At 34.6% G+C, this 72,089-nt stretch overlaps 2 protein-coding genes across 2 annotated transcripts; both read right to left on the bottom strand.

Moving 5' to 3' along the window:
* Nucleotides 1–16,882: 16,882 nt before the first annotated feature.
* On the bottom strand, nucleotides 16,883–18,630 carry LOC139870658 (uncharacterized). Its single transcript, XM_071858439.1, has 2 exons — nucleotides 18,585–18,630; nucleotides 16,883–18,162 (listed from the first exon to the last, which is right to left on the bottom strand). The coding sequence occupies exons 1-2, from the start codon at nucleotides 18,628–18,630 to the stop codon at nucleotides 16,883–16,885; spliced, it is 1,326 nt and encodes a 441-aa protein (XP_071714540.1).
* A 4,148-nt stretch (nucleotides 18,631–22,778) lies between these two features.
* LOC139870657 (replication protein A 70 kDa DNA-binding subunit B-like) lies at nucleotides 22,779–45,872 on the bottom strand. The gene is made up of 10 exons (XM_071858438.1): nucleotides 45,771–45,872; nucleotides 45,316–45,601; nucleotides 45,155–45,242; nucleotides 44,881–45,020; nucleotides 44,691–44,778; nucleotides 44,445–44,562; nucleotides 44,188–44,351; nucleotides 43,959–44,079; nucleotides 22,942–23,126; nucleotides 22,779–22,836 (listed from the first exon to the last, which is right to left on the bottom strand). The coding sequence occupies exons 1-10, from the start codon at nucleotides 45,870–45,872 to the stop codon at nucleotides 22,779–22,781; spliced, it is 1,350 nt and encodes a 449-aa protein (XP_071714539.1).
* Nucleotides 45,873–72,089: the final 26,217 nt, after the last annotated feature.

Genomic DNA, 72,089 nt, shown 5'->3' with positions numbered 1-72,089 from the left:
CCGTAAACAGTCGTGTTACCAACCTTTATGACAACTTCGAGTATCTCTATGAGAAACAAAAGACGAAAAATGAGAAAGTTGAGGAGTTTATGAAGAAGGTTGGAGACGAAATATGAAGACTACTTCAATCTTAATATTTCCTAGTTATTTTTCCTATTTTCCATCTATGTAAAGGCTGTGCCTTAAACAATTTCTATTTCCGAATCGTGTAATAAAGGCTTATTTAATGCCTCGTTCTAATAATATAAAGTGTTTTATTAATATCATGCGATATCAATACTTTAGTTTATTCATACTTGTGATTACTCAAACTTATAACTTGTTAAACTTATCAAACATATGTTCACTTTTATGTAGTGACATCATGGTTCGTCCAGCTGCACCTACCGTTAACAACGTTGTGTTAACTACTGAGCAATTCCAACAGTTACTCGCTGCTGCCCAAGGCAACGCCCAAGCTAATCATGCTAATACTCAACCAAAACCTTGTTCCTACAAGGACTTTACAAACTGTCACCCTCCCGCTTTTAAGGGAAACGAAGAAGCTGTCGAACTAGTTCGTTGGTTCGAAAAGATGGAATCTATTTTCCGTATTTGCAACTGTGGTGATGATGATCGAGTAAAGTATGCCACTAGCTCGTTGGGTGGTAATGCTTTAACTTGGTGGACTGCTTATGCCAAGTCCGTAGGAATTGATAATGCTAATGCAATTCCATGGGACGAACTCAAAAGTATGATGGTCAACAAATTCTGCCCAAGGAGTCAAGTTCAGAAGCTTGAAGCTGAGTTCTGGGAACTCAGGGTCAAGGGTACTGACATTGAGAATTATACCAATCGTTATCTGGAGCTTTCTACTCTATGTCCTGAAATGTTTCCTACTGAAGCTAGAAGAATTGAGCGGTATATTGAAGGTCTTCCCGAGGATGTTCAAGGGAATGTTATTGCTGCTGAGAAGGTTACTTTGGATGCTGTGATTCTCATGGCACAAAATCTCATGTTGGCCAAGAGAAGAAGGGCGTCGGCCAATAAGCAAGTTGAAACCAAGGGTAATGATGGTAAGAGGAAGTTTGAGCCGTCTCAAGGTTCAACTCAGAATGTTAGTAAAAAGCTTATGGATAGTACAAGGACGAATTATAGGGGCACTTATCCTTTTTGTGTTCGTTGTGAAAGGCATCACCCGGGGCAGTGCACTGCCACTTGTTCGTTGTGTAAGAAAGTGGGACACGTAGCTAAGACGTGTAGGACTCCTCCAAAGAATAAATCTATTGTTCCTGCCAAAGCTCCTCCTACTTGTTATACTTGTGGGGAAAAGGGACACATTAGTCCAAATTGCCCTAAGAAGAGAGATAATCCTGCTACTGGAGCCAATACTACTGCTGCAAAGGGTCGTGCATTTGTTATTACTGCTGCTGAAGCCCGAGATGAAGATGAGGTCATCACGGGTACGTATCTCGTCAATAATTGCTACGCAACTATTTTATTCGATACTGGTGCCGACCGAAGTTACGTATCTAATGAATTTTGTACCCTATTTACTGAAAAGCCTCAACCCTTAGAAACTAAACGATTAGTAGAAGTAGCCAATGGAAAGATCATGAAAGTTGATAAAATTTATAAAAACTGCAACCTAATCTTAGCCAGCAAAGAATTTAAGATAGACCTTTTGCCGGTCGAGCTAGGAAGTTTCGATGTCGTAGTTGGAATGGATTGGTTACGTCCATTAAGAGCTGCGATCATGTGTTACGATAAAACCGTTCATGTTCCATTAGGAAATGGAGAGACTCTTATTATCCAAGGTGAAAAGAGTGGTTCCAATCTCAATATTATCTCCTGTATTAAAACCCGCAAATACCTTATGAAAGGTTATCCAGCTATTCTAGCCCACGTTAATCTGATTGAATCGAAAGAGAAGCGAATTGAAGATGTACCAGTAGTTAAAGACTTTCCCGATGTGTTTCCCGAAGATCTTCCGGGTATTCCACCTCCTCGACAAGTTGAATTCCAAATTGATTTAACTCCTGGTGCTGCTCCTGTTGCTAAAGCACCATACCGTTTAGCACCTTCCGAAATGAAGGAATTATCCAACCAACTCCAAGAACTATTGGATAAAGGTTTCATTCGTCCAAGCTCGTCCCCTTGGGGAGCTCCTATTCTGTTTGTTAAAAAGAAGGATGGTACATTAAGGATGTGCATTGATTACCGCGAACTTAACAAGCTTACTATCAAGAACCGTTATCCGTTGCCACGTATTGATGATCTATTTGACCAACTTCAAGGGTCAAGTGTTTATTCAAAGATTGATTTAAGATCCGGTTATCACCAACTCAAGGTCAAGGAATCCGATATTCCTAAGACTGCTTTTCGCACTCGTTATGGGCACTATGAATTCTGTGTCATGCCTTTTAGTTTAACTAATGCTCCTGCCGTGTTCATGGACCTCATGAATCGTGTTTGTAAACCGTATCTTGACAAATTTGTCATCGTATTCATTGACGACATCTTGATCTATTCGAAGAATGAGAAAGAGCATGAGCAACATTTGCGCATGATTCTTGAACTCTTACGAAAGGAACAACTTTATGCTAAATTTTCTAAGTGCGAGTTTTGGCTCAAAACCGTACAATTTCTCGGACATGTTGTTGATAGAAACGGAATACATGTCGATCCAGCTAAGATTACTGCTATTCAGAACTGGGAGATACCAAAGACTGCAAAACATATTCGTCAATTTTTGGGACTTGCCGGTTACTATCGAAGGTTTATAAAAGATTTTTCTCTCATTGCCAAACCTCTTACAAAGCTGACTCAAAAAGGGAAGAAATTTGAGTGGTCCGAAGAACAGGAATCTGCTTTCAAGATTCTGAAGGAGAAGTTGACCACAGCCCCGATTCTTTCTTTACCTGAAGGTACCGACGACTTTGTTGTTTACTGCGATGCCTCAAAGCATGGCTTTGGTTGTGTTTTAATGTAACGAGAGAAGGTTATCGCCTATGCATCTAGACAGTTGAAGAAACATGAAGTAAACTATACCACACATGACCTAGAGTTAGGTGCCGTGGTATTTGCATTAAAGATATGGAGACATTATCTCTATGGTAATCACTTTACGGTGTACACTGACCATAAAAGTCTTCGACACATCTTTGATCAAAAACAGCTGAATATGAGGCAAAGTCGATGGCTCGAGACATTGAACGATTATTATTGTGAGCTGAAATATCATCCTGGCAAGGCGAATGTAGTTGCCGATGCCCTTAGTCGAAAAGATGATATTAAACGTGTTCGTGCTTTAAACCTAAAAATCAAATCGAATCTTATTTCACGAATCTGTGAAGCTCAATTGGAAGCTATTAGACCGACACTTATCGAAGGTGAAGGACCTATTGGTTTTGAGAACCAACTTCAAGTGAAAGCTAATGGTACACGGTACTTTGGCAATAGAATCTGGGTTCCTCGTTTTGGTAATCTTCGCGAACTAGTCTTGGATGAAGCACATAAGACTAGATATTCTATCCATCCCGGTTCCAGTAAGATGTATCACGATGTGAAGGAATTCTACTGGTGGCCTAACATGAAAGCCGATATTGCTACTTATGTTAGTAAGTGTCTCACTTGTTTGAAAGTCAAGGCCGAACATCAAAAGCCTTCTGGTCTGTTGACACAACCCGACATTCCGCAGTGGAAGTGGGAAGGTATCACTATGGACTTCGTTACTAAGTTACCTAAGACTTCGAACGGTAACGATACTATTTGGGTCGTAGTTGATCGTCTTACTAAATCTGCACATTTCATACCGATCAAGGAAACTGACAAGATGGAGAGATTAGCACAGCTTTATATTAAAGAAATCGTCTCACGTCATGGTGTTCCTATCTCGATCATTTCTGATCGCGATAGTCGATTTGTTTTTAGATTTTGGAAAACTTTACAATCTGCTCTTGGAACTCAACTCGACATGAGTACAGCTTATCATTCGCAAACCGATGGTCAAAGTGAACGAACCATTCAAACTATGGAGGATATGCTACGTGCTTGTGCAATCGATTTCGGCAAAGGATGGGATAGACATCTACCTTTGGTTGAATTTTCTTATAATAACAGTTATCACTCCAGCATTAAGGCTGCACCTTTTGAAGCTTTATATGGACGGAAGTGTAGATCCCCTTTGTGTTGGGATGAACTTGAGGACAGACATTTAACTGGTCCTGAAATTATTCACGAAACTACCGAAAAGATCGTTCAAATCAAGCAACGTTTAGAAACTGCCCGTAGCCGACAGAAAAGCTATGCCAATAAGAAACGAAAAGACATCGAATACCAAGTTGGAGATAAAGTCATGTTGAAAGTATCCCCTTGGAAAGGTGTTGTCCGCTTCGGTAAGCGAAGTAAACTCAGTCCACGATATGTTGGACCATTCACAATCACTGAAAGAGTCGGTCCCGTGGCATACCGATTAGAACTGCCAACCGAACTTAGTCAAGTACATGATGTGTTTCATGTCTCAAATCTTAAACGGTGTCTTGCCGATGACACACTCGTTATTCCTCTGGATGATGTCCGCATTGATGAGCAAATGCACTTCGTTGAAGAACCTATAGAAATCATGGAAGGAGAGGTCAAACAAACGCGTAAAAGCAATATACCTATCGTTAAAGTCCGGTGGAATTCGCGTAGAGGCCCCGAATATACCTGGGAACGCAAAGACCATATGAAACGGAAATATCCCCATCTCTTCTCAACTGCTGATGCAAACGAGAAAACTACCTAAAAACTTCGGGACGAAGTTTTCAATAACGGGGAGGTACTATAACGACCCTCATTTTTCCATTCTATATTTTTTCAATATTAAATGCCCAAACAATATAATTAAAACTTAATGATCAAACTTTAATCAACAATTGTTAAGTGTTAAGAGTTAGAAAACATATTAATTAACTTTGTGCAATAATTGACAAGTTAATAAAAGATGAAAATAATAAACTGTTAGTCGACACTCACTGCTAATTAAAATTTATGCATTTATGTAATATTATAACTAATAACCTATAAGTAATAAATAAAAATTGACATTTATATAAATAATAAAACAATTGGGAACTAAATATATACAAGTCATGAATTAGTAAAAAGAAATAATACTTATCATGTAGTAAATGTAAAAATAATAATAGTAATAATAGTAATAATAATGAGACTAAAGAATCTTAAACAATTACATCCTTATGTTGACTAAAAATTAAAATAAAATATATATATAAACTAGTACCACCTATTGTTGACTAAAAATTATAAAACAAAATAAAATCATTAATTAGAACATCCTTATGTTGACTAACACTCTAATACTTGCACTATATAAACTCCTAGTTTCTCATTCACAAATCACACCAAAATCCTCTCAAAAACAATCTCTCCCTCTCCCTCTCTTGTGGTATTCGGATCTTCAAGCTTGTTCTTCGTGTTCTTCAAGAATCTTCAAGGAGTTCTTCAAGATTTTTAAGGCTTTGATCTTCCATCTACATCGTGTTCATCTTTTCTTTGTTAATTATCTTGAATCTTCAAAGGTATAACATAAACCCTAAACTATTTACATAAACTTTAATCTTTGTTAATTCATATTTATATTATAAACTTGTTATTCATAAGTATATACATAAACACTCCTAGATTTATATATACATATATACATGTAAAAAAAAAAATATATTTTTATGTATATATACGAATTATATATACATATACATATTAAAACCTTAAACCCTAATACTACTTATACTAGTACTTAACATGTATACACTATTACTATTACTATTACTAGCACCTATAACCTACTACTTATATTGTAGCACAAAAACATTTTGGGATATGTATTAGAGATGTATAGATCTTCGAACTTTCTTGACGAATGGTTTCTACGAGATTCTAGGCAGAGGGTTTGGATTTCCGATTTAAAGGGTCCTATGGCTCAAGCCCCTAGATCTAAATTAGCCATTCGAAGGGAAAGGGGTGATTGGAAGCTTATCTAATACGACAAGTATCCTAAAATGGAAACACTCATAAAAGTAGAAACTCTCTAGTCATAGAAACTTAGTAAAATAAGAAACTTTCTAAAAATAGAAACTTTATAAAAATAGTAACTTACTAGGAATAGAAACTTAGTAAAACAAACTATACTTAAACACATACTTAAACTTAAACATGGGCAAAACACTTAACTACTCTTAAATGTCAATAGGTTGACTTTCCTGCTCACTCGTTCAACTCTCTATTCCGAGGAATAACTCTCTTTACTTACTAAGGTGAATTCATAGCCCCACTCTTTATTGCTAGCAAACTTATTTAATTTATTTGGGGTGAGACACATGCTGCTTTTACTATTTACAATTTAGACACAAGTACCAACTGCTAAAACTATGCTATACCCGGCTATGTCCGACTAAGTCCCTACAGTGATATTTTTAAGTGCTGCGGCATGCTTATTTATTGGGGGTAGGCCTATCGGGAGTAACGTCCCCGATACATTTGACTCAGTCTTTGTATTACTTGATAATGAAATTTAAACCGACAAGGACAGACACAACTTGTCATGGGGCAAACTTGAACGTTTAGTCTAAATATCACGCACTGGCATAACTTTTGGATCTGCGAGATCTACTTTTTGATCCTGCGGGAGATCAACCTTACAAATTAAATCTTGTGGTCTAAAACAAACGGTCAAACTTATTTGTTAAACCTATGAACTTCACTCAACCTTTTGGTTGACACTTTAGCATGTTTTGTCTCAGGTGCTGTTTGATTCAAGCTCTTATACTTACTGCTTATGTGATGCTACTTGGACATAGGATCAAGAGATATCGCATTTATTACTTCTGCATGTGAACATTTCCATTATTGTTATTCTTATCATTGTAACTACGTTTCATTTTCCGCTGCGTGCTCAATAAAGTTTGTTTTATCATTTAGTATTGTTCTCGTATATTATAATATGTTGGTTGATTTGATATTAAGTCACATTTCACCCAGGCCCTAACTGGGGGTGTGACAGATTGGTATCAGAGCAAACCAGGCTGTTATAGAGAACCAGGATTGCATTTTTATGTGTGCCTTACTTGTTAGCTAGGGTGCCTTAGCAATCTAGGAAACTATAACCTTTCCTGCCTTAGACTTAAAGCACTTAGGATTGTTGTATAATCTTAACAATTATGCTTTAATAAACTTGACTCAAAGATTCTAATCAAGGTCTCTTTCCTAATGATAGGATGTCAAGCTCAAACGTTAACAAGCCCAACAAAGCAACTCACAACCCTACCACCGAAGTAGGTGTTGGACACTCTTCAACTTCGAGACCAGTTCGAAGTCCTCTTTATAGTCCTGCTTCACCACCGCTGAATTATAGCCCGAATACTATTTTAGATTCACATGGGTCTCCTCAATACTACCCAACTCCGAGAACCCAAGATAAGGGAAAACGGCATGAAGAAATTGGTCCATCAAGGAAGAGAGCCCGATCTCCTTTTTATGATGGTCCTAAGTATGAAATCATGAGATTACGAAATGATACCGAGAGAAACATTGGAGGTCTACTTCGCCACATGGAAAGAGTGGATCGTCGAATGAAGAAACTTATGAAAGAAAACGTCGAGCTAAGAAAGGAGTTGCTGATGCTAAAGTGCGAGGAAGAACGCAACACTCGCTGGGGAAAGCAATCACTTGCTTACCTCAAGGAGGATGTTGATGTCCGAATGAAAATGGAGAAAGGTCGAGTCGACGAACAACTTGCCATAAGAGAGTACAACACTAATGCCGTAAACAGTCGTGTTACCAACCTTTATGACAACTTCGAGTATCTCTATGAGAAACAAAAGACGAAAAATGAGAAAGTTGAGGAGTTTATGAAGAAGGTTGGAGACGAAATATGAAGACTACTTCAATCTTAATATTTCCTAGTTATTTTTCCTATTTTCCATCTATGTAAAGGCTGTGCCTTAAACAATTTCTATTTCCGAATCGTGTAATAAAGGCTTATTTAATGCCTCGTTCTAATAATATAAAGTGTTTTATTAATATCATGCGATATCAATACTTTAGTTTATTCATACTTGTGATTACTCAAACTTATAACTTGTTAAACTTATCAAACATATGTTCACTTTTATGTAGTGACATCATGGTTCGTCCAGCTGCACCTACCGTTAACAACGTTGTGTTAACTACTGAGCAATTCCAACAGTTACTCGCTGCTGCCCAAGGCAACGCCCAAGCTAATCATGCTAATACTCAACCAAAACCTTGTTCCTACAAGGACTTTACAAACTGTCACCCTCCCGCTTTTAAGGGAAACGAAGAAGCTGTCGAACTAGTTCGTTGGTTCGAAAAGATGGAATCTATTTTCCGTATTTGCAACTGTGGTGATGATGATCGAGTAAAGTATGCCACTAGCTCGTTGGGTGGTAATGCTTTAACTTGGTGGACTGCTTATGCCAAGTCCGTAGGAATTGATAATGCTAATGCAATTCCATGGGACGAACTCAAAAGTATGATGGTCAACAAATTCTGCCCAAGGAGTCAAGTTCAGAAGCTTGAAGCTGAGTTCTGGGAACTCAGGGTCAAGGGTACTGACATTGAGAATTATACCAATCGTTATCTGGAGCTTTCTACTCTATGTCCTGAAATGTTTCCTACTGAAGCTAGAAGAATTGAGCGGTATATTGAAGGTCTTCCCGAGGATGTTCAAGGGAATGTTATTGCTGCTGAGAAGGTTACTTTGGATGCTGTGATTCTCATGGCACAAAATCTCATGTTGGCCAAGAGAAGAAGGGCGTCGGCCAATAAGCAAGTTGAAACCAAGGGTAATGATGGTAAGAGGAAGTTTGAGCCGTCTCAAGGTTCAACTCAGAATGTTAGTAAAAAGCTTATGGATAGTACAAGGACGAATTATAGGGGCACTTATCCTTTTTGTGTTCGTTGTGAAAGGCATCACCCGGGGCAGTGCACTGCCACTTGTTCGTTGTGTAAGAAAGTGGGACACGTAGCTAAGACGTGTAGGACTCCTCCAAAGAATAAATCTATTGTTCCTGCCAAAGCTCCTCCTACTTGTTATACTTGTGGGGAAAAGGGACACATTAGTCCAAATTGCCCTAAGAAGAGAGATAATCCTGCTACTGGAGCCAATACTACTGCTGCAAAGGGTCGTGCATTTGTTATTACTGCTGCTGAAGCCCGAGATGAAGATGAGGTCATCACGGGTACGTATCTCGTCAATAATTGCTACGCAACTATTTTATTCGATACTGGTGCCGACCGAAGTTACGTATCTAATGAATTTTGTACCCTATTTACTGAAAAGCCTCAACCCTTAGAAACTAAACGATTAGTAGAAGTAGCCAATGGAAAGATCATGAAAGTTGATAAAATTTATAAAAACTGCAACCTAATCTTAGCCAGCAAAGAATTTAAGATAGACCTTTTGCCGGTCGAGCTAGGAAGTTTCGATGTCGTAGTTGGAATGGATTGGTTACGTCCATTAAGAGCTGCGATCATGTGTTACGATAAAACCGTTCATGTTCCATTAGGAAATGGAGAGACTCTTATTATCCAAGGTGAAAAGAGTGGTTCCAATCTCAATATTATCTCCTGTATTAAAACCCGCAAATACCTTATGAAAGGTTATCCAGCTATTCTAGCCCACGTTAATCTGATTGAATCGAAAGAGAAGCGAATTGAAGATGTACCAGTAGTTAAAGACTTTCCCGATGTGTTTCCCGAAGATCTTCCGGGTATTCCACCTCCTCGACAAGTTGAATTCCAAATTGATTTAACTCCTGGTGCTGCTCCTGTTGCTAAAGCACCATACCGTTTAGCACCTTCCGAAATGAAGGAATTATCCAACCAACTCCAAGAACTATTGGATAAAGGTTTCATTCGTCCAAGCTCGTCCCCTTGGGGAGCTCCTATTCTGTTTGTTAAAAAGAAGGATGGTACATTAAGGATGTGCATTGATTACCGCGAACTTAACAAGCTTACTATCAAGAACCGTTATCCGTTGCCACGTATTGATGATCTATTTGACCAACTTCAAGGGTCAAGTGTTTATTCAAAGATTGATTTAAGATCCGGTTATCACCAACTCAAGGTCAAGGAATCCGATATTCCTAAGACTGCTTTTCGCACTCGTTATGGGCACTATGAATTCTGTGTCATGCCTTTTAGTTTAACTAATGCTCCTGCCGTGTTCATGGACCTCATGAATCGTGTTTGTAAACCGTATCTTGACAAATTTGTCATCGTATTCATTGACGACATCTTGATCTATTCGAAGAATGAGAAAGAGCATGAGCAACATTTGCGCATGATTCTTGAACTCTTACGAAAGGAACAACTTTATGCTAAATTTTCTAAGTGCGAGTTTTGGCTCAAAACCGTACAATTTCTCGGACATGTTGTTGATAGAAACGGAATACATGTCGATCCAGCTAAGATTACTGCTATTCAGAACTGGGAGATACCAAAGACTGCAAAACATATTCGTCAATTTTTGGGACTTGCCGGTTACTATCGAAGGTTTATAAAAGATTTTTCTCTCATTGCCAAACCTCTTACAAAGCTGACTCAAAAAGGGAAGAAATTTGAGTGGTCCGAAGAACAGGAATCTGCTTTCAAGATTCTGAAGGAGAAGTTGACCACAGCCCCGATTCTTTCTTTACCTGAAGGTACCGACGACTTTGTTGTTTACTGCGATGCCTCAAAGCATGGCTTTGGTTGTGTTTTAATGTAACGAGAGAAGGTTATCGCCTATGCATCTAGACAGTTGAAGAAACATGAAGTAAACTATACCACACATGACCTAGAGTTAGGTGCCGTGGTATTTGCATTAAAGATATGGAGACATTATCTCTATGGTAATCACTTTACGGTGTACACTGACCATAAAAGTCTTCGACACATCTTTGATCAAAAACAGCTGAATATGAGGCAAAGTCGATGGCTCGAGACATTGAACGATTATTATTGTGAGCTGAAATATCATCCTGGCAAGGCGAATGTAGTTGCCGATGCCCTTAGTCGAAAAGATGATATTAAACGTGTTCGTGCTTTAAACCTAAAAATCAAATCGAATCTTATTTCACGAATCTGTGAAGCTCAATTGGAAGCTATTAGACCGACACTTATCGAAGGTGAAGGACCTATTGGTTTTGAGAACCAACTTCAAGTGAAAGCTAATGGTACACGGTACTTTGGCAATAGAATCTGGGTTCCTCGTTTTGGTAATCTTCGCGAACTAGTCTTGGATGAAGCACATAAGACTAGATATTCTATCCATCCCGGTTCCAGTAAGATGTATCACGATGTGAAGGAATTCTACTGGTGGCCTAACATGAAAGCCGATATTGCTACTTATGTTAGTAAGTGTCTCACTTGTTTGAAAGTCAAGGCCGAACATCAAAAGCCTTCTGGTCTGTTGACACAACCCGACATTCCGCAGTGGAAGTGGGAAGGTATCACTATGGACTTCGTTACTAAGTTACCTAAGACTTCGAACGGTAACGATACTATTTGGGTCGTAGTTGATCGTCTTACTAAATCTGCACATTTCATACCGATCAAGGAAACTGACAAGATGGAGAGATTAGCACAGCTTTATATTAAAGAAATCGTCTCACGTCATGGTGTTCCTATCTCGATCATTTCTGATCGCGATAGTCGATTTGTTTTTAGATTTTGGAAAACTTTACAATCTGCTCTTGGAACTCAACTCGACATGAGTACAGCTTATCATTCGCAAACCGATGGTCAAAGTGAACGAACCATTCAAACTATGGAGGATATGCTACGTGCTTGTGCAATCGATTTCGGCAAAGGATGGGATAGACATCTACCTTTGGTTGAATTTTCTTATAATAACAGTTATCACTCCAGCATTAAGGCTGCACCTTTTGAAGCTTTATATGGACGGAAGTGTAGATCCCCTTTGTGTTGGGATGAACTTGAGGACAGACATTTAACTGGTCCTGAAATTATTCACGAAACTACCGAAAAGATCGTTCAAATCAAGCAACGTTTAGAAACTGCCCGTAGCCGACAGAAAAGCTATGCCAATAAGAAACGAAAAGACATCGAATACCAAGTTGGAGATAAAGTCATGTTGAAAGTATCCCCTTGGAAAGGTGTTGTCCGCTTCGGTAAGCGAAGTAAACTCAGTCCACGATATGTTGGACCATTCACAATCACTGAAAGAGTCGGTCCCGTGGCATACCGATTAGAACTGCCAACCGAACTTAGTCAAGTACATGATGTGTTTCATGTCTCAAATCTTAAACGGTGTCTTGCCGATGACACACTCGTTATTCCTCTGGATGATGTCCGCATTGATGAGCAAATGCACTTCGTTGAAGAACCTATAGAAATCATGGAAGGAGAGGTCAAACAAACGCGTAAAAGCAATATACCTATCGTTAAAGTCCGGTGGAATTCGCGTAGAGGCCCCGAATATACCTGGGAACGCAAAGACCATATGAAACGGAAATATCCCCATCTCTTCTCAACTGCTGATGCAAACGAGAAAACTACCTAAAAACTTCGGGACGAAGTTTTCAATAACGGGGAGGTACTATAACGACCCTCATTTTTCCATTCTATATTTTTTCAATATTAAATGCCCAAACAATATAATTAAAACTTAATGATCAAACTTTAATCAACAATTGTTAAGTGTTAAGAGTTAGAAAACATATTAATTAACTTTGTGCAATAATTGACAAGTTAATAAAAGATGAAAATAATAAACTGTTAGTCGACACTCACTGCTAATTAAAATTTATGCATTTATGTAATATTATAACTAATAACCTATAAGTAATAAATAAAAATTGACATTTATATAAATAATAAAACAATTGGGAACTAAATATATACAAGTCATGAATTAGTAAAAAGAAATAATACTTATCATGTAGTAAATGTAAAAATAATAATAGTAATAATAGTAATAATAATGAGACTAAAGAATCTTAAACAATTACATCCTTATGTTGACTAAAAATTAAAATAAAATATATATATAAACTAGTACCACCTATTGTTGACTAAAAATTATAAAACAAAATAAAATCATTAATTAGAACATCCTTATGTTGACTAACACTCTAATACTTGCACTATATAAACTCCTAGTTTCTCATTCACAAATCACACCAAAATCCTCTCAAAAACAATCTCTCCCTCTCCCTCTCTTGTGGTATTCGGATCTTCAAGCTTGTTCTTCGTGTTCTTCAAGAATCTTCAAGGAGTTCTTCAAGATTTTTAAGGCTTTGATCTTCCATCTACATCGTGTTCATCTTTTCTTTGTTAATTATCTTGAATCTTCAAAGGTATAACATAAACCCTAAACTATTTACATAAACTTTAATCTTTGTTAATTCATATTTATATTATAAACTTGTTATTCATAAGTATATACATAAACACTCCTAGATTTATATATACATATATACATGTAAAAAAAAAAATATATTTTTATGTATATATACGAATTATATATACATATACATATTAAAACCTTAAACCCTAATACTACTTATACTAGTACTTAACATGTATACACTATTACTATTACTATTACTAGCACCTATAACCTACTACTTATATTGTAGCACAAAAACATTTTGGGATATGTATTAGAGATGTATAGATCTTCGAACTTTCTTGACGAATGGTTTCTACGAGATTCTAGGCAGAGGGTTTGGATTTCCGATTTAAAGGGTCCTATGGCTCAAGCCCCTAGATCTAAATTAGCCATTCGAAGGGAAAGGGGTGATTGGAAGCTTATCTAATACGACAAGTATCCTAAAATGGAAACACTCATAAAAGTAGAAACTCTCTAGTCATAGAAACTTAGTAAAATAAGAAACTTTCTAAAAATAGAAACTTTATAAAAATAGTAACTTACTAGGAATAGAAACTTAGTAAAACAAACTATACTTAAACACATACTTAAACTTAAACATGGGCAAAACACTTAACTACTCTTAAATGTCAATAGGTTGACTTTCCTGCTCACTCGTTCAACTCTCTATTCCGAGGAATAACTCTCTTTACTTACTAAGGTGAATTCATAGCCCCACTCTTTATTGCTAGCAAACTTATTTAATTTATTTGGGGTGAGACACATGCTGCTTTTACTATTTACAATTTAGACACAAGTACCAACTGCTAAAACTATGCTATACCCGGCTATGTCCGACTAAGTCCCTACAGTGATATTTTTAAGTGCTGCGGCATGCTTATTTATTGGGGGTAGGCCTATCGGGAGTAACGTCCCCGATACATTTGACTCAGTCTTTGTATTACTTGATAATGAAATTTAAACCGACAAGGACAGACACAACTTGTCATGGGGCAAACTTGAACGTTTAGTCTAAATATCACGCACTGGCATAACTTTTGGATCTGCGAGATCTACTTTTTGATCCTGCGGGAGATCAACCTTACAAATTAAATCTTGTGGTCTAAAACAAACGGTCAAACTTATTTGTTAAACCTATGAACTTCACTCAACCTTTTGGTTGACACTTTAGCATGTTTTGTCTCAGGTGCTGTTTGATTCAAGCTCTTATACTTACTGCTTATGTGATGCTACTTGGACATAGGATCAAGAGATATCGCATTTATTACTTCTGCATGTGAACATTTCCATTATTGTTATTCTTATCATTGTAACTACGTTTCATTTTCCGCTGCGTGCTCAATAAAGTTTGTTTTATCATTTAGTATTGTTCTCGTATATTATAATATGTTGGTTGATTTGATATTAAGTCACATTTCACCCAGGCCCTAACTGGGGGTGTGACAGTTATGAACATCATTACTACCTCAAGTTCCTTGGATGAGCCTACTGGAAATGAGAAAAATAGATCTAGCTTCAAAGGATCCTTGGATGGCTTGAAAGTTCTTGAAGCAGAATCATGACACGAAAACAATTTCAAGTAAGATTTCCACTCGAAATAAGATTGTTATAGTTATAGAAATTGAATTAAAGTTTGATTATGATTATTACCTTGTATTAGAAAGATAACCTACTGTAAGTAACAAAGGTTTCTTGATCTTGGATGATTACTTGGAATGGATTTAGAAAACTTGGAAGTAAACTTGCAATCTTGAAAGTATTCTTGATTTTATGAAACTAGAACTTTTGGAATTTATGAAGAACACTTAGAACTTGAAGATAGAACTTGAAAGAGATCAATTAGATGAAGAAAATTGAAGAATGAAAGTGTTTGTAGGTGTTTTTGGTCGTTGGTGTATGGATTAGATATAAAGGATATGTAATTTTGTTTTCATGTAAATAAGTCATGAATGATTACTCATATTTTTGTAATTTTATGAGATATTTCATGCTAGTTGCCAAATGATGGTTCCCACATGTGTTAGGTGACTCACATGGGCTGCTAAAAGCTGATCATTGGAGTGTATATACCAATAGTACATACATCTAAAAGCTGTGTATTGTACGAGTACGAATACGGGTGCATACGAGTAGAATTGTTGATGAAACTGAACGAGGATGTAATTGTAAGCATTTTTGTTAAGTAGAAGTATTTTGATAAGTGTCTTGAAGTCTTTCAAAAGTGTATGAATACATATTAAAACACTACATGTATATACATTTTAACTGAGTCGTTAAGTCATCGTTAGTCGTTACATGTAAGTATTGTTTTGAAACCTTTAGGTTAACGATCTTGTTAAATGTTGTTAACCCAATGTTTATAATATTAAAAGAGATTTTAAATTATTATATTATCATGATATTATGATGTACGAATATCTCTTAATATGATGTATATACATTAAATGTCGTTACAACGATAATCGTTACATATATGTCTCGTTTCAAAATCATTAAGTTAGTAGTCTTGTTTTTACATATGTAGTTCATTGTTAATATACTTAATGATATGTTTGCTTATCATAATATCATGTTAACTATATATATAACCATATATATGTCATCATATAGTTTTTACAAGTTTTAACATTCGTGAATCACCGGTCAACTTGGGTGGTCAATTGTCTATATGAAACCTATTTCAATTAATCAAGTCTTAACAAGTTTGATTGCTTAACATGTTGGAAACACTTAATCATGTAAATAACAATTTCATTTAATATATATATAAACATGGAAAAGTTCGGGTCACTACAAAGGTAAGTAAAGAAGCGTGATAATTTTTGCAAAGTAAGAAATCGAACGAATATAATAAAAGAAAACAAAAAGATGTAGAGAAAGTTTATGTATTGAAAATATATTTATAAAACACTCAACGATTTTGCAATAAATGTACCTGATGATGCAACTGCAATTGAAGCAAGACGTTCAAGTTTAATATTCGAAAATGAATTGTTTTCAAGGTAAGTAAAGAAGCGTGATAATTTTTGCAAAGTAAGAAATCGAACGAATATAATAAAAGAAAACAAAAAGATGTAGAGAAAGTTTATGTATTGAAAATATATTTATAAAACACTCAACAATTTTGCAATAAATGTACCTGATGATGCAACTGCAAGGACTACCATGCTTTTTGATCTTAATTTCGTTAGTATAGCGTTGTATAAGAAAGTTTTCCCCGTGCCTCCAGGTCCATACACAAAAAACAGCCCGCCTTTTTGCTGTGTAACTGATGTGATAACATTCTCGTAGATTATAAGCTGTTCTGAGTTTAAAGAGTTAAAAAGGCTGTCATGCAAATTCCTTATTTCTTCTACATTGTAATTTACTTCCTCTCGAATCAAACGATTGTCAAGTTTTGTGAGTAGTGAAGGGTCTGGTTGTGGAAGATCTTGGTAGTCGCTTAATGATTTCCCATTTCTATTAAGGATTGCTTGGATTTCAACCAGGCAATAGTTTTTTCTTTGGGTCTCGGTGAGAATCAACTCTGGCAACTTGAAGTGTTTTCTTTTTTTTATGTAAAATATCTTCTGACAAAGCTTCCCAGTTGAGTTCCCCTAATTTTAATGGGCTGCTGACATTACAAAAAAGCAACATGGTGACGAACAAATCCCGAAGTTGTGCACCTGACGCCCACAATCTGGCCTCAGACATAGCTTCTGTCCATTCCTGATCGTCACTAAGCAGACCATATGCAAAGCAAGCATCTTTAAATGTGTTTCGTAAGCTACCATCAACGGTACGGATTTCTTTAAAAGATTGGGGCCCTTTTACTATATTTAACAGCATCCTTAGATAGTAGCGCTCTCCAGAGGCAGGATGTGAATACACAATACGTCCAATATATCCCCATTGTTTTCGAGCAGTCCAGGTTTTGGCTTTTTGATCCCAGACGTAGCGTTGAGGGAGTTTTGCATATGTGAGTTTCCTCGCATTTGCATCTCGTTTGTTAAGTTCAAACCACTGGGTGAACATTGTTTCTTTGATGCTTTCTCTCTGTAGTAGGGCAGGAAGGCTTTCTGAATCATGTAGTGTGACGCTTTGTTGATTTGGTAGATGATATGACAATTTTATTACAGATGGTTTTGAATAGTGGATATCAAAGGAGAACATGCGCCAAACAGCCTCACATGGAGATAGATAACGACAATCTAAATAATTCTTGATTTCGTCAACTTCAATGATTTTTTCTGGTTCTGAGGAGGTACTGATGGTCAGGTTTTCTTGTATCACAATAGTTGCTCTATCTGGCCCTTTGTTTAAGTACTTAAATAAGTACTTAATTGCCCGAGATCTATTACACCACTCGACATTGATGTGTGCATTGTACTTGAGCAGCAGAAAGCGATTGTAAGGCACTACAAAACTGTTATCAAGGGTACCTTTACCTTTTGTGACTTTGACTCCATTGTTTCTTCGCCTATAGTTTAGGTAGCCATCTTCGTCTATTGTTGTTTCTGCATAGTATGGCTTGGGAAAATGTTTTAAACACTTTTTATCAACGATGCAGGGGGAGTCCATATGTCTTCCACCGCAAGGCCCATGCAACATATATTCAGTCACTACCTTGTAGCCTTCGGGATCATTTGTTTGTGAGGGGATTTCAGCCGATATGATATCATCAATGTCAGATGGGGTCTGGCATTTGTATGGCCGCGTCAGCCATATTAACATATGAACATGAGGTAAATCCCGTTTTTGAAATTCAATGATATATATACCTGTGAAGAACAATTTTACCGCATGTCAGCTTAATAAATCAACTTTTGTGAAATAAGCATTTGAATCCTTAACTTTGTTTTATGTAGGTTAAACTACTCCAAAATGTGGCTAACCTTTTTTTTGTTGTATATTTTTAATTTTTTTTTAAATTTTAATTCAATTTTTTTTTTTTTTTTTTTTTTTTTTGTAATTTTCTAAAATTCCAGTATATTGTTACAAAAGTGTTCAAAAAGTATGGTTTAGCGATTGGGGTTTAAAAATTAGGTTTTAGAAAATTGGGTTTAGGAATTAGGATTATAAAGTGAAGTTCAGAAATTATGTTCCGCTGGATTTGCACCAAATTTAAGGACTCAAATATGAACATCTCATTAGGCAGTTGGCAAAAACAGTAATTAAGTTTGTAAATATGGGTTAGGCTGACCTGCTTGGCAAATTCCGAAAATGTGGCCTTTCATTATATCACCCATCAGTTGATCGAGTTTCTGTTTGAAAACCCTTGCCACAACTTCTGGCCTATCTTGTGCCTTTTAACCCTCGACATAGCTGAGCATGGCATCAATCTCTGGCCATTTAGTATTAGAAGTGAATGTGATGAACAGATCTGGGTTTTCGTATTCCCGGCATAAAGCCATTGCATCCTGGTAGTTTTGAATCATATAGCGTGGGCTGCCTGTATGAGAAGATGGTAGAACTATTCGCTTTCCTATTGATGCGGCTTTAGTGTCGCCTCTCGTTATTGCATCGCATACATTATGGTATAGGTCAGTTCGCAAATCATTTTGATGATTTCGCACCCACCGTAATCTTTGTTCTTCGATAGCTGTGTAAGCATCAACCAAATATTGTTGAAATAACCGTCCACCTCGAAGTAGAGTGGTTCCTTCATTTTCTCGATGCTGAATCCTGTAACAATAGAACTCGCGCATGGTTACAAAACCTCGGTTAGTTTTCCTTTTTCCGTTATTATTATGGTATGGTATTTCTTCGTGGAAGCCTGTTTCTCCATAGGGAAATAGCAAAGGGTATTGCAGGGCCATGTATAACTGATGTAGCTCTAAGATTCTCTTTGGAGCGGAGTTTTTTTTGCTACGATTATATCTCGTGAATTATTACAGTGTCCAAAATCGCTTGTGATCAAGGCTGCTATTTCAGCTACGTTAGGTGTGTTATACTGGCGCGAGTTTGTTGTTTTACCAAGTAGTCGAAGTTCAAAGTCTGCTGTTGTATTCTGAGCAGCCCAATCCCTGGCCATACGAAATGCCTGGGCTACAATGCTACATTCATTTAGCATGTTAATTAGGTTTGCTATTATTGCTTCATCAGGGACTTTCCTGGAATCTGGATCGATGAAAGCTGACATACGATTCTTAGCCTCATTTTGAGTGTCGTAAAAATATAGCTGTGCATACCTTGGTTGGCTTCCCTCCTGTGGCATAAGAGAACCGATTGTGTGATAGGTTTGACCACTTATTCGAAATGTATATGGTCCCCTTCCCTTGTTTAAAGAGTGGTCTATTTTAGCTCCAAATGATGTGAAGCAAAACATGCTATTATAAACCCTTATTTGATCTCTGAATTTAGATGTCGTAGGATCCGTATAATCAAGTAACCTTTTAGGTAACGGTGGGGGGTCGTTGAGCTTCAGCAGCAGTACTTTACCATTTTGGCAACAAATTGAGAAGGATGGGTTTTTACTTTTTTTGGCTTTATCACTCCTCTCTTCATACCACATTGTCCCATTGCAAGCTGGGCATTTATATACTGGAGGTCCTTGGTTATGATACGCAACATGTGAACCTGTCATTTTCAATGTGTTAATGTGACACTTTAATACTACATAGTTCACGTGAAATGACTTAGTTAATATTGAGGAAAAGGTAGAAATGCATAACAATTAATACTATTTGTGTTTTTAAAGAAGGTGATTTGTGTGGTTTTTTAATAATTAAGAGATATACCTGAGGAATTTGATGCTTTCTTCGTAACTCCCTTTTTAGAAGTAGAGATTTGGCTATGATGTGGATCTACAGCAATGTAATGCAGGTTAAAATTGAGCGGGCATGAAAAATGGTTGAAAAAGTAGACTGAAGATGGGAAACCTACCTGTGTTAGTTGCATGGGTTAGGGCTGGATTTGGGTGGGGGTCTGTTGGTGGTAACCCTGGTTTGGTGTATCAGGAGCAAATTAAAAGCGAGTATTTAATAACACAACAGGGCTAGTTGTTTTTTAGAACTGAGTAATCTAAACAATTAGTCAGCTGAGGAAAGTTGACACAAGTTGGAGTACCTGGTTGTTGCCCTATAATGTCAGGTGTTTGCACTGCAGCCATTTAAGAGTAATATTAGCAGAGGGGAAGATGAGTCTCACAATGGAATTGGACGATGAATAACCTGGTAAAAAGCGTCCTTTATTTTTAGGAGGTAAAATGGTAGGCGTCCTCTTTGTAGCCCTGGGGGTGCATGAGTATGTTGTGGTTGATGCTTGGCCTACATAATATAATTAAGATATAAGTATAGGCCTTATTAAAATTACCCTGAGCGATGGTTATAGGTAGTGTAACATTACCCATGTTTATTGGAATAGCTATGTCAGTTAACCTAAGGCCGACGTACGTGGAAAGCAGACCATTCATTTGAGTTCTTTTTGAATGTATGACTATTGAATTGTGGAGTATGTTGGAGAGGGAAGAGAAAATTTCATCTCCATATGTTGTAACTGGACGAAGAGGAAGTATAACGAATATTAGCTGCCTTTATAACTATGGGAATTAGTACACAATTAATATGTAACACGGTTGCAATTCAAATGGGTGGATGAAAAACATGTTGAATGATGTTGATGCAGCCTGCTTAACCAATTAATTGGTTACCTTCAGGTGCATAAGAAAATGGATTGCTGGATTTTATAGCATTTTTTTCCGGATGTTTTACACTTTACCTGATTCGACAGTAGATGGCTGCCTGATCCGCATACCACAATAAGTTTTTTCTTTGCCATATGAAGTCATTGTTTTTGATGAGTGTAGTGATATAGAACCATTCAAGAGTGATGAGAGCTCTACTTGGTGGCTTGTATCTTCTAATACATCCGTGGGAAAATAGGTAGACATGTATACAATATAAATATCTATGTTAATAGACTTAAAAATGTGTAACATACCTGAACCCATGGGTGTAGAGGAGAGGAGTTGATGGCTAGAATGAACTGTAGAAACTGGATGGAAAATGGAGGAGGCAAAGTTGCAAGAATTGGTTATTTATTCTATTGGGTGGGTGGCTTTCCCTATTCTTCAGTTATAAGGCTTTTGATTTTCTTTCAAGATGCCATTTATTATGAACTGTTATAAGGCTTATGGTTTTCTTTCAAGATGCCATTTATTAAGAACTTACTGATGACTAATCATTTCGGCAGAGCTAAAAAAAATTTGGGTAGAAGTCTGGTGTCTCTGGTGCGCAATCCTTTTACTCATTCACAGGTGTGTGGTTAATTGTAATGAATGGTACTGCAGATAGGTGGAAGAAGGACACTATGAATCTGAATGGTCAGCTAACTCTTGATTAGGTACCCATGTATCAATATTCCCATTCATAGTTTCCAAACCCTGGAGTGTTGGACATGAAAATATAGATAAAAAGCATTATATTCCAGAGTTATGAGCAATTTCAGATCATATTTATTTTGTTAAGAAATTCCAAGATCTAACTCTACTTTACTGCTTAATTCCACACACGAATTATAACTATGGTAGACATTTGACACAAATTTCCAGAAACAATAGGCTATGGTTCACGAAAAATATAAAGACAGAGTGAAAATTTCCAAAAACAAATTTCCAAACCCTGGAGTGCTACAAATGAAAATTGAGATAGAAAGCATTATATTCTATACGTATGCGCAATTTCAGTTTATATTTTTTTTTTCAAGCAAATTTGAAGCTTTAACTCTAGTTTACTTCTTAGTTCAACTTATGAATTATAACTATGCTGGGAATAATTCACACAAATTTCCAGAAACAGCCATGGTTCGCAAAACATATAAAGATATAATGAACTTGTGTTAAGTGTTTAATAGATTTCTCGAGTGCATGAAAGTTGCGTAAACGTGGTTCAGAAAGCAGATTCGTCATACCAAAAGACCTGTCATGGCTAGAAATATAGGTCTTTGATGTTAAAGATTTATTTTGGTTCTAATTTGTTTATGTGAAGGTTTTTTTTTTTTTTTTTTTTTTTTTTTTTTCATTCAGGGAATAAAGTGTTTGGTCTGTGTATGGGTGAGATGGTAACTTGGGCGGGTCGAAAATGGCTAGCAAACAATATGGCACCATCAACACAACTGAGAGGCACGAAAAGTGGAATTCATAACAGACCAATAAATTTGTTTGTAGACAATTTTACTGTTTTCCAAACATTGGCATCACATTAAAAGGTTTAAAACCACCAATCGTATTATTATAAAACAAAACAGGAAACATAGAGAAACGGGAACGTGCCCATCAGTTTAAAAAAGAGAAAATACGTATTCTATAAGTCGTATTATTTATTCATGCTAAATGCGTATTCCATAATTCGCATTATTTATTCATGTATGCAGGTACCCGGAACTTGTCTATCGTCTTCTACTTGGCCTCAACAGTCGTCTTTCCATCTTCCGAGTCTGAGCTTTCAACCACAAACCTATAGGCAAGAGTAACGCATAACTATATAAGAATGGGTAGGAGGCTATGAATATATAGATGTATATATATACATACATATGCATATAGAGACTAAAATGCTTACTTGCGACGGCGGGGGCGCTCTAATTCCTTGGCTGGAGTAGCCACATGAAGGTTTCGTTTCTGACCTGTCGGGGTGGAGCTCTTCACTTCAGCGGTTTTAGCAAGGGAACTGGTTGCCGGGGCTGCTGCTGCATCACCTGAGTTTCCAGGTGAGGAATCTGGGTGGTCGGGGCCAGCCGTGAAAACCTTTATGTAGTTGAAGCTCTCATAGCTGCCGTGCTCATAGTAAGAGCTTGGCTTTAGCAGGAAGGTGTGGGTTGTAGTGACCCGAACTTTTCCATGTTTATATATATTAATTGAGATTGATATTTACATGATTAAATGTTTCCAACATGTTAAGCAATCAAACTTGTTAAGACTTGATTAATTGAAATATGTTTCATATAGACAATTGACCACCCAAGTTGACCGGTGATTCACGAACGTTAAAACTTGTAAAAACTATATGATGACATATATATGGATATATATATAGTTAACATGATACTATGATAAGTAAACATATCATTAAGTATATTAACAATGAACTACATATGTAAAAACAAGACTACTAACTTAATGATTTTTAAACGAGACATATATGTAACGATTATCGTTGTAAAGACATTTAATGTATATATATCATATTAAGAGATATTCATACATGATAATATCATGATAATATAATAATTTAAAATCTCATTTGATATTATAAACATTGGGTTAACAACATTTAACAAGATCGTTAACCTAAAGATTTCAAAACAACACTTACATGTAACGACTAACGATGACTTAACGACTCATTTAAAATGTATATACATGTAGTGTTTTAATATGTATTTATACACTTTTGAAAGACTTCAATACACTTATCAAAATACTTCTACTTAACAAAAATGCTTACAATTACATCCTCGTTCAGTTTCATCAACAATTCTACTCGTATGCACCCGTATTCGTACTCGTACAATACACAGCTTTTAGATGTATGTACTATTAGTATATACACTCCAATGATCAGCTCTTAACAGCCCATGTGAGTCACCTAACACATGTGGGAACCATCATTTGGCAACTAGCATGAAATATCTCATAAAATTACAAAAATATGAGTAATCATTCATGACTTATTTACATGAAAACAAAATTACATATCCTTTATATCTAATCCATACATCAACGACCAAAAACACCTACAAACACTTTCATTCTTCAATTTTCTTCATCTAATTGATCTCTCTCAAGTTCTATCTTCAAGTTCTAAGTGTTCTTCATATATTCTACAAGTTCTAGTTACATTAAATCAAGAATACTTTCAAGTTTGCTAGCTCACTTCCAATCTTGTAAGGTGATCATCCAACCTCAAGAAATCTTTGTTTCTTACAGTAGGTTATCATTCTAATACAAGGTAATAATCATATTCAAACTTTGGTTCAATTTCTATAACTATAACAATCTTATTTCAAGTGATGATCTTACTTGAACTTGTTTTCGTGTCATGATTCTGCTTCAAGAACTTCGAGCCATCCAAGAATCCGTTGAAGCTAGATCCATTTTTCTCTTTTCCAGTAGGTTTATCCAAGGAACTTAAGGTAGTAATGATGTTCATAACATCATTCGATTCATATATATAAAGCTATCTTATTCGAAGGTTTAAACTTGTAATCACTAGAACATAGTTTAGTTAATTCTAAACTTGTTCGCAAACAAAAGTTAATCCTTCTAACTTGACTTTTAAAATTAACTACACACATGTTCTATATCTATATGATATGCTAACTTAATGATTTAAAACCCGGAAACACGAAAAACACCGTATAACCGGATTTACGCCGTCGTAGTAACACCGCGGGCTGTTTTGGGTTAGTTAATTAAAAACTATGATAAACTTTGATTTAAAATTTGTTATTCTGAGAAAATGATTTTTATTATGAACATGAAACTATATCCAAAAATTATGGTTAAACTCAAAGTGGAAGTATGTTTTCTAAAATGGTCATCTAGACGTCGTTCTTTCGACTGAAATGACTACCTTTGCAAAAACGACTTGTAACTTATTTTTCCGACTATAAACCTATACTTTTCTATTTAGATTCATAAAATAGAGTTCAATATGAAACCATAGCAATTTGATTCACTCAAAACGGATTTAAAATGAAGAAGTTATGGGTAAAACAAGATTGGATAATTTTTCTCATTTTAGCTACGTGAAAATTGGTAACAAATCTATTCCAACCATAACTTAATCAACTTGTATTGTATATTATGTAATCTTGAGATACCATAGACACGTATACAATGTTTCGACCTATCATGTCGACACATCTATATATATTTCGGAACAACCATAGACACTCTATATGTGAATGTTGGAGTTAGCTATACAGGGTTGAGGTTGATTCCAAAATATATATAATTTGAGTTGTAATCAATACTGAGATACGTATACACTGGGTCGTGGATTGATTCAAGATAATATTTATCGATTTATTTATGTACATCTAACTGTGGACAACTAGTTGTAGGTTACTAACGAGGACAGCTGACTTAATAAACTTAAAACATCAAAATATATTAAAAGTGTTGTAAATATATTTTAAACATACTTTGATATATATGTATATATTGTTATAGGTTCGTGAATCAACCAGTGGCCAAGTCTTACTTCCCGACGAAGTAAAAATCTGTGAAAGTGAGTTATAGTCCCACTTTTAAAATCTAATATTTTTGGGATGAGAATACATGCAGGTTTTATAAATGATTTACAAAATAGACACAAGTACGTGAAACTACATTCCATGGTTGAATTATCGAAATCGAATATGCCCCTTTTTATTAAGTCTGGTAATCTAAGAATTAGGGAACAGACACCCTAATTGACGCGAATCCTAAAGATAGATCTATTAGGCCTAACAAACCCCATCCAAAGTACCGGATGCTTTAGTACTTCGAAATTTATATCATATCCGAAGGGTGTCCCAGAATGATGGGGATATTCTTATATATATGCATCTTGTTAATGTCGGTTACCAGGTGTTCACCATATGAATGATTTTTATCTCTATGTATGGGATGTGTATTGAAATATGAAATCTTGTGGTCTATTGTTACGATTTGATATATATAGGTTAAACCTATAACTCACCAACATTTTTGTTGACGTTTAAAGCATGTTTATTCTCAGGTGAATACTAAGAGCTTCCGCTGTTGCATACTAAAATAAGGACAAGATTTGGAGTCCATGTTTGTATGATATTGTGTAAAAACTGCATTCAAGAAACTGATTTCGATGTAACATATTTGTATTGTAAACCATTATGTAATGGTCGTGTGTAAACAGGATATTTTAGATTATCATTATTTGATAATCTACGTAAAGCTTTTTAAACCTTTATTTATGAAATAAAGGTTATGGTTTATTTTAAAAATGAATGTAGTCTTTGAAAAACGTCTCATATAGAGGTCAAAACCTCGCAACGAAATCAATTAATATGGAACGTTTTTAATCAATAAGAACGGGACATTTCAGTTGGTATCCGAGCGTTGGTCTTAGAGAACCAGAAAATTTACATTAGTGTGTCTTATCGAGTTTGTTAGGATGCATTAGTGAGTCTGGACTTCGACCGTGTTTTCTTTAAAAATGATTGCTTAACATTTTTGTTGGAAACTATATATTTTTAACATATGAATATTATGTGATATATTAATCTCTTAACGTGTTTGATATTATGTGATAGATGTCTACCTCTAGAACAAGTCCCATTGACTCACCTAATAATAATGAAGAGTCAAATGTAAATTGGAATGATTCGTGGACTGATTCACAAGTTCCCGAAGAGGAACCGGAAGAAGAGTCGGAACCGGAAGAAGAATCGGAACCGGAAGAAGAATCGGAACCGGAAGAAGAAATAGAACCGGTGGGGGAAATAATAAAACGGTTAAGTAAAAGAGAATCCTCAACCAACCGACCAAGGTTAATTATGGTCAATGGTGTTTCCGCCAAGGAAGCAAAATATTGGGAGGATTACCAATTCTCCGATGAATCGGATTCCGACGAGAATTCCGATGATGTTATAGAGATTACCCCAACTGAATTTAAAAAGGCAAAAGAAAATAATATGGGAAAGGGCATAAAAATAGAGAAATCTAATTCCAACCCCGATGAACTTTATATGTATCGTCAACCCCCGAAGTCCTTAAGTTGTAACAATGACCCGGGAACCTCTAAACCACCAGGTTTTTCTAAACCAATGTGGAAAACGACGGCTCGTATTAGGGGAACATCATATATCCCTAGAAACTTGGAAAAACGAACCAAAACCAAAGAAGAAGAAACAAGCGAGTTGGAATAAGATAGTTGTATTCGTGTGGTGTAATATATGTAATATAGTGTGCTTATGCTTTATGGTATATGTAAAAATTGCTTGTATTAATAAGTATTTTTTTTATGAATCTAACTCTTGTCTATTTTACAGTATAAAAACACAAAATGGATAGACAACCCAATATTTTAAGAGACCTACCCGGAGACATGATTGATGAAATCTTGTCTAGAGTCGGTCAGAATTCTTTGGCACAACTATTTAAGGCGAGATCAGTTTGTAAGATATTCGAAGAACGTTCCAAGAATGCCTTGGTTTATAAAAGGCTTTCGTTCGAAAGATGGGGGATATCACATTGGAAAATCCATAAGTTACGATGTGTTTACTTTGACGCATATATTGCGGGGAACCCAAATGCTATTTTACGCAATGGGTTAAGAAATTATTTTGACTCAATATATCCGAATATTGGACTTCGTGATTTAGAAAAAGCGGCTAACATGCAACATAAAGAAGCATGTTATGCTTACGGATTAGTAATGTTCGCTTCTCACCAAAGTGAGAACAAGAACATCGGGCTACAACTATTAAACAAAACGTTTCCACAAGTGACGGAGTCGGTAATTGGGGTAAGAAATGAGGTTTTTAGATTGTTACGGGACTGTTGGACATTACGTAACCCTCGTCCCTTTGACGACGTTACAACACGCTGTCTTATCAACGGCCATAACGGTTATGTTCCACAAGACCAAGGATGGGAAGTAGTCCTAGTAAAACCAGAATGCATGACTTGTTTCTGGACGTATGAATTACGTGTCTTTATTGCCTTTGCTGAACGACTTGTGTACTAGCTAGAATTATCTTCACAACTATCTTGTATCAAAGTTATTGTGTGCTATATTTCATGCTTTATGTAAAATAAGCGGTATTGTAAGTTTGTAAAATATTGTATAAAAGTTTGAACGCGAAATATTATTACAATCAGTTTTTCATATAGAATTGTAGTAGCTGAATTGTATATTAGCTACTAAGTATGAACTTAACGGGTAGGTACTACCCGAATTTAAACTTATAAAACGCTAATATGAAGAAAAAGCTTTTATAAATGAGTTCATATTATGCTACGAAATACTATTAACTACTCTTAATATTCTGTATGATTAACTTGTTCCATTTGACTATTTTGAAGGAAATGGCACCGACTACTCGACACACCGTGAATATGAATGAAGAGGAATTCCGTACTTTTCTAGCTTCAAACATAGCCGCAGTACAGGCTGCGCTACATACCAACAATAACCTTGGATCTGGCAGTACAGGAAATCGTGTAGGATGCACCTACAAAGAATTCACTGCCTGCAAACCTTTGGAATTTGATGGAACCGAAGGACCGATCGGATTGAAACGGTGGACCGAGAAGGTCGAATCGGTGTTTGCCATAAGTAAGTGTACTGAAGAGGACAAAGTGAAGTACGCTACGCATACCTTCACAGGTTCTGCATTAACATGGTGGAATACCTATCTAGAGCAAGTGGGACAAGATGATGCGTACGCACTACCGTGGTCAGCATTCAAGCACCTGATGAACGAGAAGTACCGTCCCAGAACCGAGGTCAATAAGCTCAAGACAGAACTTAGAGGGTTACGAACCCAAGGATTTGATATTACCACATACGAAAGACGATTCACAGAATTGTGCCTATTGTGTCCGGGAGCATTCGAAGATGAGGAAGAGAAGATCGACGCGTTTGTGAAAGGATTACCGGAAAGAATCCAAGAAGATATAAGTTCACACGAGCCTACCTCCATACAACATGCATGTAGAATGGCTCACAAACTAGTGAACCAGATTGAAGAAAGAATTAAAGAACAGACTGCTGAAGAGGCTAATGTGAAGCAAGTCAAAAGAAAGTGGGAGGAAAACGGTGATAAGAATCACCAATACAACAACAACAACAATTACAACAATAATCGCAACAATTATCCCAACAATCGCAACATCAATCGCAACTACAACAAATGGCCCAACAACAACAACAACAACAGCAACTACAACAATCATCCCAACATCAATAATAACCGTAACAACAACAACAATCAGAAGCAGCTATGCCAAAGGTGTGAAAAGTATCACTCGGGGTTCTGCACCAAATTTTGCAACAAGTGTAAAAGAAATGGTCATAGCGCGGCGAAGTGTGAGGTCTACGGACCAGGGGTTAATAGAACGAAAGGAACAAATGGTGTCGGAACGAGTAATGGCAGAGCAAGTAGTGTCGGAGCAAGTTATGCCAATGTAGTTTGTTATAAATGTGGAAAACCGGGCCACATTATTAGAAATTGCCCAAACCAGGAGAACACGGATGGACAAGGCCGCGGAAGAGTTTTCAATATTAATGCGGCAGAGGCACATGAAGACCCGGAGCTTGTTACGGGTACGTTTCTTATTGACAATAAATCTGCTTACGTTTTATTTGATTCGGGTGCGGATAGAAGCTATATGAGTAGAGATTTTTGTGCTAAATTAAGTTGTCTATTGACGCCTTTGGATAGTAAATTTTTACTCGAATTAGCAAATGGTAAATTAATTTCAGCAGATAATATATGTCGGAATCGAGAAATTAAACTGGTTAGCGAAACATTTAAGATTGATTTGATACCAGTAGAGTTAGGGAGTTTTGATGTGATAATCGGTATGGACTGGTTGAAAGAAGTGAAAGCAGGGATCGTTTGTTACAAAAATGCAATTCGCATTATACGAGAAAAAGGAAAACCCTTAATGGTGTACGGAGAAAAGGGCAACACGAAGCTACATCTTATTAGTAATTTGAAGGCACAAAAACTAATAAGAAAAGGTTGCTATGCTGTTCTAGCACACGTCGAGAAAGTACAAACTGAAGAAAAGAGCATCAATGATGTTCCCATTGCAAAAGAATTTCCGGATGTATTTTCGAAAGAATTACCGGGATTACCCCCACATCGATCCGTTGAATTTCAAATATATCTTGTACCAGGAGCTGCACCAATAGCTCGTGCTCCTTACAGACTCGCACCCAGCGAGATGAAAGAACTGCAAAGCCAATTACAAGAACTTTTAGAGCGTGGTTTCATTCGACCAAGCAAATCACCGTGGGGAGCTCCTATTTTTTTTGTCAAGAAGAAAGATGGTACATTCAGGTTGTGTATCGACTACCGAGAGTTGAACAAACTTACCATCAAGAACCGCTACCCACTACCGAGAATCGACGACTTATTTGATCAACTACAAGGCTCGTCTATTTATTCAAAGATTGACTTACGTTCCGGGTATCATCAAATGCGGGTGAAAGAAGATGATATTCCAAAGACTGCTTTCAGAACACGATCAATAATCTTGAATGGTCCAATATACCTTGGATTTAATTTCTCTCGTTTACCAAATCGAACAACGCCTTTCCAAGGTGCAACTTTAAGCATGACCATCTCTCCAATTTCAAATTCTATATCTTTTCTTTTAATGTCAGCGTAGCTCTTTTGTCGACTTTGGGCGGTTTTCAACCGTTGTTGAATTTGGATGATCTTCTCGGTAGTTTCTTGTATAATCTCCGGACCCGTAATCTGTCTATCCCCCACTTCACTCCAACAAATCGAAGACCTGCACTTTCTACCATAAAGTGCTTCAAACGGCGCCATCTCAATGCTTGAATGGTAGCTGTTGTTGTAGGAAAATTCTGCTAACGGTAGATGTCGATCCCAACTGTTTCCAAAATCAATAACACATGCTCGTAGCATGTCTTCAAGCGTTTGTATCATCCTTTCGCTCTGCCCATCAGTTTGTGGATGATAGGCAGTACTCATGTCTAGACGAGTTCCTAATGCTTGCTGTAATGTCTGCCAGAATCTTGAAATAAATCTACCATCCCTATCAGAGATAATAGAGATTGGTATTCCATGTCTGGAGACGACTTCCTTCAAATACAGTCGTGCTAACTTCTCCATCTTGTCATCTTCTCTTATTGGTAGGAAGTGTGCTGATTTGGTGAGACGATCAACTATTACCCAAATAGTATCAAAACCACTTGCAGTCCTTGGCAATTTAGTGATGAAATCCATGGTAATGTTTTCCCATTTCCATTCTGGGATTTCGGGTTGTTGAAGTAGACCTGATGGTTTCTGATGCTCAGCTTTGACCTTAGAACACGTCAAACATTCTCCTACGTATTTAGCAACATCGGCTTTCATACCTGGCCACCAAAAATGTTTCTTGAGATCCTTGTACATCTTCCCCGTTCCAGGATGTATTGAGTATCTGGTTTTATGAGCTTCTCTAAGTACCATTTCTCTCATATCTCCAAATTTTGGTACCCAAATCCTTTCAGCCCTATACCGGGTTCCGTCTTCCCGAATATTAAGATGCTTCTCCGATCCTTTGGGTATTTCATCCTTTAAATTTCCCTCTTTTAAAACTCCTTGTTGCGCCTCCTTTATTTGAGTAGTAAGGTTATTATGAATCATTATATTCATAGATTTTACTCGAATGGGTTCTCTGTCCTTCCTGCTCAAGGCATCGACTACCACATTTGCCTTCCCCGGGTGGTAACGAATCTCAAAGTCGTAATCATTCAATAATTCAATCCACCTACGCTGCCTCATATTCAGTTGTTTCTGATTAAATATGTGTTGAAGACTTTTGTGGTCGGTATATATAATACTTTTGACCCCATATAAGTAGTGCCTCCAAGTCTTTAATGCAAAAACAACCGCGCCTAATTCCAAATCATGCGTCGTATAATTTTGTTCGTGAATCTTCAATTGTCTAGACGCATAAGCAATCACCTTCGTTCGTTGCATTAATACACAACCGAGACCTTGCTTTGATGCATCACAATAAATCACAAAATCATCATTCCCTTCAGGCAATGACAATATAGGTGCCGTAGTTAGCTTTTTCTTCAATAACTGAAACGCTTTCTCTTGTTCATCATTCTATTCAAATTTCTTCCCTTTATGCGTTAATGCAGTTAAGGGTTTTGCTATTCTGGAAAAGTCTTGGATGAACCTTCTGTAGTAACCAGCTAGTCCTAAAAACTGGCGTATGTGTTTCGGAGTTTTCGGGGTTTCCCACTTTTCAACAGTTTCTATCTTTGCCGGATCCACCTTAATACCTTCTTTGTTCACTATGTGACCGAGGAATTGAACTTCTTCCAACCAAAATGCACACTTTGAAAACTTAGCGTACAATTCTTCCTTCCTCAATACTTCTAACACCTTTCTCAAATGTTCACCGTGTTCTTGGTCATTCTTTGAGTAAATAAGTATGTCATCAATGAAAACAATGACAAACTTGTCAAGGTATGGTCCACACAATCGGTTCATAAGGTCCATGAACACAGCTGGTGCATTAGTTAAACTAAACGGCATGACCATAAACTCGTAATGACCGTAACGTGTTCTGAAAGCAGTCTTTGGAATATCATCTTCTTTCACCCGCATTTGATGATACCCGGAACGTAAGTCAATCTTTGAATAAACAGACGAGCCTTGTAGTTGATCAAATAAGTCGTCGATTCTCGGTAGTGGGTAGCGGTTCTTGATGGTAAGTTTGTTCAACTCTCGGTAGTCGATACACAACCTGAATGTACCATCTTTCTTCTTGACAAACAAAACAGGAGCTCCCCACGGTGTTGTGCTTGGTCGAATGAAACCACGCTCTAAAAGTTCTTGTAATTGGCTTTGTAGTTCTTTCATCTCGCTGGGTGCGAGTCTGTAAAGAGCACGAGCTATTGGTGCAGCTCCTGGTACAAGATCTATTTGAAATTCAACGGATCGATGTGGGGGTAATCCTGGTAATTCTTTCGGAAATACATCGGGAAATTCTTTTGCAATGGGAACATCATTGATACTCTTTTCTTCAGTTTGTACTTTCTCGACGTGTGCTAGAACAGCATAGCAACCTTTTCTTATTAGTTTTTGCGCCTTCAAATTACTAATAAGATGTAGCTTCGTGTTGCCCTTTTCTCCGTACACCATTAAGGGTTTTCCTTTTTCTCGTATAATGCGAATTGCATTTTTGTAACAAACGATCTCTGCTTTCACTTCTTTCAACCAGTCCATACCGATTATCACATCAAAACTCCCTAACTCTACTGGTATCAAATCAATCTTAAATGTTTCGCTAACCAGTTTAATTTCTCGATTCCGACATATATTATCTGCTGAAATTAATTTACCATTTGCTAATTCGAGTAAAAATTTACTATCCAAAGGCGTCAATGGACAACTTAACTTAGCACAAAAATCTCTACTCATATAGCTTCTATCCGCACCCGAATCAAATAAAACGTAAGCAGATTTATTGTCAATAAGAAACGTACCCGTAACAAGCTCCGGGTCTTCTTGTGCCTCTGCCGCATTAATATTGAAAACTCTTCCGCGACCTTGTCCATTCGTGTTCTCCTGGTTCGGGCAATTTCTAATAATGTGGCCCGGTTTTCCACATTTATAACAAACTACATTGGCATAACTTGCTCCGACACTACTTGCTCCGCCATTACTCGTTCCGACACCATTTGTTCCTTTCGTTCTATTAACCCCTGGTCCGTAGACCTCACACTTCGCCGCGCTATGACCATTTATTTTACACTTGTTGCAAAATTTGGTGCAGAACCCCGAGTGATTCTTTTCACACCTTTGGCATAGCTGCTTCTGATTGTTGTTGTTGTTGCGGTTATTATTGTTGTTGGGATGATTGTTGTAGTTGCTGTTGTTGTTGTTGTTGTTGTTGTTGTTGTTGTTGGGCCGTTTATTGTAGTTGCGATTGATGTTGCGATTGTTGGGATAATTGTTGCGATTATTGTTGTAATTGCTGTTGTTGTTGTATTGGTGATTCTTATCACCATTTTCCTCCCACTTTCTTTTGACTTGCTTCACATTGGCCTCTTCAGCAGTCTGTTCTTTAATTCTTTCTTCAATCTGGTTCACTAGTTTGTGAGCCATTCTACATGCCTGTTGTATGGAGGCGGGCTCGTGTGAACTTATATCTTCTTGGATTCTTTCCGGTAATCCTTTCACAAACGCGTCGATCTTCTCTTCCTCATCTTCGAATGCTCCCGGACACAATAGGCACAATTCTGTGAATCGTCTTTCGTACGTGGTAATATCAAATCCTTGGGTTCGTAACCCTCTAAGTTCTGTCTTGAGCTTATTGACCTCGGTTCTGGGACGGCACTTCTCGTTCATCAAGTGCTTAAATGCTGACCACGGTAGTGCGTACGCATCGTCTTGTCCCACTTGCTCTAGATAGGTATTCCACCATGTTAACGCAGAACCTGTGAAGGTATACGTAGCGTACTTCACTTTGTCCTCTTCAGTACACTTACTTATGGCAAACACCGATTCGACCTTCTCGGACCACCGTTTCAATCCGATCGGTCCTTCGGTTCCATCAAATTCCAAAGGTTTGCAGGCAGTGAATTCTTTGTAGGTGCATCCTACACGATTTCCTGTACTGCTAGATCCAAGGTTATTGTTGGTATGTAGCGCAGCCTGTACTGCGGCTATGTTTGAAGCTAGAAAAGTACGGAATTCCTCTTCATTCATATTCACGGTGTGTCGAGTAGTCGGTGCCATTTCCTTCAAAATAGTCAAATGGAACAAGTTAATCATACAGAATATTAAGAGTAGTTAATAGTATTTCGTAGCATAATATGAACTCATTTATAAAAGCTTTTTCTTCATATTAGCGTTTTATAAGTTTAAATTCGGGTAGTACCTACCCGTTAAGTTCATACTTAGTAGCTAATATACAATTCAACTACTACAATTCTATATGAAAAATTGATTATAATAATATTTCGCGTTCAAACTTTTATACAATATTTTACAAACTTACAATACCGCTTATTTTACATAAAGCATGAAATATAGCACATAATAACTTTGATACAAGATAGTTGTGAAGATAATTCTAGCTAGTACACAAGTCGTTCAGCAAAGGCAATAAAGACACGTAATTCATACGTCCAGAAACAAGTCATGCATTCTGGTTTTACTAGGATTACTTCCAATCCTTGGTCTTGTGGAACATAACCGTTATGGCCGTTGATAAGACAGCGTGTTGTAACGTCGTCAAAGGGACGAGGGTTACGTAATGTCTAACAGTCCCGTAACAATCTAAAAACCTCATTTCTTACCCCAATTACCGACTCCGTCACTTGTGGAAACATTTTGTTTAATAGTTGTAGCCCGATGTTCTTGTTCTCACTTTGGTAAGAAGCGAACATTACTAATCCGTAAGCATAACATGCTTCTTTATGTTGCATGTTAGCCGCTTTTTCTAAATCACGAAGTCCAATATTCGGATATATTGAGTCAAAATAATTTCTTAACCCGTTGCGTAAAATAGCATTTGGGTTCCCCGCAATATATGCGTCAAAGTAAACACATCGTAACTTATGGGTTTCCCAATGTGATATCCCCCATCTTTCAAACGATAGTCTCTTATAAACCAAGACATTCTTGGAACGTTCTTCGAATGTCTTACAAACTGATCTCGCCTTAAATAGTTGTGCCGAGGAATTCTGACCGACTCTAGACAAGATTTCATCAATCATGTCTCCGGGTAGGTCTCTTAAAATATTGGGTTGTCTATCCATTTTGTGTTTTTAAACTGTAAAATAGACAAGAGTTAGATTCATAAAAAAAAATACTTATTAATACAAGCAATTTTTACATATATCATAAAGCCTAAGCACACTATATTACATATATTACACCACACGAATACAACTATCTTATTCCGACTCGCTCGTTTCTTCTTCTTCGGTTTTGGTTCGTTTTGCCAGGTTTCTAGGGATATATGATGTTCCCCTAATACGAGCCGTAATTTTCCACATTGGTTTAGAAAAACCTGGTGGTTTAGAGGTTCCCGGGTCATTGTTACAACTTAAGGACTTCGGGGGTTGACGATACATATAAAGTTCATCGGGGTTGGAATTAGATTTCTCTATTTTTATGCCCTTTCCCTTATTATTTTCTTTTGCCTTTTTAAATTCAGTTGGGGTAATTTCTATAACATCATCGGAATTCTCGTCGGAATCCGATTCATCGGAGAATTGGTAATCCTCCCAATATTTTGCTTCCTTGGCGGAAACACCATTGACCATAATTAACCTTGGTCGGTTGGTTGAGGATTTTCTTTTACTTAACCGTTTTATTATTTCCCCCACCGATTCTATTTCTTCATCCGGTTCCCCCTCTTCCGGTTCTGATTCTTCTTCCGGTTCCGACTCTTCTTCCGGTTCCTCTTCGGGAACTTGTGAATCAGTCCACGAATCATTCCAATTTACATTTGACTCTTCATTATTATTAGGTGAGTCAATGGGACTTATTCTAGAGGTAGACATCTATCACATAATATCAAACGCGTTAATAGATTAATATATCACAAAATATTCACATGTTAAAAATATATAGTTTCCAACAAAATTTGTTAAGCAATCATTTTTCAAGTAAGCACGGTCGAAGTCCAGACTCACTAATGCATCCTAACAAACTCGATAAGACACACTAATGCAAAATTCTGGTTCTCTAAGACCAACGCTCGGATACCAACTGAAATGTCCCGTTCTTATTGATTAAAAACGTTCCATATTAATTGATTTCGTTGCGAGGTTTTGACCTCTATATGAGACGTTTTTCAAAGACTGCATTCATTTTTAAAACAAACCATAACCTTTATTTCATAAATAAAGGTTTAAAAAGCTTTACGTAGATTATCAAATAATGATAATCTAAAATATCCTGTTTACACACGACCATTACATAATGGTTTACAATACAAATATGTTACATCGAAATCAGTTTCTTGAATGCAGTTTTTACACAATATCATACAAACATGGACTCCAAATCTTGTCCTTATTTTAGTATGCAACAGCGGAAGCTCTTAGTATTCACCTGAGAATAAACATGCTTTAAACGTCAACAAAAATGTTGGTGAGTTATAGGTTTAACCTATATATATCAAATCGTAACAATAGACCACAAGATTTCATATTTCAATACACATCCCATACATAGAGATAAAAATCATTCATATGGTGAACACCTGGTAACCGACATTAACAAGATGCATATATATATATAAGAATATCCCCATCATTCCGGGACACCCTTCGGATATGATATAAATTTCGAAGTACTAAAGCATCCGGTACTTTGGATGGGGTTTGTTAGGCCCAATAGATCTATCTTTAGGATTCGCGTCAATTAGGGTGTCTGTTCCCTAATTCTTAGATTACCAGACTTAATAAAAAAGGGGCATATTCGATTTCGATAATTCAACCATAGAATGTAGTTTCACGTACTTGTGTCTATTTTGTAAATCATTTATAAAACCTGCATGTATTCTCATCCCAAAAAATATTAGATTTTAAAAGTGGGACTATAACTCACTTTCACAGATTTTTACTTCGTCGGGAAGTAAGACTTGGCCACTGGTTGATTCACGAACCTATAACAATATATACATATATATCAAAGTATGTTTAAAATATATTTACAACACTTTTATTATATTTTGATGTTTTAAGTTTATTAAGTCAGCTGTCCTCGTTAGTAACCTACAACTAGTTGTCCACAGTTAGATGTACAGAAATAAATCGATAAATATTATCTTGAATCAATCCACGACCCAGTGTATACGTATCTCAGTATTGATCACAACTCAAACTATATATATTTTGGAATCAACCTCAACCCTGTATAGCTAACTCCAACATTCACATATAGAGTGTCTATGGTTGTTCCGAAATATATATAGATGTGTCGACATGATAGGTCGAAACATTGTATATATGTCTATGGTATCTCAAGATTACATAATATACAATACAAGTTGATTAAGTTATGGTTGGAATAGATTTGTTACCAATTTTCACGTAGCTAAAATGAGAAAAATTATCCAATCTTGTTTTACCCATAACTTCTTCATTTTAAATCCGTTTTGAGTGAATCAAATTGCTATGGTTTCATATTGAACTCTATTTTATGAATCTAAACAGAAAAGTATAGGTTTATAGTCGGAAAAATAAGTTACAAGTCGTTTTTGTAAAGGTAGTCATTTCAGTCGAAAGAACGACGTCTAGATGACCATTTTAGAAAACATACTTCCACTTTGAGTTTAACCATAATTTTTGGATATAGTTTCATGTTTATAATAAAAATCATCTTATCAGAATAACAACTTTTAAATCAAAGTTTATCATAGTTTTTAATTAACTAACCCAAAACAGCCCGCGGTGTTACTACGACGGCGTAAATCCGGTTTTACGGTGTTTTTCGTGTTTCCAGGTTTTAAATCATTAAGTTAGCATATCATATAGATATAGAACATGTGTTTAGTTGATTTTAAAAGTCAATTTAGAAGGATTAACTTTTGTTTGCGAACAAGTTTAGAATTAACTAAACTATGTTCTAGTGATTACAAGTTTAAACCTTCGAATAAGATAGCTTTATATGTATGAATCGAATGATGTTATGAACATCATTACTACCTTAAGTTCCTTGTATAAACCTACTGGAAAAGAGAAAAATGGATCTAGCTTCAACGGATCATTGGATGGCTCGAAGTTCTTGAAGCAGAATCATGACACGAAAACAAGTTCAAGTAAGATCATCACTTGAAATAAGATTGTTATAGTTATAGAAATTGAACCAAAGTTTTAATATGATTATTACCTTGTATTAGAATGATAACCTACTGTAAGAAACAAAGATTTCTTGAGGTTGGATGATCACCTTACAAGATTGGAAGTGAGCTAGCAAACTTGAAAGTATTCTTGATTTTATGTAACTAGAACTTGTAAAATATATGAAGAACACTTAGAACTTGAAGATAGAACTTGAGAGAGATCAATTAGATGAAGAATATTGAAGAATGAAAGTGTTTGTAGGTGTTTTTGGTCGTTGGTGTATGGATTAGATATAAAGGATATGTAATTTTGTTTTCATGTAAATAAGTCATGAATGATTACTCATATTTTTGTAATTTTATGAGATATTTCATGCTAGTTGCCAAATGATAGTTCCCACATGTGTTAGGTGACTCACATGGGCTGCTAAGAGCTGATAATTGGAGTGTATATACCAATAGTACATACATCTAAAAGCTGTGTATTGTACGAGTACGAATACGGGTGCATACAAGTAGAATTGTTGATGAAACTGAACAAGGATGTAATTGTAAGCATTTTTGTTAAGTAGAAGTATTTTGATAAGTGTCTTGAAGTCTTTCAAAAGTGTATGAATACATATTAAAACACTACAAGTATATACATTTTAACTGAGTCGTTAAGTCATCGTTAGTCGTTACATGTAAATGTTGTTTTGAAACCTTTAGGTTAACGATCTTGTTGAATGTTGTTAACCCATTGTTTATTATAAAAAATGAGATGTTAAATTATTATATTATCATGATATTATGATATATAATATATCTTAGTATGATTTATATACAGTTAAATGTCGTTACAACGATAATCGTTACATATATGTCTCGTTTCGAAATCATTAAGTTAGTAGTCTTATTTTTACATATGTATTTCATTGTTAATACACTTAATAATATATTTACTTATCATTTAACATAATTAACCAAGTGTATCAATATCTTAATATGATTCATATGTACCTAGTAAGACGTTGTTATAACGATAATCGTTATATATATCGTTTTCAAGTTTCTTAAATTAATAGTCTCATTTTTATGTATATAACTCATTGTTAAAATACCTAATGAGATACATACTTATAATAAAAACATGTTAACTATATATATAACCATATATATGTCATTGTATAGTTTTTACAAGTTTTAACGTTCGTGAATCACCGGTCAACTTGGGTGGTCAATTGTCTATATGAAACATATTTCAATTAATCAAGTCTTAACAAGTTTGATTGCTTAACATGTTGGAAACATTTAATCATGTAAATATCAATCTCAATTAATATATATAAACATGGAAAAGTTCGGGTCACTACACTTACCAACTTGAGTTACCTCAACAACTCGTGGCTGTACATAACACTTTCCACGTCTCGAATTTGAAGAAATGTTTTGCTAAAGAAGATCTCACTATTCCGTCAAAATAATGGATCGTGAGGTTAAAAGACTTAAGCAAAACAAGATACCAATTGTTAAGGTTCGATGGAATGCTCGTAGAGGACCCAAGTTCACCTGGGAGCATGAAGATCAGATGAAGAAGAAATACCCGCATCTATTTCCAGAAGATTCGTCAACACCTTCAACAGCTTAAAATTTTGGGACGAAATTTATTTAACGGGTAGGTACTGTAGTGACCCGAACTTTTCCATGTTTATATATATTAATTGAGATTGATATTTACATGATTAAATGTTTCCAACATGTTAAGCAATCAAACTTGTTAAGACTTGATTAATTGAAATATGTTTCATATAGACAATTGGCCACCCAAGTTGACCGGTGATTCACGAACGTTAAAACTTGTAAAAACTATATGATGACATATATATGGATATATATATAGTTAACATGATACTATGATAAGTAAACATATCATTAAGTATATTAACAATGAACTACATATGTAAAAACAAGACTACTAACTTAATGATTTTTAAACGAGACATATATGTAACGATTATCGTTGTAAAGACATTTAATGTATATATATCATATTAAGAGATATTCATACATGATAATATCATGATAATATAATAATTTAAAATCTCATTTGATATTATAAACAGTGGGTTAACAACATTTAACAAGATCGTTAACCTAAAGGTTTCAAAACAACACTTACATGTAACGACTAACGATGACTTAACGACTCAGTTAAAATGTATATACATGTAGTATTTTAATATGTATTTATACACTTTTGAAAGACTTCAATACACTTATCAAAATACTTCTACTTAACAAAAATGCTTACAATTACATCCTCGTTCAGTTTCATCAACAATTCTACTCGTATGCACCCGTATTCGTACTCGTACAATACACAACTTTTAGATGTATGTACTATTGGTATATACCCTCCAATGATCAGCTCTTAACAGCCCATGTGAGTCACCTAACACATGTGGGAACCATCATTTGGCAACTAGCATGAAATATCTCATAAAATTACAAAAATATGAGTAATCATTCATGACTTATTTACATGAAAACAAAATTACATATCCTTTATATCTAATCCATACATCAACGACCAAAAACACCTACAAACACTTTCATTCTTCAATTTTCTTCATCTAATTAATCTCTCTCAAGTTCTATCTTCAAGTTCTAAGTGTTCTTTATATATTCTACAAGTTCTAGTTACATTAAATCAAGAATACTTTCAAGTTTGCTAGCTCACTTCCAATCTTGTAAGGTGATCATCCAACCTCAAGAAATCTTTGTTTCTTACAGTAGGTTATCATTCTAATACAAGGTAATAATCATATTCAAACTTTGGTTCAATTTCTATAACTATAACAATCTTATTTCAAGTGATGATCTTACTTGAACTTGTTTTCGTGTCATGATTCTGCTTCAAGAACTTCGAGCCATCCAAGAATCCGTTGAAGCTAGATCCATTTTTCTATTTTCCAGTAGGTTTATCCAAGGAACTTAAGGTAGTAATGATGTTCATAACATCATTCGATTCATATATATAAAGCTATCTTATTCGAAGGTTTAAACTTGTAATCACTATAACATAGTTTAGTTAATTCTAAACTTGTTCGCAAACAAAAGTTAATCCTTCTAACTTTACTTTTAAAATTAACTACACACATGTTCTATATCTATATGATATGCTAACTTAATGATTTAAAACCTGGAAACACGAAAAACACTGTAAAACCGGATTTACGCCGTCGTAGTAACACCGCGGGCTGTTTTGGGTTAGTTAATTAAAAACTATGATAAACTTTGATTTAAAAGTTTTTATTCTGAGAAAATAATTTTTATTATGAACATGAAACTATATCCAAAAATTATGGTTAAACTCAAAGTGGAAGTATGTTTTCTAAAATGGTCATCTAGACGTCGTTCTTTCGACTGAAATGACTACCTTTACAAAAACAACTTGTAACTTATTTTTCCGACTATAAACCTATACTTTTCTGTTAAGATTCATAAAATAGAGTTCAATATGAAACCATAGCAATTTGATTCACTCAAAACGGATTTAAAATGAAGAAGTTATGGGTAAAACAAGATTGGATAATTTTTCTCATTTTAGCTACGTGAAAATTGGTAACAAATCTATTCCAACCATAACTTAATCAACTTGTATTGTATATTATGTAATCTTGAGATACCATAGACACGTATACAATGTTTCGACCTATCATGTCGACACATCTATATATATTTCGGAACAACCATAGACACTCTATATGTGAATGTTGGAGTTAGCTATACAGGGTTGAGGTTGATTCCAAAATATATATAGTTTGAGTTGTGATCAATACTGAGATACGTATACACTGGGTCGTGGATTGATTCAAGATAATATTTATCGATTTATTTCTGTACATCTAACTGTGAACAACTAGTTGTAGGTTACTAACGAGGACAGCTGACTTAATAAACTTAAAACATCAAAATATATTAAAAGTGTTGTAAATATATTTTAAACATACTTTGATATATATGTATATATTGTTATAGGTTCGTGAATCAACCAGTGGCCAAGTCTTACTTCCTGACGAAGTAAAAATCTGTGAAAGTGAGTTATAGTCCCACTTTTAAAATCTAATATTTTTGGGATGAGAATACATGCAGGTTTTATAAATGATTTACAAAATAGACACAAGTACGTGAAACTACATTCTATGGTTGAATTATCGAAATCGAATATGCCCCTTTTTATTAAGTCTGGTAATCTAAGAATTAGGAAACAGACACCCTAATTGACGCGAATCCTAAAGATAGATCTATTGGGCCTAACAAACCCCATCCAAAGTACTGGATGCTTTAGTACTTCGAAATTTATATCATATCCGAAGGGTGTCCCGGAATGATGGGGATATTCTTATATATATGCATCTTGTTAATGTCGGTTACCAGGTGTTCACCATATGAATGATTTTTATCTCTATGTATGGGATGTGTATTGAAATATGAAATCTTGTGGTCTATTGTTACGATTTGATATATATAGGTTAAACCTAGAACTCACCAACATTTTTGTTGACGTTTAAAGCATGTTTATTCTCAGGTGAATACTAAGAGCTTCCGCCGTTGCATACTAAAATAAGGACAAGATTTGGAGTCCATGTTTGTATGATATTGTGTAAAAACTGCATTCAAGAAACTGATTTCGATGTAACATATTTGTATTGTAAACCATTATGTAATAGTCGTGTGTAAACAGGATATTTTAGATTATCATTATTTGATAATCTACGTAAAGCTTTTTAAACCTTTATTTATGAAATAAAGGTTATGGTTTGTTTTAAAAATGAATGCAGTCTTTGAAAAACGTCTCATATAGAGGTTAAAACCTCGCAACGAAATCAATTAATATGGAACGTTTTTAATCAATAAGAACGGGACATTTCATGGGTGGTATTGATTAGGTTCACCAATGCATTGGGCAGAACTGAAGTGCAGGAACCCTATTTCCAAATGATAATAAGAATGTAAATATTTGAGTATTGTATAAAGGGAGGGAATTTAATATTGCAACCAAACCTTATCCATGTCAGTCAGAAGAGATTGGGCTGTGCCATTAACTATTTGTTCTACAGTTTCATCGAAAAGAACAGTGACAGTTGCAGCAGAGTCATCGGTTACATCAAACTGCAGCCTGAACCTGGGTTGTTCGAATTATTTTAGAAGTCGAGGTAGCCATTATTTAAAAACAGAGGGAAATGGTGTTTACATACAAAAGTGGTAATCCAATATATTTGTATTTTACTACCTGGTTGTCGGATAAGGAAACTCTTTTTCATAAGAAACACACCAAAACTGGTTACCCTGACGCGATATTCCCTTCCTATAGCTGCAAATGCCGCAGCTAAAATAATACCAGCTACTTTTGGTACGAACATTGGCAATATGAAGTGTGCATTTGAATGTATCAGCCTGATAATACAGGAAGTGGATGAAGGTTAGGGAAAGAATGTTAACGTGGGTCTTTGAAAAAAAGACTGAATACAGGAGCCAATCTACACATACTGCAGAATACTTTCGTTGGCGGGCCAGGTCAAGCAACTCGGCTAGTGTGCCTTCTTTGGGCGAGCCAAGTTGACCTTCGGCTAAGCAGTCCTCGAGCACCTCCGCAAGGGCCTTGCCACTAAATAAATAGAAGTGATTCACATTTGAGTATCACATCAATATACATCATATCTATACCTATCATTATATATGTATGTTTATGTATTTCTGGGTGCTGGTGTGTGTGTTTATAAACATGCGGCATACCTGACTTTGGACTTGAATGCTTGCAACGCTGGAATCTCGGGGTCATCCATGATCAAAGTGGATGAAGAGCTGGAAATCGAGAGGTTGCCTGAAATGATTGTTGGGCTAAAACATGTTCACTATAAACATAAGGTCGTTCACTATAAACATAATGTGTCGGCTGAATAATGGGAGTCGAGGGATAGCATACCAGAGCGATTGGTTTTCACAGTCACTAAAGACAAAATAACACAATATAAGGCACTGGTGTGTAGGCCATTGTGCTCAGATATCTTTTGGACGAAAAAATGGCCTAAATTGCCCCAGAGGGTTACTGGCAGCTTCTTGCCCCTGATGGTTAAAAATTGATTGTATGAGGAGTGTTGAAAAATGAACAATTAAACGTGCAGGTAAACAATAGAGTATGAAATGATAGTATTAGAAAGGCTTGTAATAAACATGAGTTGAAGCAATGCCAGGCGAACCTTTCGTTTGCAAGCTCGAAATCCAGGGTCGTGGCACCACTTTTTTGGTCCTTTGGCTTACCAACATTGAGAGCATAGCCAATCACGTCTGCAATGCATTCAATAGGGATATTATATCATGTGCGAAATTTATAATGGTAACAAATAAGGGAAAACTTTACATGAGACGTTATCGACTAAATATTTGCCACCAGTGACCTCGAGATCTTCGAAATCAATACAGCTGTACGGATGACGAATGAAACCAAGGTTATCATTACCTACTTGTCTTCTCAAATAGGTGGGACCTTGCAATTCAATCATAAGTGGGTTGTCTTTCAAAACACGGTACTCCTCTTTGTTTCGTATAACTTGGAAGTTACCAATCAAATACACAGATCCTTCTATTAGCCTTGGTATGAAACAGTGAGCAATGTTATTCTTAGCAGTGCATTGAATAACATTCCCCTGCAGAAAATGGGCGGCATCAGATAATAATCAATACATAGTATTATGTAATTATATAATGGTTTAAAATAAGTAATAAACTCCAATTTTATACCTTCTTATCCTAAACGATGAAGTCGGTACTCAGATATTTGCCGTAAGCAGTATATGTGTCCCAACGATGACAAACCATTATCATGACTTCATCATCCTTGCCTTCCTCCAGTTCGTCAAGATGGATACGTGCCCTTTGTTCAACCAGTGTTGGGGAGGTTTCAATCGATTGAGCCATTTCAATTTAGAACAACGAATTTCAATTTCAATTTCAATTTCAAGGCAGGAAGTGTTTGTGTGATTCATGTTTACTGGCTACGGAGCAATTTATAGGAAGAGACAAAGGTGAATAAGGTATAAAGGGATAGGAAAAGGGTGGGAGTTACAGTATCTAAATGGATGCAATTAATATAATTGGTGTTGGGTGTTTGTAACTGATGGCAACTATAAATATGCCAGCGACGTTTTCCGGTGGGAAGGCAACGATCCGGCAACCATCGATGCTGGTTGTTCCGGGCATATGGCAGTAGGATGGGTGGGTTGGCGATACCTATTTTGGGAGGCTATCTACAGTGCAACCTAAAATTGGAGAAGATGGAGGGATGGCTAAAAATACGGGTACTTTAAATTAAATGGTAAAATGGAGAAGATGGAGGGATGGGTTAAGGGAGGTGGGTAATTTAAAGTAAATATATTTATATTAAATAAATAAGGATTAGTCATAAAAGTAACAATAATTTATATTCATTGTGTTTACATTAAATAAATAAGGGTAAATGATTGAAACTGAGTTACCCTAGGGAAGGAGTTTTTACTGTACTTACCGTAGATACTTAATGACCTAGGACTCAATTACTATAGATATATATATAGATAGAAGATACTTATTTATCAAGAAATGCAAATTATGTGTTAGAGCATGAACAAGTCTAAAGACTGCACGTACTGATTTTTTATACATAAGAGGCAACATTTTATGAGGTGCCTGGAATATGCATACTTATATGATAAATGAGATTATTGTACAATCAGAATTATATTACCAAGGCTCAATATGTAATAGAAATATTATTTGATTACTTTTTATATCTAATTTAAAATAAAATTTGTGACTAATTGTATATAGCAAGAATCTAAAAATATGATTTATTAAATAGTGGCATGAAATAATGAGTGTATAGAAACTATTGATAAAGTACAAGTTAGAGCACTAGGAATCGTTCAGTATTAAATCTCAGTGTTAAATTTAACATTGAATTTAATACTGAGGCCAAAACAGAGGAAATAGTTCAGTGCTAAATTTTAGTGTTAAATCAATTATCATTTTATTTTTTTATTGATTATTTAGATTAATTATTATCAAACAAATTGGCCCAAATAAATGATGAAAGAAAATGAGATAAAAAATTGGCCCAAATAATACTATAAATAACAATGGCCCAAATAAAAAGAAAAAGAAAAAAAAAGAAAACCCTAAATAATACTCCGTACTTGTAAGACCCGGATATTTTGAATAATTATCTCGGGCGTAAAGTGCACGTAGCGAGTATATTTATATATGTAAATATGTACACGAAGATAATAGATGTTATATATATATATATATATATATATATATATATATATATATATATATATATATATATATATATATATATATATATATATAGGGCAGGATCAATGGGGAAGTAACCAATCGGGGGGAAACGGGGGGAAGTAATTTTTTTTTTGTTTTTTGAAAAAACTTTGTTCACGAACATTATAGATTGGATGAAAATAAGAACATTTAGAAAAGACACTTCGTGATGAATGTTATTATTTTGGCGGAAAAACGATCGACCAAAATAACATTCACGATAATATTGTTCGTGAAGAATGTTAACGTTTTTTTTCTTCATGTTTTGTGAAGTAAAATTTAGCCTGATTTAGAGTTTAGGGTTTAGGGTTTAGGGTTTGGTATTTTGGGTTTATTCCACTCACCTCGATTACTTGAAGAAGCGTATCCCGCACTTGAACTTCTTCCACCAACTTCACGTAATTCACCTACGCAAATCATACATGCAAATAAGCTACAAGTTATGCTTATTCGACTTAAAACATCACAAGTGTAATTTCGACCATTTACACTTGACCAACTTTGACTAAGTCAAATCTCGCCCGAACTATCCATAATCACAACCGAATAGTGATTATGTTCCACTAATACATTTTACACAAGGTTTGATCAACCGATCCCCCTTGGACTCACGACCCGTCCAAATTGACATAAAGTGCAATCTACGCCTTTTTGCACTTTTAACGATACTTGAAAGTCCAAAACTAACGAGACCACTTCCCGCATTCCCGAAATACCTAAATACACCTCTTTTAGTCTTTGAACGCATTATAATTCGACATTTACACAAAATCCCATTTTGACCTAAAATCGAGTCAAAACACTCATTTTACATACTTACACTTCAAATCACTTTCAACAGAAGTTAATTGGTGATTTAAACTCCTAAACATGTTTACCAACTCACCAATTTTATCATCCAACCTTAAACTCACTAAAATGATCTTCCTCACCATTTACTAGTTCAAACCTTCAATTTAACAACTAGTGGAGTTTTTTTCAAGAACATACAATCAAAAGCCTAAAATATAAACGTGAAGACAAAAAAGAGATTCGGAGTTTGGGCTTACCACTAGTATCAACTTGTAGCTAAGAACGAGGACTGTTATATATTACTTCTTCGAGCGTTTTCCCGCCAAAATAATAACATTCATCACGAAGTGTCTTTTCTAAATGTTCTTATTTTCATCCAATCTATAATGTTCGTGAACAAAGTTTTTTGAAAAAACGAAAAAAATTTTTTGCTTCCCCCGCTTCCCCCCGATTGGTTACTTCCCTCTTGATCCTACCACTATATATATATATATATATATATATATATATATATATATATATATATATATATATATATATATATATATATATATATATATATATATATATATATATATAAGATTGGTACGACGTGGAGATATATATGTATGGAAATGTATGCATGGTATGAAAGCGTGCGTAGTGTATGTAAGATATAGGACCGAACATGTTATTGTAGTTGTGTTTAAGTGTATATACGAAGCAAGTATGAAGGGTACGAGTCATGCTACGAGTCTTGGACTTAGTTAACCAAAAATTGGACAAAATGCCTTGTTAGTCGCGCCGTGGAGGCTTGGGGTCACGCCGCGGGAATATACATGAATCAAGAACAGGGAGCAACGAAAACTGGTTCGAAATTGCCTCAAAAACCGCGCCGCGGAGTACCTGGGTCGCGCCGCGACCTGCCTGCGGGCCTGATCCGATTTTCAGTTTAAAAAGGGTAGGTCGAGGGTATTTTTGTCTTTTCGCGTGTGAATCAGATTGTGGCTCTAAATCCCAGCCACTTATCTCTTTTTCTTCATTTCTTTTCTCTTTTCTTTCTCTCTTTGCTCTCAAATCCCAAAACCCTCTTAGATTCAAAGTGAGATTTGAAGGTGAAGATTTGTGATTCGATCTTTGGAGCAAGAAGAAAAGTTGATATCCTCGTTCTTAGCTACAAGTTGATACTAGTGGTAAGCCCAAACTCTGAATCTCTTTTTTGTGTTCATGTTTATATTTTAGGCTTTTGATTGTATGTTCTTGAAAAAAACTCCACTAGTTGTTAAATTGAAGGTTTGAACTAGTAAATGGTGAGGAAGACCATTTTGGTGAGTTTAGGGTTGGATGATGAAATTGGTGAGTTGGTAAACATGTTTAGGAGTTTAAATCACCAATTAACTTCTGTTGAAAGTGATTTGAAGTGTAAGTATGTAAAATGAGTGTTTTGACTCGATTTTAGGTCAAAATGGGATTTTGTGTAAATGTCGAATTATAATGCGTTCAAAGACTAAAAGAGGTGTATTTAGGTATTTTGGGAACGCGGGAAGTGGTCTCGTTAGTTTTGAACTTTCGAGTATCGTTAAAAGTGCAAAAAGGCGTAGATTGCACTTTATGTCAATTTGGGCGGGTATTGAGTCCAAATGGGGGATCGGTTGATCAAACCTTGTGTAAAATGTATTAGTGGAACATAATTACTATTCGGTTGTGATTATGGATAGTTCGGGCGAGATTTGACTTAGTCAAAGTTGGTCAAGTGTAAATGGTCGAAATTACACTTGTGATGTTTTAAGTCGAATAAGCATAAGTTGTAGCTTATTTGCATGTATGATTTGCGTAGGTGAATTACGTGAAGTTGGTGGAAGAAATTCAAGTGCGGGATACGCTTCTTCAAGTAATCGAGGTGAGTGGAATATTTATGCATGTATGTATGTAGTTTATTTACTCGTGTGCGATGTGGGTCTTCGGTGCCACATCGTGAGTATTATGTTGGTATGTGTCACAAGTCGGTTACTTATTTGTTGGTATGATGGGATGAGAACTACAAGTCGGTAGTGTCTCGATAGGTGATTCACAAGTCGGTGACACCTAATGGTGATTCAAAATTCGGTGACACCATATGTCAGGGAGTGATTCACAAGTCAGTGACACTTTATAGTGTTTCACAAGTCGGTGACACTTAGTGGTGCTTCACAAGTCGGTGACGCCACATCACGTTCACGAGTCGGTGACCCATATGTATTGGTGGATGATTCACAAGTCGGTGACACCCTTTGGTGATTCACAAGTCGGTGACACCTTATGATGATTCACAAGTTGGTGACATCATACGAGTGAGACTCGACGTTATTGGTCATCTACAAGTCGGTAGTGCCATAGCGGGGAATGGTTTGATATGTTTATGCCTTGTTATGCTTAAGTATATTATTGTGGTGATCTATATAATAATGTTGTTGCTAGTTGTATGCTTGGTGATGCTAGCTCGTAAATGCATTGTTTGCATGGTATTTTGTAAGTGGATGCGTGTAGGTAAACTATATATGTATATGTATAAGTATTGCATTCACTAAGCAATTATCTTACCCTCTTGTTGTTTATATTTTTATAGGTTGCAAGTGGCAGCTCGGGTTTGCTTGGGGACTAGTGCTTTACGGATTGCTTTAGACTTTTGATTAGGATTGGGTAGCATTCCCAGTTACTATGCTCGGTTTTGGTTATAAAGTGAACTAGTAAGGTCATGATCTGTCTTTTGGATACATCAAATTGGACCCGGGTTGTATTCCTGTTTTGTAAACTTAATTTATGTATTGTATGTTTTAAATATGTTTAAACTCAACATTGTAATGATGATGTTTTTGAAAACATAAATGGACTAATGTTGCACATATTATTATGATAAAAAGGAAAAAATAAATTATGGGCCAGAAATACGACGAGTTGGGTCGTTACAAGTGGTATCAGAGCATAATCTAAGGGATTTAGGTGACTTGAGATAGGCGCCTAGACTTAGACTTTTTGTGTGTGCTATTTTGCGAGACTTGTAGGATTACGGGTCGGATCGGGTTTTAGTTAGTGCCTTAGAGAATAGGTGCATTAGCTACGTGTTGATTATGTTGTTACTAATCATGTTGTTTTGTGTTGAACATCTAGCGAGATGGTTGTTGTATTTATGAGCTCAGCATGGCATGTGAGCGTAATAATGCTTCTCGACCATTATTACGGTTGCAAGCCAAGTCAAGTGAGTAATGTACAACAAGTATTGAACTAGATAGGGCATACGAACGGTGATTTACTTATGTGATTGTGAATATAGATCATGGCGGTGTATGTAATTTATTCGTGTTGCATTCCTAACCAAGTTCATTTCTTAGAATGACAACAAGGAACGAACAAGTTAACGAAGATCAAGGCGACGAGAGCGATTTCACGGCCAAGGTAGAGGCCATCTTAAAGAGTCACAAGGCGGAATTTCTTGCGGACGTTAGGAGGGTCTTCCAAAAAATCAGTTGATGAACAAGTGACCGATATGATAAAGGAGCAAATGAGTGCTCTTATCAAAGAGGAGTTTGATAAAAGGTTTCCTAACTCTCAAGAGGGGTGTATGGAGGGTTTAACGGGTGATGTTGGGAGGAGAGACTTCCATTTCAAGAACTTTAAATTATCTCAACCTCCTATGTTTCATGGTGAGCGTGATCCACATAAGAGCACGTGTTGGATCACCGATATTGAGGGTGCTTTTCATACGAGTGAATGTCCTCTCGATAAGAAGACGAGATACAGTAGTAGTATGTTGCGAGATAATGCAAAATTATGGTGGGATGGAAAGGTTCAAGTTTATGGCGAAGAACAATGTTTGGGTTTAACTTCGGAAGAGTTCAAGGAGGAATTCTTTAAAGAGTATCGCACTCAAGCAGATCTTTCTCGAATAAGAGATGAGTTGCAAAACTTAGAGCAAGGGTCGATGGACTTGAATGAACTAAAGTCCACCTTTTTGTCAAAGACCCGATTTTGCCCGGAGTATATCGGGAATGATCGTATGTTAATGGAAGATTTCTATCGAGCGTTGAACGATGATTTGAAAAACAAAATTAGTAGAGGGTCGGTGGACTCTTTTGAGAGGTTGTTCAAGGTGGCAAGGGGTTTTGAGACCCTTGTTCCAAAATGAAGCGGTTCCGATGTTAGTAAGCAGAAGTTCGAAGCGACGATGTTTTCGAACAAGAAAAGTAAAAGTGCTACCAAATGTGTCGAAAGCGTGAAGATGAGTGGCACGGGTGGTTCTAAATTTGCGTGTTATAATTGTGGGCAAACGGGACATAAGTCTCGTGAATGTCCGTCGGGTAAATTCACATGTTTTAAGTGCTGGAAGGATGGACACCGAAGGTCGAAGTGTCCCGAGTTGAGTTGATGACGAGGCGCGAGATCATTGTGACGTGAGATTAAGGTACTATTCGGTTTGGTACCTATTTTATTTTGTTATATGTATGATGTTGGGTAATAAGTGGGTTTACCATGTGATGTAATGACTAGCTAGGTCGAGTTAGCTCATTGAGGTTTGATTAGCCAAGTCGAGTTAATCAATTGTTAAGGATTGACCGAGTCGGGTTGACCGTGTGTGTTGACTTAACCGAGTCGGGTTAGTCATTAGATGTTAGGTGTTGACCAAGGCGGGTTGACCGTGTGTGTTTGACTTAACCGAGTTGGGTTAGTCATTAGATGTTAGGTGTTGACCGAGGCGGGTTGACCGTGTGTGTTTGACTTAACCGAGTCGGGTTAGTCATTAGATGTTAGGTGTTGACCTAGGTGGGTTGACTGTGTGTGGTGACTTAACCAAGTCGGGTTAGTCATTAGATGTTATTTGTTGACCGAGGCGGGTTGACCGTGTGTGTTTGACTTAACCTGTGGCAACCCGGGAATTTCTGATCAAATTTAAACCTAATCTTTACATATCTCTGACATGATAATCAAAGTCTGAAAAGTTGAGTCACAAAATTTTCAAACTGTTACATGGATACATTTGACCTTTGACTATTTCCGACGATTCAAGAACAATTTTTGTAAATAAATATGTATATATATATATATATATATATATATATATATATGTATATATATATATATATATATATATATATATATATATATATATATATATATATATATATATATATATAAGTTTTTATAACAAATTGAAATAATAAAATATAATTTAAACATAAGAATTAGATATGTAAAATAAGATACAAATAATTAAGTTGTAATTTAAAATGAAACTATATATAAATATGATCTCTATAAATAATTATTATGATATGTATATTGAAATATATTTATATGAAAGATATAAATACTATATTTATTATATAATTGTTAAATATTACACAATTAGTAATATGTAATATTAATGTATTAAATTACAAGTTAAACTATAATTATTATATTAATGTTATTACTTTCATTATTATTATTATTAATAATATTAATATCAGTATTATTAATATTATTATTTTTTTAATACATATATAGATATGAAAGGTGATACATGTAACTTGTTATATCTTTATTATTATTAGATAACATTACCATTATCATTAAAATCATTAATATAATTATAATAATTATTATTATTATTAATACTATAAAAATAATACAACTTATTTTTATTATCTTTAGTAATATTATTATGTCATTTCTATAATTATAATTATCAGTATTATTAATTATTATTAGTATTATTATTATTAATTAATATAAATATTACTTATTAATATTAATTAAAAAGACAGATAAATACGCATATATGTATAAAAATCACAATCGGGGTTGTTATATTTTATTCTGCTTCTCTGCTCACTTGTGAATAATTGTTGAACCCCACACCAGCCTATCATCTCATGTCGCTGCAACAACCATTCGATTACCATTGTCACACTCTACAAATTGCTGTTACTAATCGAAGGATTAAAGAGAAGAGGAGGAAACAAAACCGTGTCCTTTGTTCACGTCAGATTTTAGATCAATAGCTTGAATTAGAATCAATTATCGTAATCTAAGAATGATGGAGTGTTAGGAATCATTCCATTGACATATCTGTAAGTTTACAGCCCCGAATTACTCAAATCGATTATTAATTTTGAAGTCAAAATTTTAAAATCAAAAAGTCAATCGAATGTTTAAGGATCGAATTGAAGTTGTAGATGTTGTTGCTGTTGAAATTGATTATTTATAAAGTTTCTATGAATGATTTAACACGTATTTCATATAACAATTGTAGTCTAAAAATACCCGGATTTCAAAATCAGTATATGAGTTCATCGCCTTCTTTATCAAACCTCTGCTATATTTTTTTCTTCTGTTTGATCGATTACAACACAACCACAACTGCTTCTGTTTTGTTTGTGGTTTTTATTTGAACTCAGGCTCAAAAATAGAATGAACTTCAACTGCAAATGCCTCTTTCTGCTGCTATATATATATTTTCCTGTTTAATCTTTCGAAAACTATCTTGTTTCTGTTTCAGTGATTGATCATTGTACACAACCACCTGTTATTGTTATTTTTGTTCCTGCAACTGATACACTTATTTTTTTTCATTACTGTTGCTGCAATGTTTTTTTTCTGTCATACAAACTCAAGTCAAACACCCCTTTCTGGTTGCTACCCGATTCTTATATTATTTTTTTGTGTGGCAAACCTCGAACCTACAACTGTGAAGATACAATGAAGATGTTGAGGGTATGTATTTAAGATGGTGTTATGATGATGATACTTAGATGGTGATGGGTAATAATAATTAACGATGATGATGATGATGATGATGATGATAAGTGCTACGATGATGATGATAAATCAAAGCTGCCAGGTTGTTGCTGTTGCGTGTGTTTCTACTGCCCTGCTACTGAGGTTATTTACGTTGGGCTGTTGTGGATCCAAAGAGGCTTACAATTAGGTTTAGTTAATGAACTCTTGGGCTTGTCATGTTGGGCTCCATTTTGATACTAATAACATTTAACTTGGGCTTCTTTTAATTAATTAATGGATTATACAAAGGTGGACTGATGTGTTGGGCCACAGGCCACTAATCTGTTAATTGGGGTATGTCATGGGCTTTTGAACAAATTCTTGTTGAGTTAAATCACTTGGACCGCTATCAACGAACAACCAAACTAAAACCACCTCGGATCGATTAAAACTTTCGTTGTTCGATCATTCTGTTGCTTCTGTTGCCGAGTTCAAAACCCAACGTAAACATGTCCTTCGCATCCACTTTTCCCAAGGGTATAGACTATACCTTAAACTTTTTGATTTCGATTATTTATAATTATATACCGTTATATAATATATATTTATATATATATATATATATATATATATATATATATATATATACAAAACTTATAAAGTAGAAAGATAAGTGCAAATATATATTGCTATATTATTATTATTGTTATTATTATTATTATTATTATTATTATTATTATTATTATTATTATTATTATTATTATTATTATCAATATAATTATTATGATTATGAATATAAAGATTATGGATACGAATATTATTAAGAGAATGATTAAAGTTAGAATTTAATTATGTTTTGAAGGAATTATTAATTATTATTATTACTATTATTATTATTAGTATTTAGTATTATTATTAATAATATAAGTATTATTAATATCATTATTATTATTATTACTAAAGGAATCATTATTATCATTAGTATTGATATTATCATTTAAAAAGATTACTTAATATTAGCACTACAATTGTAAGTATTATTATAATTATTATTATTGTAACAAAGAAATGACATTTTTATAAAAATGTACTTATTATATATATCAAATTACATACCATTATTTTAAAACTAATATGTTATTATTATTTAAGTCACATATAATATATAAACATATTTTAATTTAATAACACTTTAATATGAATCTAATATAGAAATATGAAGTATTTATTTAAAATATATAAATAGATATCATTAAGTATTTATTAATAAATATTGATATATAAACTTGTTCGATTATGATTATACATTTTAATGTATATACAAATGATATAGGTTCGTGAATCCGAGGCCAACCCTTACATTTGTTCAATGCCGTCATATGTATTTTTACTACAAAATACAGTATGGTGAGTTTTATTACTCCCTTTTTAAATGCTTTTGCAATATATATTTTTAGGACTGAGAATACATGCGCTGCTTTTATAAATGTTTTACGTAATAGACACAAGTACTTAAAACTACATTCTATGGCTGGATTATTAAACCGAATATGCCCCTTTTTAGTCTGGTAATCTAAGAATTAGGGAACAGACACCCTAATTAACGCGAATCCTAAAGATAGATCTATTGGGCCTAACGAACCCCATCCAAAGTACCGGATGCTTTAGTACTTCGAATTCGTTTTTATCATGTTCGAAGGATTTCCCGGAATGATAGGGGATATTCTTATATGCATCTTGTTAATGTCGGTTACCAGGTGTTCACCATATGAATGATTTTTGTCTCTATACATGGGACGTATATTTATGAGAACTGGATATGAAATTCTTGTGGTCTATTAAAATGATGAAAATGAATGATTATGATAAACTAATGAACTCACCAACCTTTTGGTTGACACTTTAAAGCATGTTTATTCTCAGGTATGAAAGAAATCTTCCGCTGTGCATTTGCTCATATTAGAGATATTACTTGGAGTCATTCATGACATATTTCAAAAGACGTTGCATTCGAGTCGTTGAGTTCATCAAGATTATTACTAAGTCAATTATAGTTGGATATATTATGAAATGGTATGCATGCCATCAACTTTCGATGTAATGAAAGTTTGTCTTATAAAAACGAATGAAATGTTTGTAAAATGTATCATATAGAGGTCAAGTACATCGTAATGTAACCAAATGTAATGTATTCGTCCAGATGGATTAGGACGGGTCACGGAAGTTGGTATCAGAGCGGTGGTCTTAGCGAACCAGGTCTTGCATTAGTGTGTCTAACTAATAGTTTTTTAGATGCATTAGTGAGTCTGGACTTCGACCGTGTCTGCATGTCAAAAGTTTTGCTTATCATTTAGTGTCGAAAATTATTTGCTTATCATCCTTAAAGTCTAGACATGTCTTACTGCCTCTATTGCATAGACAGTGTATAGATAAATTCATATCTTAGCGTATCTGTTATTGTTACCTTTGCCTGACAGTTTCCATAGATTCCTTCGTAACTTATGGGATTTTAGTATTATATATGATTGCGTAAATTATGTATTGCAGGGTACTAATCTACATCCTATAATCTATTTCTTATCGAAAATCCTTCATCTGATCGTACGAGATGAATCCCTCAACCAGTTCGAATTCCTCGGATTCCGACAGCTATTCCGATATGGAGTTTCACCTAAGCTCTGAAAGCAGTGTCGCCAGAATGAATCAACCAATTCATTTTATGGGTTCGTAGCCTACTTAATCATTGGAGACAAAAAGAAAGCGATCCTTTCCATCAACCAAATTCACCTCTTGGCAAAGAACCTGAAGCACTTACCGGTGAACCAGTCCGAAATACCATTTTCACCCTCATTTCCCAAATATCTCGTCATGATTACATACTATCTCAGATTCTAAACCTTATTCATCCGCTCGTTCCGACCGACAATCATCCCGGAATAATAGAAGAAGTCAACAAACTTCGCGCCCGAGTTGTAGCCTTGGAAAATATGGTGCAAAACGTACCAGCTTCAGTAACATCACCGGCACCAACAGTACCAGCAACATCAATACCAGCTCCACCAACAACAACATCTGCATTACACGCCTCAACACCACAATCTATACCTCAAACCTAATCATCATTCAACATGACGATCTATATTATTTATCTTCGTTCGACATAGCAATTATGTAATCTTTAATGTTTTAGAGATTATATATTCTTGTTTTAACGGTAAATCAAATGAGTTTAATATCATATTGACTCGTTAAATCCATGATTACATCTGAAGAAAATATATATGTATATATGTTTTCATAAAGATTGTAATTAAAAATCCTTTTGTACAAACTGTTAATGGTAAAAATATTTTAACGGGTAGGTAATACCCGAGGAATATTTAGATTTCACACTATTAAGTTACATTGTACATTCTTCGAATCTGATTCAATAGTCATTTACTATCCTACTTACATCCACCGATATATAAATCCGTTCACCACAGAATAACCATATTCATCCAATTTCATATTTGGATTTTGATTTATCAGAATCCAACAAGTGGCATAATGAAGAAAACATTTGACAAAATAAAATTTGTTAGAAACAAACAAATTAACTATGAGAAATTTTGTTAAGAATCCATGCTAGTTGTTCCTAGCTAATTGTTCCTAGCTAACTGATTACATTTTATTTATCGCAATTTAATTATCTCAATTTACATTCTCGTAATTTTATTTATCGTCATTTAATTTCTGTTATTTACTTTACGCACTTTATTTATCGTCATTTAATTTCTGTTATTTATTTTTACGCACTTTAAATATCGGGACACGTATACAAAGTTTTGACATATCATATCGACGCATCTATATATATTATTTGGAATAACCATAGACACTCTATATGCTGTAATGATCGAGTTCGCTATACAGGGCTGAGGTTGATTCTATAATAATATATATACTTTGAGTTGTGATCGAGTCTGAGACATGTACACGGGTCACGATACGTATTAATTAATTCGAATATTATAAATTAAACTATATATGAATTATTGGACTGTTAATTGTGGACTATCGACTGTGGACTATCAAGATTGGACAATTAAAAATGAATTAAAATATTGATTATAACATATGAAACTAAACAATTCTTCAAGTTTGCCACTTGATTTCATCTTAAACCTCATTTGTATCTTGAAAACAACTCAATCTAGAGGATGAACCAACCACAATTCATCTACAGAAGAAAAGATTGATGCATATAGTTATGCACCTGAGAAACTCTCGGCAATTGAGTAAACGTTTAAAACGTAGCTATGCTAATTCCTTAGTGTTATTATTACCCAAAATAACTTGGAAATCCATTTCAAAGTAGCAAATTTTGTCACAGATCCAGCAAGTCAACATCGATTTTTCGTTCGAAACAACCTTATTATAACCTTGATATATATGCGTGCTCTTTTATTGTTACCAGGGAACCTTTTATATTCCACCATATTACCAGCAGACGTACCAGCAACCTCATTGCTTCTTGGCTTAAATCTCTCTGATAAATCATTATATTTATTCATTGAAACCCTATCATATACTCATCCGCATCTTGTAACGAGAACTGCCATACCAATTACCGGAATCAGCAATCAGTACTTTGAAAACTCACAGCATATCTACATCTACAATTATATGTATAACATTTATCTCTTAGAATTATGATCTTTCGTTATGAAATTTTGAAAAGCACTCAGTCTACAAATCAATACTCTGAATGTTGAAAAAGCTGAATGAAGCAGCAGAAACCGTAGACAACCGTAAACGACCTTAATCATCGGAATTTTGCTGATAAAGAATGGTATGTTGGAAAAGCTCAGAAAATTTGGAACTGGAAAACGAATTGAGCTAACCACGAAGGAGACCAAGGATAAATACAAGGACCATACCCTATATTCAAAGAATCTAGGTAATTCTGGATCCGTTGAAATCTTTAGAGAATATCTTGCTCTGAAGTCATGTTAAAATCTTGCGGAAAATTTTTCTTCATCAACCTTCGATCTTAGAAATTCTAAAATATCGTCATAAATATCTTCGATATTTCTGAAGATATTTTCATAACTATCCTTATCTGAAATCAGTTATCTTTTCACGTTATCTGAATTACACCATAAAGGAAACTGTTAGTTTCTATATTCTGTAAACCTTCGAGTTTAAAATATGAATGTTATTGAAGTAGTGTTGGAAATTGATGCATGAGTTAGTATAATATAATGACACTTGATCAACGTGATTATATTACAGTAAGTCATTCTGAGTTTCTAATGGAACGTGATGATTCACAGATCATAACATCATCCTGTGCCATGTTACATAACTCTTTTATTCTAATTAACCTCTGAACATATCAAGAAAATATATTCTTGATAGTTCTATTCTCAATGATTCTGGTAATTTGACAAATCAAATCATGCTATTACGTTCTTTCTTGTTTAGAACATTAAGTTCATTCGAAACTCCATACTTACGAATTCTGGACCGTTACTCGCTTTACTAGAGGTCGAGAAGAGAATAAAAAGGCAAAGAGCCCCAAAATATAAAAGAAAATATAAAGCCCAATAACAACAACGGAAGTTACCAACCGTGGATATTAATACGAATAGCAATATAAAGACAAGGTATAATTAAGAATAGTATCAGCCCAAGGCAATAGTAGAAGTAAACAGATTTTTCTGATGGAAGATTGAAAAGAAGAATGACAGAAGTGATAATTGGGAAAATATTAAGGATTAGAACTTGAATAAACATTTTCATAATCTTTTGGATGTATGATGAAATATCCCGTTCATATTGATTATAAACGTTCCATATTAATTAATTTCGTTGCGAGGTTTTGACCTCTATATGAGACATTTTTCAAAGACTGCATTCATTTTTAAAAACAAACCATAACCTTTATTTTATCGACAAGGTTAAAAGGACACCACCTAGATTATCAGAAATGATAATCTAAAAAATATCACACTTACACACTACCAATACATATTGGTTTACAATATTAATATGTTACAACAAAGTAAATTTCGAATGCAGTTTTAAACAATATTATACAAGCATGCTGACTCTAAATCTTGTCCATATATTAGCATGCAACAACGGAAGCTCTTAATAATCACCTGAGAATAAACATGCTTTAAACGTCAACAAAAATGTTGGTGAGTTATAGGTTTAACCTATATATTTATCAAATCGTAATAATAGACCACAAGATTTCATATTTCAATACACATCCCATACATAGAGATAAAAAAATCATTCATATGATGAACACCTGGTAACCGACATTAACAAAATGCATATAAGAATATCCCCATCATTCCGGGACATCCATCGGACATGATATAAAACTCGAAGTACTAAAGCATCCGGTACTTTGGATGGGGTTCGTTAGGCCCAATAGATCTATCTTTAGGATTCGCGTCAATTAGGCGTGTACTAATTCTCAAAATTAGTGATGTTCCCTAATTATTAGGCTACCATGCAAAAAGGGGAATATTTGGCTTCGATCATTCAACCATATAAAGTAGTTTCATGTACTTGTGTCTATTTTGTAAAACATTTATAAAGCTGCATGTATTCTCATCCCAAAAATATTAGATTTTAAAAGTGGGACTATAACTCACTTTCACAGATTTTTACTTCGTCAGGAAGTAAGACTTGGCCACAGGTCGATTCACGAACCTATAACAAATATGTACATATATATCAAAGTATGTTCAAAATATATTTACAACATTTTTAATACATTTTGATATTTTAAGTTTATTAAGTCAGCTGTTCTCGTTAGTAACCTACAACTAGTTGTCCAAAGTTAGATGTACAGAAATAAATTGATATATATTATCTTGAATCAATCCACGACCCAGTGTATACATGTCTCAGGCTAGATCACAACTCAAAGTATATATATTTTTGGAATCAACTTCAACCCTGTATAGCTAACTCCAATATTACTACATATAGAGTGTCTATGGTTGTTCCAAATAATATATATACATGGGTCGATATGATATGTCAAAACATTTGCATACGTGTCTATGGTATCCCAAGATTACATAATATATTAGAATATATGTATAATACAATATAAGTTAGCTAGGATATGATTAATATAGATTTGTTACCAATTTTCACGTAGTTACAACAAGAAAAATTATCCAATCTTGTTTTACCCATAACTTCTTCGTTTTAAATCCGTTTTGAGTGAATCAAGTTGCTATGGTTTCATATTGAACTTAAGTTTATGAATCTAAACAGAAAAAGTATAAGTTTATGGTCGGAAATACAGGTTACAAGTCGTTTTTGTAAAGGTAGTCATTTCAGTCGAAAGAACGACGTCTAGATGACCATTTTGGAAAACATACTTCCACTTCGAGTTTAACAATGATTTTTGGATATAGTTTCATGTTCATAAGAAAAATCATTAGAACAACTTTTAAATCAAATTTTATCATAGTTTTTAATTAACTAACCCAAAACAGCCCGCGGTGTTACTACGACGGCGTATGTCCGGTTTTACGGTGTTTTTCGTGTTTTCAGGTTTTAAATCATTAAGTTAGCATATCATATAGATATAGAACATGTGTTTAGTTGATTTTAAAATTCAAGTTAGAAGGATTAACTTTTGTTTGCGAACAAGTTTAGAATTAACTAAACTATGTTCTAGTGATTTCAAGTTTAAACCTTCGAATAAGGTAGTTTTATATATATGAATCGAATGATGTTATGAACATCATTACTGCCTCAGGTTTTGTGGATAAACCTACTGGAAATGAGAAAAATAGATCTAGCTTCAAAGGATCCTTGGATGGCTTGAAAGTTCTTGAAGCAGAATCATGACACGAAAACAAGTTCAAGTAAGATTTCCACTCGAAATAAGATTGTTATAGTTATAGAAATTGAATAAAAGTTTGAATATGAGTATTACCTTGTATTAGAAAGATATCTTACTGTAAATAAGAAAGATTTCTTAAGGTTGGATGATCACTTTACAAGATTGGAAGTAAGCTAGCAAACTTGGAAGTATTCTTGATTTTATGAAACTAGAACTTATAGAATTTATGAAGAACACTTAGAACTTGAAGATAGAACTTGAGAGAGATCACTTAGATGAATAAAATTGAAAAATGAAAGTGTTTTTAGGTATTTTTGGTCGTTGGTATATGGATTAGATATAAAGGATGTGTAATTTTGTTTACATGTAAATAAGTCATGAATGATTACTAATATTTTTGTAATTTTATGAGATATTTCATGCTAGTTGCCAAATGATGGTTCCTACATGTGTTAGGTGACTCACATGAGCTGCTAAGAGCTGATCATTGGAGTGTATATACCAATAGTACATACATCTAAAAGCTGTGTATTGTACGAGTACGAATACGAGTGCATACGACTAGAATTGTTGATGAAACTGAACGAGGATGTAATTGTAAGCATTTTTGTTAAGTAGAAATATTTTGATAAGTCTCTTGAAGTCTTTCAAAAGTGTATGAATACATATTAAAATACTACATGTATATACATTTTAACTGAGTCGTTAAGTCATCGTTAGTCGTTACATGTAAATGTTGTTTTGAAACCTTTAGGTTAACGATCTTGTTAAATGTTGTTAACCCATTATTTATTATATCTAAAGAGATGTTAAATTATTACATTATCATGATATTATGATATATTAATATATCTTAGTATGATATATATACAGTTAAATGTTGTTACAACGATAATCGTTACATATATGTCTCGTTTCGAAATCATTAAGTTAGTAGTCTTGTTTTTTCATATGTAGTTCATTGTTAATACACTTAATGACACGTTTACTTATCATTTATCATGATTAAACATAGTGTAACAATATCTTAATATGATTCATATGTATTTAGTAAGACGTTGTTATAACGATAGTCGTTATATATATCGTTTCGAGTTTCTTAATTCAATAAACTCAATTTTATGTATATAACTCATTGTTAAAATACCTAATGAGATACTTACTTATCATAATATCATGTTAACTATATATATAATCATATATATGTCATTATATAGTTTTTACAAGTTTTAACTGTGAGGACCCGTCCTTATCCCCCTGGACGAAATCTTCAACATTTGGTTCCATTGCGATGATCGACTCCAAGTAATGTCCTTATCATGAGTAAATGCACAGCGGAAGACTTAACTCGTACCTGAGAATAACATGCTTTAAAATGTCAACATAAAGTTGGTGAGATATATAGGTTTGATGCTAGCAGCGATATAACGATGGACCACAAGATTTCATATATAGACATTTTAATAAAAATATTCTAAGTGGTTGAGCACTTGGTAACCATACTTAACAATTAATCACGTCGCATATTCCCTTTAATATGAAATCTTACTACACTGTACCAAGTGTAGTCACGAAACGAAGTACTGTGCAACCGTTGAATACTGGTCGTCCAGTCCGGTTGGGGTTGTCAGGCCCGATAGATCTATCAACAGGATTCGCGTTTACAATACCGCTGTAAATATTAGTTACCAAGCTACAGGGAAGTATGCCAGTGGTACAACTCAACGTAGAATATATTTTTCAGTTACTTGTGTCCATAATGTAAAACATAAAATACATGTATTCTCATCCCGAAATATTTAGAGTTTAAAAGTGGGACTATATACTCACCTAATGTATTTTGTAGTAAAAATACATATAACATCATTGAACTCGTATAAGGTTGGCCTTGGATTCACGAACCTATATTAAGTATATATATTAATAATTGTAATCAAGCAAATATATATATAATTTTACTAGTTATATCTCTTTTCTTATATTAATAGTATATATATATATATTTCATATATTCATTTTGTATATAAAAATATTAATTCTTGTTATGCTACATATATAAAATATATCATTTGTATTTTAATTATAGTAGTTATAATAACACCAAAATAATATTTACAGTGGTAAAATGATTATAATATTATTAATGTTTAATGATGTTACTTAGAAATGAAATAATAATAATCTTAATATTATTCATAATTGTAATTATATTTATAATGATAACTAACATTTATTTTATCATTACTAATAGTAATTATATTACTTGTAGCAGTAATAATATCTAATGTTGATAATACTAGTGACAAATATAATTATATTTAATAGTCATACTAATAATAATAAGTGTTAATTAATGATACTAATAACTATAATACTTCTAATAATGAAAATGATCAAATTTATGATAATATAATTGATAATAATTATAACAATAATAATAATAGTAATAATATTAAATGTTAGAAATAAATAAGAAAAATAAAAGAGTATATACCCTTTTCTAAAAAGATTTGCACCATACAAGAATCGAACCTGCAACCTCCCGCTTTACATCCTAACACCCGTAACCACCTAATCTATTTCGTGTTTCTGAATTTAATTCAGAGAAATTCGTTTTATGCATTTAGAATTCCACTCAGTCCTCCAGCTGACCCATCTACCCAAACGTGGCCCAAAACGTCTCACAAGCCCAACAACATAGTAATTGTGATACCCGAATTTCGGCCCACAAATAAACCCAACAGGGCCTCGACCCAAATAAATGTGCAGTTTTTTTTTTTTTAAGGAAAACGAATCCAAAGGGAACCAGAAATATATAGCCGCCGTATAAATTTTATCAAGTTGCACAAAGTCTAATTTATATATATATATCTCTATTAGTAGCCTACAGCTGGTACCCATAATCATTCTTTTTCTCTATTTACAGCTCATTCTCTCTTTATTCTTCAATGAACGTTTCATCATACAGCTTATTATTTTAATTATAGTTACGGTCTCAGGAGCAGAAGCAAAACAGATAAAGAAACATGGTTTGCGGGTGTTGTAGGGTTTGAACCTGGCGGTCTGTGGTTGCAATTGATGGTGATTTGGGACACAACGTAATAAAAGAAAGAACCAGAAAACTAGGGGTTTGCAGGTTGTGTAGATCCTTTGATGAACACAAGTGGGTTTTAATAAAAATGGAAATCGATGGTGGTGTGATTTTGGCGTTCTGGTAGTGGTCGTTTTAAAGATGATGGGTTGATGAGGGTATCGGTGGTGGTGATCTAAAGGTTGTGGAAGTGATCATAGAGGTGGAAGTTGATGGCGATTGTTAATCAAAAGTGGTGTTTAAACCGGGTTTCGGTTGCAACAACAATGGTGTTGGCGATTTTTCGGTTCAAACAGAAAATTAAACAAAAATAACTAGAGTGGAGATGGAGAGAGAGATGATTCAAGGTGGAAGGTGGTGTGGTTTTCTTGACGTGCAACAATAGAAAAAGAAACAAAAAGGTAACGATTTAAGATGATTGTAAGTCGATGGTGGTTTGATAGAAACCGTAAACGTGGTTGAAGATTGGTTTTGTTTATGTGAATTTCTTTTTGATTCTGAAAAAAAACAGTTGTGGTTTAACATCTTGCAAGTGACTGGTTTCGAGCATCAACAATTATTAATCAAGTTTTGTTGTTTGGTGATTGTGGAAGACAGTGAATCACGAGCCAGATGAAGAAAATCAGAAAAGGAGAAAAACACAGAGAAACTAATAGTGACAGATATCAAACGTGCATATATATAATGGATCTATTCTGTATTATTTTTTTAATATTAATAATTAATAATATATAATAACAATACTAATAATATTTAACAGATTCGTAGGATTGAAAAGGATATGTAACAAGTTTTGGACAAAAGCAAAAATCAAATTTAGCTGGATAGCGATACAAACAGATTCCAACATTAAATCACTGTTAAATTACCCTAAGAAAAATAATTACATATAAATACCTTAATAATAATAATTCTATAATAATAAGTAAATAATAGAAATAATAATATCATTAATAATTAAAATAATACTAGTAATGAGAATATTAATAATAGAAGTAATAATTTTAAATAATATTAGTAATAATAATAATTATCAATAATTATATTACAACACATAATCAATATAATAACTGATAACATTTAAATTACAGTTATAATATATACATAAACTAATACTGATATTAATATTAGTTTTAGTATTAATAATGAAAGTAATAATAAAGTTATTAGAACAACTATATTCTTGTCTTATGTTTACATTTAATATAAACAATTTATTAATTATGTAACATTTAATAATTTTAAATAGTAACTTACATTAAGTATTGAGTTCTATATATCTCAGTACATATTATAATAATTATATATAGAAATCCTATATTTATATAATATACCAAATTATATTTCAAATTATATATACCTAAATATATATGTTATCCATTTATAAATAGTGGTTCGTGAATCGTCAAGGCTTGGTCGGGGTAATTGATTATCCGAGTATAGATTTCAAACTTTCTAGACTCAACATTAGGGTTTTTGCTTATCGTGTCGGAAACATATAGGGATTAGGGTTTAAATTTGGTCGGAAATTTCCGGGTCGTTACAGTATCCACCCGTTAAAGAAATTTCGTCCCCGAAATTTGGTAGAGGTTGTCATAATTAACAATAGGAATGTTTTCATGACGAATATGAGGTATTGATAGAGTTTTATCATTATTGAAAGATATGGATAAAACGATTCGATCATGTGAAGCGTACGAGCGAAGCTATCACAAAAGAGTGAAATGAATAAATAAGGAATTGTTTTAACCGATGACATGATTAGGATTTGATTTTCGGAATTTATGGGATTTAAAGAAAATCTTACGTAATAAGATTTGGTTCTTCGGCGATTTAGAAAATCAGGATCTTCTTTGATTTAATGCGGCAATCTGTTTCGATTTCTTTGTCGGATATTTCACTATAAATTTACCTCTTCGTTTTTCTTATTCTCCACATCTTCTATTCTTTATCCCTCTACTCATTCCTTAATATGCTCCATCCAATCCTGATTCTTATTATACTTCTAACTTTCATATCTTTCATTTTTCTCTTTCCTCTGTCGCCAGAAGAATCTATTCACTTTTATGATTTCCTTGGAATTATATTGTTTCTAATTCTCCCGTGTCTTTACGTTGCGATATGTATTGATATACACGGTTTGTAGTTTCTGGGTGGTTGTTGGGTTTTATATCTTTCCTTATACTTCGATGTTATTACTTTTGTTTTCTATAATCATTGTTATCCACAGTTAATGTTCTTTCCTAATTGCTGCGATCTTTACTACAAATTTTATTTCGGAGCTTCGTTCTTTTTCTTTTCCTCCTCTTCAACTAAGCATCCTTTGTAACGGTCCAGAATTCGTAGGTATGAGGTTCGGAACGAGCATAGCTAATGTTCTAAGAAAGAAAGGGTATTGGCAAAATTTTGATTTGTTAAATTACCAGAATACCCTGGAAAAGATAGAACTATCAAGACGATATGTTCCTAATACGTTTGAGGATTAGATAAAATGTAAGAGCCGTGTAACATGGCACATGATGACGGTACTGTGAATCGTCATATTCCATTAGAAACTTAACATGACTTACTGTAATATAATGAAGTTGATCAAGTTTCATTATATTATACTAATTCACGCATCAGTTCCCAACACTGCTTCAAAACATTCATATTTTAAACTTTAAGATTTCAGAATTTAGAAACTACCACAGTTTCTTTTATGTTGTAACGCAGATATTACGGGGAGATAGATGATTGCAGATAGGAATAGCTGTGAAAATATCTTTAGAATTATGGAGAATATGTATAGCGGAAAATATGAAGATATCTTATAATATCTAAGATAAGATGATGATGAATAATATCATCTGAAAAAGTTTAGAATAAGGAGTAGGGTTCATACTGACGGTTTCAACAGACACTGAATCATTTGCATTATTTGAAGGCAGGTTCATTCCTTGTATTTGTTCTTTGTTTCCTTCACGGTTAGCCCAATCCATTTTTCAGCACTAAATTTTCTATCGAGCGTTCCTAACATTCCCTTCTTTATCATCAAACTTTTGGCCATTTAGGCCATCTAAAATTTTACTGTTTCCTCTGCATTTAATGCAGTCATATCTGAATCGTCGATTATCAATCCGAGGTGTTTTTGGGCGAATTGTGTTTTTAAATGATTAAATGCTGATGATAAAATGGCGGAGTATGAAAGGTTCCCGATAACGATGAGGAAAACCAATCGTATATATCAAAGTTATAATAAGACTTATTCGAATGAAAGGTCGAAGTTGTTCTGCTGAAGCTGTGACAAAATTGGCTACTTTGAAAAGGAATCGTAAGGTTGTTTTTGCTGATAAATGCTAAAGAATTCGCCGCGATACGTGTTAAACTATGACTTTGGGTTCAAGAGTTTTTCATGTGTATAGATCTTTTCTTCTGTAAATGAAGTGCGGTCGGTTCAACTTCTCGATTTAGGTATTTTCAAGAATCCTGATAGGTTTGTACGCGGATTGTAAACGTCGAGATACAAATGAGGTTTAGGATGAAATCAAGTGGCAAACTTGAAGATTAGTTTAGTTTCATATGTTATAATCAATATTTTAATTCATTTTAATTGTCCAAAGTTAGCAGTCCAATAGTCTGATGGTTCAATGATTTATATATATAATTTAATATATAATATTCGAATTACATAATACGTATCGTGACCCGTGTACCGGTCTCAGTGTCGATCACAACTCAAAGTATATATATATTTTGGAATCAACATCAACCCTGTATAGCCAACTCCAACATTCACATATAGAGTGTCTATGGTTGTTCCGAAATATATATATAGATGGGTCGATATGATAGGTCGAAACCTTGTGTACGTGTCCCGTTATTTAAAGTGCGTAAAATAAATAACAGAACTTAAATGACAATAAATTAAATGCGTAAAGTAAATAACAGAAATTAAATGACGATAAATAAAATTGCGATAAATTAAATGTTAATCAGTTAGCTGGGAACAGTTAGCCGGAACAGTTAGCGTGAAATCCTATCACAATTCCAATTAATTAATTCGTTTGTTTCTAACACTTTTTATTTTTGTCCAATGTTTTCTTCGTTATGCCACTTGTTGGATTCTGATAGATAAAAATCCAAATTTAAAATTGAAATGGAAATGGTAAATCTGGGGTGAATAGATACGTATATCGGTGATTGTAGGTGAGATAGCAAATAACCGTTGAATCAGATTCGAAGAATATACACTGTAACTTATTAATGTGAGATCTAAATATTCCTCGGGTACTACCTACCCGTTAAAATATTTTCATCATTAACAGTTTGTACGAAAGAATTTTAATTACAATCTTTATGAAAATATACTTGCATATATATTTTCTTCGGATGTAATCATAGATTTAATGAGTCAATAAGATATTATACTCATTTGATTTATTGTTGGCACTTGATTATATGACCTCTAGAACATTAGAGACTACATAATTGCCATGTCGAACGAAAATAAATGAGATAGAACGATAAGTAAAGCGAAGATAATCGATATAAAATGATATGTAAAACGAAGATCATTCTCGAAGTATAGATAGTGATATTGAGGTGAGTGATGTTGATATCCGAGGTACAAATTGTGATGTTGAGGTTTACGACGCGGTTGTGGTTGAGGGTGCTATGGGTACTGTCGGTGTTGATGATGGTGGTACGGATTATGCTGCTGGTGCTGCTGCTGGTGTTTGTAACCTTCGCACCGTATTCTCCAAAGCCGTCACGCGAGCGCGAAGTTCGTTAACTTCTGCTAGTACACCGGGATGATTGGTGGTTGGAGTGAGCGAATGAACAAGATCTGAAATATGGGATAGTATATAATCGTGACGAGATACTCTAGAAATGAGAGAGAAAATGGTTTCTCGAACAGGTTCGCCGGTAAGTGCTTCAGGTTCATCGCCAAGAGGGCAATTTGGTGGATGGAAGGGATCACCCTCTTCATGTCTCCAGTGACTTAGTATATTACGAACCCACCCCCAATTCATCCAGAATAGATGATGGGAGATTGGTTGATCCATTCCGGTGATGCTGCCTTCGGAGCTTGAATGAAAATCCATATCGGCATAGCTGTCATAATCTGAGGAATTCGAACTAGATGCGGAATCCATCTTGTATAATCGGAAAAATGAATTTTTGGTATGAAATAGATTATAGAAGTTAGATTTGATATTCTTCTATACATACTTTACATATGTATATATAATACCAAAATCCCGTAAATTACGGAGAATCTTTGAAAAGATGTCAACTAAAGTCCAAAGTAACAGATATGCTAAGATATGAATTTTGTCTATACACTATCGATGCACTAAATGCAGTAAGACGTGTCTAGACTTATGAATGATAAGCAGGCAATTCCCTAAGGATAATAAGCAAATAATTTACGACTAGAAATGATAAGCAAAACTTTTGACATGCAGGCACGGTCGAAGTCCAGACTCATTAATGTATCCTAACAGCTACTAGTTAGACACACTAATGCAAGACCTGGTTCACTAAGACCAACGCTCTGATACCACCTGTGAGGACCCGTCCTTATCCCCCTGGACGAAATCTTCAACATTTGGTTCCATTGCGATGATCGACTCCAAGTAATGTCCTTATCATGAGTAAATGCACAGCGGAAGACTTAACTCGTACCTGAGAATAACATGCTTTAAAATGTCAACATAAAGTTGGTGAGATATATAGGTTTGATGCTAGCAGCGATATAACGATGGACCACAAGATTTCATATATAGACATTTTAATAAAAATATTCTAAGTGGTTGAGCACTTGGTAACCATACTTAACAATTAATCACGTCGCATATTCCCTTTAATATGAAATCTTACTACACTGTACCAAGTGTAGTCACGAAACGAAGTACTGTGCAACCGTTGAATACTGGTCGTCCAGTCCGGTTGGGGTTGTCAGGCCCGATAGATCTATCAACAGGATTCGCGTTTACAATACCGCTGTAAATATTAGTTACCAAGCTACAGGGAAGTATGCCAGTGGTACAACTCAACGTAGAATATATTTTTCAGTTACTTGTGTCCATAATGTAAAACATAAAATACATGTATTCTCATCCCGAAATATTTAGAGTTTAAAAGTGGGACTATATACTCACCTAATGTATTTTGTAGTAAAAATACATATAACATCATTGAACTCGTATAAGGTTGGCCTTGGATTCACGAACCTATATTAAGTATATATATTAATAATTGTAATCAAGCAAATATATATATAATTTTACTAGTTATATCTCTTTTCTTATATTAATAGTATATATATATATATTTCATATATTCATTTTGTATATAAAAATATTAATTC

This window comes from Rutidosis leptorrhynchoides, chromosome 10 (assembly GCF_046630445.1).
Source record: "Rutidosis leptorrhynchoides isolate AG116_Rl617_1_P2 chromosome 10, CSIRO_AGI_Rlap_v1, whole genome shotgun sequence".
In the NCBI taxonomy this organism is placed as follows: Eukaryota; Viridiplantae; Streptophyta; class Magnoliopsida; order Asterales; family Asteraceae; genus Rutidosis; species Rutidosis leptorrhynchoides.
This window is presented reverse-complemented; position numbering and strand designations above follow the sequence as displayed.

Coding starts and splice junctions, on each gene's coding strand:
- LOC139870657 (XM_071858438.1), bottom strand. CDS start 45,872: ATGGCTCAATCGATTGAAACCTCCCCAACACTGGTTGAACAAAGGGCA. Junction 45,243..45,315: donor TTTAGTCGATAACGTCTCAT/GTAAAGTTTTCC, acceptor AATGCATTGCAG/ACGTGATTGGCTATGCTCTC. Junction 45,021..45,154: donor TTCGAGCTTGCAAACGAAAG/GTTCGCCTGGCA, acceptor TTTAACCATCAG/GGGCAAGAAGCTGCCAGTAA.
- LOC139870658 (XM_071858439.1), bottom strand. CDS start 18,630: ATGGGTGATATAATGAAAGGCCACATTTTCGGAATTTGCCAAGCAG. Junction 18,163..18,584: donor TTTCGGAATTTGCCAAGCAG/GTCAGCCTAACC, acceptor TGTTCTTCACAG/GTATATATATCATTGAATTT.